General features: G+C 56.5%; 1 protein-coding gene across 1 annotated transcript; it reads right to left on the bottom strand.

Moving 5' to 3' along the window:
• Positions 1–32,286: 32,286 nt before the first annotated feature.
• Positions 32,287–55,482, bottom strand: SPPL2B (signal peptide peptidase like 2B). Its single transcript, XM_054396188.1, has 14 exons — positions 55,366–55,482; positions 50,185–50,367; positions 50,008–50,097; positions 49,110–49,249; positions 47,373–47,515; positions 45,842–45,938; positions 45,594–45,710; positions 44,205–44,286; positions 42,375–42,449; positions 42,187–42,249; positions 39,302–39,401; positions 38,114–38,191; positions 36,125–36,285; positions 32,287–32,661 (listed from the first exon to the last, which is right to left on the bottom strand). Exons 1-14 carry the CDS (start codon positions 55,465–55,467, stop codon positions 32,374–32,376), a joined length of 1,719 nt encoding a protein of 572 aa, XP_054252163.1. The 5' UTR covers positions 55,468–55,482; the 3' UTR covers positions 32,287–32,373.
• Between the last annotated feature and the right edge of the window lie 1,929 nt (positions 55,483–57,411).

Genomic DNA, 57,411 nt, shown 5'->3' with positions numbered 1-57,411 from the left:
TCCCCTGCTGCCTTCCTTCCCCAGCTGCCTTCCTTCCCTTGCTGCCTTCCTTCCCCACTGCCTTCCTTCCCCTGCTGCCTTCCTTCCCCTGCTGCCTTCCTTCCCCTGCTGCCTTCCTTCCCTGCTGCCTTCCTTCCCCTGCTGCCTTCCTTCCCCGCTGCCTTCCTTCCCCAACTGCCTTCCTTCCCTGCTGCCTTCCTTCCCCTGCTGCCTTCCTTCCCCTGCTGCCTTCCTTCCCCTGCTGCCCTCCTTCCCTGCTGCCTCCTTCCCCTGCTGCCTTCCTTCCCCTGCTGCCTTCCTTCCCCACTGCCTTCCTTCCCCACTGCCTTCCTTCCCTGCTGCCTTCCTTCCCCTGCCCTTCCTTCCCCTGCTGCCTTCCTTCCCCTGCCTTCCTTCCCCTGCTGCCTTCCTTCCCTGCTGCCTTCCTTCCCCTGCTGCCTTCCTTCCCCAGCTGCCTTCCTTCCCCACTCCTGCCTTCCCTCTCCCTTCCCCTGCTGCCTTCCTTCCCCTGCTGCCTTCCTTCCCCTGCTGCCTTCCTTCCCCACTGCCTTCCTTCCCCTGCTGCCTTCCTTCCCACTGCCTTCCTTCCCCTGCTGCCTCCTTCCCTGCTGCCTTCCTCCCCCTGCCTTCCTTCCCTCTGCCCTTCCTTCCCGCTGCCTTCCTTCCCCTGCTGCCTTCCTTCCCCCTGCCCTTCCTTCCCCTGCTGCCTTCCTTCCCCTGCTGCCTTCCTTCCCTTGCTGCCTTCCTTCCCCCTGCCTTCCTTCCCCTGCTGCCTTCCTTCCCCCTGCCTTCCCCCTGCCTTCCTTCCCCTGCTGCCTTCCTTCCCCTGCTGCCTTCCTTCCCCTGCTGCCTTCCTTCCCCCTGCCTTCCTTCCCCTGCTGCCTTCCTTCCCCTGCTGCCTTCCTTCCCCACTGCCTTCCTTCCCTTGCTGCCTTCCTTCCCAGCTGCCTTCCTTCCCCTGCTGCCTTCCTTCCCCAGCTGCCTTCCTTCCCTGCTGCCTTCCTTCCCCTGCCTGCCTTCCTTCCCCCTGCCTTCCTTCCCCTGCTGCCTTCCTCCCCTGCCTTCCTTCCCCCTGCCCTTCCTTCCCCTGCTGCCTTCCTTCCCCACTGCCTTCCTTCCCCACTGCCTTCCTTCCCCTCTGCCTTCCTTCCCCTGCTGCCTTCCTTCCCCTGCTGCCTTCCTTCCCCCAGCTGCCTTCCTTCCCCTGCTGCCTTCCTTCCCCTGCTGCCTTCCTTCCCCTGCTGCCTTCCTTTCCCTGCTGCCCTCCTTCCCCTGCTGCCTTCCTTCCCCTGCTGCCTTCCTTCCCCACTGCCTTCCTTCCCCACTGCCTTCCTTCCCCTGCTGCCTTCCTTCCCCTGCTGCCTTCCTTCCCCTGCTGCCTTCCTTCCCCTGCTGCCTTCCTTCCCCCTGCCTTCCTTCCCCTGCTGCCTTCCTTCCCCCCTGCCTTCCTTCCCCTGCTGCCTTCCTTCCCACTGCCTTCCTTCCCCTGCTGCCTTCCTTCCCCTGCTGCCTTCCTTCCCCTGCTGCCTTCCTTCCCCCTGCCTTCCTTCCCTGCTGCCTTCCTTCCCCTGCCTTCCTTCCCTGCTGCCTTCCTTCCCCTGCTGCCTTCCTTCCCCTGCTGCCTTCCTTCCCCTGCCTCCTTCCCCACTGCCTTCCTTCCCCTGCTGCCTTCCTTCCCCTGCTGCCTTCCTTCCCTTGCTGCCTTCCTTCCCCTGCCTTCCTCTTCCCCTGCTGCCTTCCTTCCCCTGCTGCCTTCCTTCCCCACTGCCTTCCTTCCCCTGCTGCCTTCCTTCCCCGCTGCCTTCCCCCTGCTGCCTTCCTTCCCCAGCTGCCTTCCTTCCCCACTGCCTTCCTTCCCCTGCTGCCTTCCTTCCCCTGCTGCCTTCCTTCCCCTGCTGCCTTCCTTCCCCTGCTGCCTTCCTTCCCCTGCTGCCTTCCTTCCCCACTGCCTTCCTTCCCTGCTGCCTTCCTTCCCACTGCCTTCCTTCCCCTGCTGCCTTCCTTCCCCAGCTGCCTTCCTTCCCCCTGCCTTCCTTCCCCTGCCTTCCTTCCCTCCTGCCTTCCTTCCCTGCTGCCTTCCTTCCCTGCTCTCCTTCCCTGCTGCCTTCCTTCCCCACTGCCTTCCTTCCCCTGCTCCTTCCTTCCCTGCTGCCTTCCTTCCCCTCTGCCTTCCTTCCCCTGCCTTCCTTCCCCACTGCCTTCCTTCCCTGCTGCCTTCCTTCCCCTGCTGCCTTCCTTCCCCTGCTGCCTTCCTTCCCCTACTGCCTTCCTTCCCCTGCTGCCTTCCTTCCCTGCTGCCTTCCTTCCCCCTGCCTTCCTTCCCCTGCTGCCTTCCTTCCCCTGCCTTCCTTCCCCACTGCCTTCCTTCCCCACTGCCTTCCTTCCCACTGCCTTCCTTCCCTGCTCCTTCCTTCCCCTGCTGCCTTCCTTCCCCAGCTGCCTTCCTTCCCCTGCTGCCTTCCTTCCCTGCTGCCTTCCTTCCCCACTGCCTTCCTTCCCTGCTGCCTTCCTTCCCCAGCTGCCTTTCTTCCCCTGCTGCCTTCCTTCCCCAGCTGCCTTCCTTCCCCTGCTGCCTTCCTTCCCCTGATGCCTTCCTTCCCCTGCTGCCTTCCTTCCCCAGCTGCCTTCCTTCCCCTGCTGCCTTCCTTCCCCAGCTGCCTTCCTTCCCTTGCTGCCTTCCTTTCCCAGCTGCCTTCCTTCCCTGCCTTCCTTCCCTGCTGCCTTCCTTCCCCTGCTGCCTTCCTTCCCCTGCTGCCTTCCTTCCCCTGCTGCCTTCCTTCCCCTGCTGCCTTCCTTCCCCTGCTGCCTTCCTTCCCTGCTGCCTTCCTTCCCCACTGCCTTCCTTCCCCACTGCCTTCCTTCCCCAGCTGCCTTCCTTCCCCTGCCTTCCTTCCCCAGCTGCCTTCCTTCCCCAACTGCCTTCCTTCCCCTGCTGCCTTCCTTCCCTTCCTTCCCCTGCTGCCTTCCTTCCCCTGCTGCCTTCCTTCCCCTGCTGCCTTCCTTCCCTGCTGCCTTCCTTCCCTGCTCCTTCCTTCCCACTGCCTTCCTTCCCTGCTGCCTTCCTTCCCCTGCTGCCTTCCTTCCCTGCTGCCTTCCTTCCCCTGCTGCCTTCCTTCCCCTGCTGCCTTCCTTCCCTTGCTGCCTTCCTTCCCCTGCTGCCTTCCTTCCCTGCTGCCTTCCTTCCCCAGCTGCCTTCCTTCCCCTGCTGCCTTCCTTCCCCTGCTGCCTTCCTTCCCCTGCTGCCTCCTTCCCTGCTGCCTTCCTTCCCCTGCTGCCTTCCTCCCCTGCCTTCCTTCCCACTGCCTTCCTTCCCTGCTGCCTTCCTTCCCCTGCTGCCTTCCTTCCCTGCTGCCTTCCTTCCCCTGCTGCCTTCCTTCCCTGCTGCCTTCCTTCCCCTGCTGCCTTCCTTCCCCTGCTGCCTTCCTTCCCCAGCTGCCTTCCTTCCCCACTGCCTTCCTTCCCCTGCTGCCTTCCTTCCCCTGCTGCCTTCCTTCCCCTGCTGCCTTCCTTCCCCTGCTGCCTTCCTTCCCCTGCTGCCTTCCTTCCCCTGCTGCCTTCCTTCCCTGCTGCCTTCCTTCCCAGCTGCCTTCCTTCCCACTGCCTTCCTTCCCCACTGCCTGCCTTCCCCTGCTGCCTTCCTTCCCCTGCTGCCTTCCTTCCCCTGCTGCCTTCCTTCCCTTGCTGCCTTCCTTCCCCAGCTGCCTTCCTTCCCCTGCTGCCTTCCTTCCCACTGCCTTCCTTCCCCTGCTGCCTTCCTTCCCCTGCTGCCTTCCTTCCCCAGCTGCCTTCCTTCCCTTGCTGCCTTCCTTCCCAGCTGCCTTCCTTCCCCTGCTGCCTTCCTTCCCCTGCTGCCTTCCTTCCCCTGCTGCCTTCCTTCCCCTGCTGCCTTCCTTCCCTTGCTGCCTTCCTTCCCCAGCTGCCTTCCTTCCCCTGCTGCCTTCCTTCCCAGCTGCCTTCCTTCCCCACTGCCTTCCTTCCCCTGCTGCCTTCCTTCCCTGCTGCCTTCCTTCCCCTGCTGCCTTCCTTCCCCACTGCCTTCCTTCCCCTGCTGCCTTCCTTCCCCTGCTGCCTTCCTTCCCCACTGCCTTCCTTCCCTGCTGCCTTCCTTCCCCTGCCTCTTCCCTGCTGCCTTCCTTCCCCAGCTGCCTTCCTTCCCCTGCTGCCTTCCTTCCCTGCTGCCTTCCTTCCCCTGCTGCCTTCCTTCCCCTGCTGCCTTCCTTCCCCTGCTGCCTTCCTTCCCCACTGCCTTCCTTCCCCTGCTGCCTTCCTTCCCCTGCTGCCTTCCTTCCCCAGCTGCCTTCCTTCCCTGCTGCCCTTCCTTCCCTGCTGCCTTCCTTCCCCTGCTGCCTTCCTTCCCACTGCCTTCCTTCCCCTGCCTTCCTTCCCCTGCTGCCTTCCTTCCCCTGCTGCCTTCCTTCCCCTGCTGCCTTCCTTCCCCAGCTGCCTTCCTTCCCCTGCTGCCTTCCTTCCCCTGCTGCCTTCCTTCCCTGCTGCCTTCCTTCCCCTGCTGCCTTCCTTCCCCTGCTGCCTTCCTTCCCCTGCTGCCTTCCTTCCCCACTGCCTTCCTTCCCCTGCTGCCTTCCTTCCCCTGCTGCCTTCCTTCCCCTGCTGCCTTCCTTCCCCTGCTGCCTTCCTTCCCCTGCTGCCTTCCTTCCCCACTGCCTTCCTTCCCCTGCTGCCTTCCTTCCCCAGCTGCCTTCCTTCCCCTGCTGCCTTCCTTCCCACTGCCTTCCTTCCCCTGCTGCCTTCCTTCCCCTGCTGCCTTCCTTCCCTGCTGCCTTCCTCCCCCTGCCTTCCTTCCCTGCTGCCTTCCTTCCCAGCTGCCTTCCTTCCCCTGCTGCCTTCCTTCCCCTGCTGCCTTCCTTCCCTGCTGCCTTCCTTCCCCTGCTGCCTTCCTTCCCCACTGCCTTCCTTCCCTGCTGCCTTCCTTCCCCTGCTGCCTTCCTTCCCTGCTGCCTTCCTTCCCTGCTGCCTTCCTTCCCCTGCTGCCTTCCTTCCCCTGCTGCCTCCTTCCCTGCTGCCTTCCTTCCCCTGCTGCCTTCCTTCCCCTGCTGCCTTCCTTCCCCTGCTGCCTTCCTTCCCCACTGCCTTCCTTCCCCTGCTGCCTTCCTTCCCCTGCTGCCTTCCTTCCCCTGCTGCCTTCCTTCCCCTGCTGCCTTCCTTCCCTGCTGCCTTCCTTCCCTGCTGCCTTCCTTCCCAGCTGCCTTCCTTCCCACTGCCTTCCTTCCCCACTGCCTTCCTTCCCCTGCTGCCTTCCTTCCCCTGCTGCCTTCCTTCCCCTGCTGCCTTCCTTCCCTTGCTGCCTTCCTTCCCCAGCTGCCTTCCTTCCCCTGCTGCCTTCCTTCCCCACTGCCTTCCTTCCCCTGCTGCCTTCCTTCCCCTGCTGCCTTCCTTCCCCAGCTGCCTTCCTTCCCTTGCTGCCTTCCTTCCCAGCTGCCTTCCTTCCCCTGCTGCCTTCCTTCCCCTGCTGCCTTCCTTCCCCTGCTGCCTTCCTTCCCCTGCTGCCTTCCTTCCCTTGCTGCCTTCCTTCCCAGCTGCCTTCCTTCCCTGCTGCCTTCCTTCCCCACTGCCTTCCTTCCCAACTGCCTTCCTTCCCCTGCTGCCTTCCTTCCCTGCTGCCTTCCTTCCCTGCTGCCTTCCTTCCCCACTGCCTTCCTTCCCCTGCTGCCTTCCTTCCCCTGCTGCCTTCCTTCCCAGCTGCCTTCCTTCCCTGCTGCCTTCCTTCCCCAGCTGCCTTCCTTCCCCTGCTGCCTTCCTTCCCCAGCTGCCTTCCTTCCCCTGCTGCCTTCCTTCCCCTGCTGCCTTCCTTCCCCTGCTGCCTTCCTTCCCCTGCTGCCTTCCTTCCCTGCTGCCTTCCTTCCCCACTGCCTTCCTTCCCCTGCTGCCTTCCTTCCCCACTGCCTTCCTTCCCCAACTGCCTTCCTTCCCTGCTGCCTTCCTTCCCCTGCTGCCTTCCTTCCCCTGCTGCCTTCCTTCCCCACTGCCTTCCTTCCCTGCTGCCTTCCTTCCCCTGCTGCCTTCCTTCCCCTGCTGCCTTCCTTCCCTGCTGCCTTCCTTCCCCTGCTGCCTTCCTTCCCCTGCTGCCTTCCTTCCCCACTGCCTTCCTTCCCCACTGCCTTCCTTCCCTGCTGCCTTCCTTCCCCAGCTGCCTTCCTTCCCCTGCTGCCTTCCTTCCCCTGCTGCCTTCCTTCCCCAACTGCCTTCCTTCCCCTGCTGCCTTCCTTCCCCAGCTGCCTTCCTCCCCCTGCTGCCTTCCTTCTCCAACTGCCTTCCTTCCCCTGCTGCCTTCCTTCCCCTGCTGCCTTCCTTCCCCTGCTGCCTTCCTTTCCCAGCTGCCTTCCTTCCCTGCTGCCTTCCTTCCCAGCTGCCTTCCTTCCCTGCTGCCTTCCTCCCCGCTGCCTTCCTTCCCTGCTGCCTTCCTTCCCAGCTGCCTTCCTTCCCACTGCCTTCCTTCCCCTGCTGCCTTCCTTCCCCTGCTGCCTTCCTTCCCTTGCTGCCTTCCTTCCCACTGCTTCCTTCCCTGCTGCCTTCCTTCCCCAGCTGCCTTCCTTCCCCAACTGCCTTCCTTCCCTTGCTGCCTTCCTTCCCAGCTGCCTTCCTTCCCCTGCTGCCTTCCTTCCCCAGCTGCCTTCCTTCCCCAACTGCCTTCCTTCCCTGCTGCCTTCCTTCCCCTGCTGCCTTCCTTCCCCTGCTGCCTTCCTTCCCCTGCTGCCTTCCTTCCCCTGCTGCCTTCCTTCCCCAACTGCCTTCCTTCCCTGCTGCCTTCCTTCCCAGCTGCCTTCCTTCCCCTGCTGCCTTCCTTCCCCAGCTGCCTTCCTTCCCCAACTGCCTTCCTTCCCCAGCTGCCTTCCTTCCCCTGCTGCCGTCCTTCCCAGCTGCCTTCCTTCCCTTGCCTTCCTTCCCTGCTGCCTTCCTTCCCACTGCCTTCCTTCCCTGCTGCCTTCCTTCCCTGCTGCCTTCCTTCCCTGCTGCCTTCCTTCCCTTGCTGCCTTCCTTCCCCAGCTGCCTTCCTTCCCCTGCTGCCTTCCTTCCCACTGCCTTCCTTCCCCTGCTGCCTTCCTTCCCCTACTGCCTTCCTTCCCCTGCTGCCTTCCTTCCCCTGCTGCCTTCCTTCCCCAACTGCCTTCCTTCCCCTACTGCCTTCCTTCCCACTGCCTTCCTTCCCCACTGCCTTCCTTCCCCAGCTGCCTTCCTTCCCCACTGCCTTCCTTCCCTTGCTGCCTTCCTTCCCTTGCTGCCTTCCTTCCCCAGCTGCCTTCCTTCCCCTGCTGCCTTCCTTCCCTTGCTGCCTTCCTTCCCCAGCTGCCTTCCTTCCCTTGCTGCCTTCCTTCCCCAGCTGCCTTCCTTCCCCTGCTGCCTTCCTTCCCCAGCTGCCTTCCTTCCCCTGCTGCCTTCCTTCCCCTGCTGCCTTCCTTCCCCTGCTGCCTTCCTTCCCCTGCTGCCTTCCTTCCCTTGCTGCCTTCCTTCCCCAGCTGCCTTCCTTCCCTTGCTGCCTTCCTTACCCAGCTGCTTTCCTTCCTTAACTGCCTTCCTTCCCCTGCTGCCTTCCTTCCCCTGCTGCCTTCCTTCCCCTGCTGCCTTCCTTCCCCTGCTGCCTTCCTTCCCTTGCTGCCTTCCTTCCCCTGGTGCCTTCCTTCCCTTGCTGCCTTCCTTCCCCAACTGCCTTCCTTCCCCAACTGCCTTCCTTCCCCAGCTGCCTTCCTTCCCCTGCTGCCTTCCTTCCCCAGCTGCCTTCCTTCCCCACTGCCTTCCTTCCCCTGCTGCCTTCCTTCCCCAAGTGCCTTCCTTCCCCTGCTGCCTTCCTTCCCCTGCTGCCTTCCTTCCCCTGCTGCCTTCCTTCCCTTGCTGCCTTCCTTCCCCAGCTACCTTCCTTCCCCAGCTGCCTTCCTTCCCCTGCTGCCTTCCTTCCCCTGCTGCCTTCCTTCCCTTGCTGCCTTCCTTCCCCTGCTGCCTTCCTTCCCCTGCTGCCTTCCTTCCCTGCTGCCTTCCTTCCCCAGCTACCTTCCTTCCCTTGCTGCCTTCCTTCCCCAGCTACCTTCCTTCCCCAGCTGCCTTCCTTCCCCTGCTGCCTTCCTTCCCCTGCTGCCTTCCTTCCCTGCTGCCTTCCTTCCCTGCTGCCTTCCTTCCCCAGCTGCCTTCCTTCCCCAACTGCCTTCCTTCCCCTGCTGCCTTCCTTCCCCTGCTGCCTTCCTTCCCCTGCTGCCTTCCTTCCCCTGCTGCCCTCCTTCCCTGCTGCCTCCTTCCCCTGCTGCCTTCCTTCCCCTGCTGCCTTCCTTCCCCAGCTGCCTTCCTTCCCCACTGCCTGCCTTCCCCTGCTGCCTTCCTTCCCCTGCTGCCTTCCTTCCCCTGCTGCCTTCCTTCCCCTGCTGCCTTCCTTCCCCTGCTGCCTTCCTTCCCCTGCTGCCTTCCTTCCCTTGCTGCCTTCCTTCCCCAGCTGCCTTCCTTCCCCAGCTGCCTTCCTTCCCCAACTGCCTGCCTTCCCCTGCTGCCTTCCTTCCCCTGCTGCCTTCCTTCCCCTGCTGCCTTCCTTCCCTTGCTGCCTTCCTTCCCCAGCTGCCTTCCTTCCCCTGCTGCCTTCCTTCTCCAACTGCCTTCCTTCCCCTGCTGCCTTCCTTCCCCTGCTGCCTTCCTCCCCCAGCTGCCTTCCTTCCCTTGCTGCCTTCCTTTCCCAGCTGCCTTCCTTCCCCTGCTGCCTTCCTTCCCCTGCTGCCTTCCTTCCCCTGCTGCCTTCCTTCCCCTGCTGCCTTCCTTCCCTGCTGCCTTCCTTTCCCAGCTGCCTTTCTTCCCCTGCTGCCTTCCTTCCCCAGCTGCCTTCCTTCCCCAACTGCCTTCCTTCCCCTGCTGCTTTCCTTCCCCTGCTGCTTTCCTTCCCCTGCTGCCTTCCTTCCCCAACTGCCTTCCTTCCCCTGCTTTCCTTCCCCTGCTGCTTTCCTTCCCCAACTGCCTTCCTTCCCCTGCTGCCTTCCTTTCCCAGCTGCCTTTCTTCCCCTGCTGCCTTCCTTCCCCAGCTGCCTTCCTTCCCCTGCTGCCTTCCTTCCCCTGCTGCCTTCCTTCCCCTGCTGCCTTCCTTCCCCTGCTGCCTTCCTCCCCTAGCTGCCTTCCTTCCCCAACTGCCTTCCTTCCCCTGCTGCCTTCCTTCCCCTGCTGCCTTCCTTCCCCTGCTGCCCTCCTTTCCCTGCTGCCCTTCTTCCCCTGCTGCCTTCCTTCCCCTGCTGCCTTCCTTCCCCAACTGCCTTCCTTCCCCAACTGCCTTCCTTCCCCTGCTGCCTTCCTTCCCCTGATGCCTTCCTTCCCCTGCTGCCTTCCTTCCCCAGCTGCCTTCCTTCCCCTGCTGCCTTCCTTCCCCTGCTGCCTTCCTTCCCCTGCTGCCTTCCTTTCCCTGCTGCCCTCCTTCCCCTGCTGCCTTCCTTCCCCTGCTGCCTTCCTTCCCCAACTGCCTTCCTTCCCCAACTGCCTTCCTTCCCCTGCTGCCTTCCTTCCCCAGCTGCCTTCCTTCCCCTGCTGCCTTCCTTCCCCTGCTGCCTTCCTTCCCCAACTGCCTTCCTTCCCCTGCTGCCTTCCTTCCCCAGCTGCCTTCCTCCCCCTGCTGCCTTCCTTCTCCAACTGCCTTCCTTCCCCTGCTGCCTTCCTTCCCCTGCTGCCTTCCTTCCCCTGCTGCCTTCCTTCCCCAGCTGCCTTCCTTCCCTTGCTGCCTTCCTTTCCCAGCTACCTTCCTTCCCTTGCTGCCTTCCTCCCCCAGCTGCCTTCCTTCCCTTGCTGCCTTCCTTTCCCAGCTGCCTTCCTTCCCCAACTGCCTTCCTTCCCCTGCTGCCTTCCTTCCCCTGCTGCCTTCCTTCCCTTGCTGCCTTCCTTTCCCAGCTGTCTTTCTTCCCCTGCTGCCTTCCTTCCCCAGCTGCCTTCCTTCCCCAACTGCCTTCCTTCCCTTGCTGCCTTCCTTTCCCAGCTGCCTTTCTTCCCCTGCTGCCTTCCTTCCCCAGCTGCCTTCCTTCCCCAACTGCCTTCCTTCCCCTGCTGCTTTCCTTCCCCTGCTGCTTTCCTTCCCCTGCTGCCTTCCTTCCCCTGCTGCTTTCCTTCCCCTGCTGCTTTCCTTCCCCAACTGCCTTCCTTCCCTTGCTGCCTTCCTTTCCCAGCTGCCTTTCTTCCCCTGCTGCCTTCCTTCCCCAGCTGCCTTCCTTCCCCTGCTGCCTTCCTTCCCCTGCTGCCTTCCTTCCCCTGCTGCCTTCCTTCCCCTGCTGCCTTCCTTCCCCTGCTGCCTTCCTTCCCCTGCTGCCTTCCTTCCCCTGCTGCCTTCCTTCCCCTGCTGCCTTCCTTCCCCTGCTGCCTTCCTCCCCTAGCTGCCTTCCTTCCCCAACTGCCTTCCTTCCCGTGCTGCCTTCCTTCCCCAACTGCCTTCCTTCCCCTGCTGCCTTCCTTCCCTTGCTGCATTCCTTCCCCAGCTGCCTTCCTTCCCCAGCTGCTTTCCTTCCCCTGCTGCCTTCCTTCTCTTGCTGCTTTCCTTCCCCTGCTGCCTTCCTTCCCCTGCTGCCTTCCTTCCCCAACTGCCTTCCTTCCCCAGCTGCCTTCCTTCCCCTGCTGCCTTCCTTCCCCAACTGCCTTCCTTCCCCAGCTGCCTTCCTTCCCCAACTGCCTTCCTTCCCCAGCTGCCTTCCTTCCCCAACTGCCTTCCTTCCCCAACTGCCTTCCTTCCCCAACTGCCTTCCTTCCCCAGCTGCCTTCCTTCCCCTGCTGCCTTCCTTCCCTTGCTGCCTTCCTTCCCCTGCTGCCTTCCTTCCCCAGCTGCCTTCCTTCCCCTGCTGCCTTCCTTCCCCATCTGCCTTCCTTCCCCAACTGCCTTCCTTCCCTTGCTGCCTTCCTTCCCCAGCTGCCTTCCTTCCCCAACTGCCTTCCTTCCCCAGCTGCCTTCCTTCCCCTGCTGCCTTCCTTCTCCTGCTGCCTTCCTTCCCCTGCTGCCCTCCTTCCCCTGCTGCCTTTCTTCCCCAGCTGCCTTCCATCCCCAATTGCCTTCCTTCCCCAACTGCCTTCCTTCCCCAGCTGCCTTCCTTCCCCTGCTGCCTTCCTTCCCCATCTGCCTTCCTTCCCCAACTGCTTTCCTTCCCTTGCTGCCTTCCTTCCCTTGCTGCCTTCCTTCCCCAGCTGCCTTCCTCCCCCTGCTGCCTTCCTTCCCCAACTGCCTTCCTTCCCCTGCTGCCTTCCTTCCCCAGCTGCCTTCCTTCCCCTGCTGCCTTCCTTCCCCTGCTGCCTTCCTTCCCCAACTGCCTTCCTTCCCCTGCTGCCTTCCTTCGCCTTGCTGCCTTCCTTCCCCAACTGCCTTCCTTCCCCAACTGCCTTCCTTCCCCTCCTGCCTTCCTTTCCCAGCTGCCTTCCTTCCCTTGCTGCCTTCCTTCCCTTGCTGCCTTCCTTCTCCAACTGCCTTCCTTCCCTTGCTAACTTCCTTCCCTTGCTGCCTTCCTTCCCCTGCTGCCTTCCTTCCCCTGCTGCCTTCCTTCCCCAGCTGCCTTCCTTCCCCAACTGCCTTCCTTCCCCAACTGCCTTCCTTCCCCAGCTGCCTTCCTTCCCCTGCTGCCTTCCTTCCCCAGCTGCCTTCCTTCCCCAACTGCCTTCCTTCCCTTGCTGCCTTCCTTCCCTTGCTGCCTTCCTTCCCCAGCTGCCTTCCTTACCCAACTGCCTTCCTTCCCCTGCTGCCTTCCTTCCCCTGCTGCCTTCCTTCCCCAACTGCCTTCCTTCCCCAACTGCCTTCCTTCCCCAGCTGCCTTCCTTCCCCAACTGCCTTCCTTCCCCTGCTGCCTTTCTTCCCCTTCTGCCTTCCTTCCCCAGCTGCCTTCCTTCCCCAGCTGCTTTCTTCCCCTGCTGCCTTCCTTCCCTTGCTGCTTTCCTTCCCCAACTGCCTTCCTTCCCCTGCTGCCTTCCTTCCCTTGCTGCATTCCTTCCCCAGCTGCCTTCCTTCCCCAGCTGCTTTCTTCCCCTGCTGCCTTCCTTCCCTTGCTGCTTTCCTTCCCCTGCTGCCTTCCTTCCCCATCTGCCTTCCTTCCCCAGCTGCTTTCTTCCCCTGCTGCCTTCCTTCCCTTGCTGCTTTCCTTCCCCTGCTGCCTTCCTTACCCAACTGCCTTTCTTCCCCTGCTGCCTTCCTTCCCCTGCTTCCTACCTTCCCCAACTGCCTTCCTTCCCCTGCTGCCTTCCTTCCCCTGCTTCCTACCTTCCCCAACTGCCTTCCTTCCCCTGCTGCCTTCCTTCCCCTGCTGCCTACCTTCCCCTGCTGCCTACCTTCCCCAACTGCCTTCCTTCCCCAACTGCCTTCCTTCCCCAACTGCCTTCCTTCCCTTGCTGCCTTCCTTCCCCAGCTCCCTTCCTTCCCCAGCTGCCTTCCTTCCCCAACTGCCTTCCTTCCCCAACTGCCTTCCTTCCCCAGCTGCCTTCCTTCCCCTGCTGCCTTCCTTCCCCAGCTACCTTCCTTCCCCAACTTCCTTCCTTCCCCTGCTGCCTTCCTTCCCCAGCTGCACTGGCTGGGCAGCCCAGGGCTGGTAGTAAATACTGAGTGCACAGAGGGAGTATCCTGTGAGCAAGGAAGAGCTGTCTGTGTCCAGTGCCTCTCACAATAGGAGCTCTATTAGAATTTGATACTTGCAGCTCATGAATGGCGAAGAGAAACTGACATTTAACTCAGGGCATTTCCTCCAGTGACAGTCTCCCTCCTCCCCTGGACATGATGCCTGGCTCAGTGTAAAGGCTGGGGGAGAAATCCTGGTGCTGAGGAAGCTGAAGGATCCAACCAGATGTTCCCAGAGGGACAGGGACTGGAGTAGATTCACAATTGGCTCTAGTTAGAAAGGAGTGTCCAAGGTCATCTTGTGCACTCCCTCTGTAGCAGCAGGGACAGCACAGGGACACATCCAGTCTGAGCCTGAATGTCTCCAGGGATGGAGCCTCCACCACCTTCCTGGGCAACCTGTCCCAGTGTCTCCTCACCCTCACTCTGCAGAACTTCCTCCTCCTGATGTCCAACCTAACTCTGCCCTGCTCCAGTTTCCAGCCACTGCTCCTGGTCCTGTCCCCACAGCCCTTCTGAACAGTCCCTCCCCAGCCTGCCTGCAGGTCCCCTGCAGATACTGAAGTGCACTCAGATGTCCTTTTACACAGAAGCACATCTTGGCCTTTCTTCCCTCCTTGCACCCACTGGAAGCAATGTGCCAGTCACAGGGGTTTGTGCCCAGCTTCTCCTCTTCTCTCAGTTTGACAGCTTGGTGCTCAGGCTGATGGGCACAGCCTGCCCTGCTACCCTCCAACCAGTCATCAGCCCTGCAGGCTCCCTCAAAGGAAGGATTCACAGAGAGAAAGCAGCCCCTGATGAAAGGCATCAGTCAGACAGGGAGCTGGCAGCACCTGGCTCAATAGGATTTTTGTCCCAGGCTGAGGAGTGAAACCCTACACGTGGGGACATGCAGAGTGTCATCTCCTAGCTCCAGTCTGAGGCTGTGTGGCCATGCACAGCCTTGGTCAGCTCCTCCTGCCCGAGGAGACCATCCCTGAGCAGTGGCTGCAGGCACACACCGGCACACACAGGGCTCTCAAACCCTGCCCTGGCCTTGTGCTGCCTCACTCAGCACCTTCAGCCCCAGGGAGCAGGGCAGGGCTGAGCTCTGCAGGGCAGGCCCCTGCAGCCAGGTGGGTACAGAGCAGGCACAGTGCTCCCAAGCCCTTCCCTTCCCTTCCCTTCCCTTCCCTTCCCTTCCCTTCCCTTCCCTTCCCTTCCCTTCCCTTCCCTTCCCTTCCCTTCCCTTCCCTTCCCTTCCCTTCCCTTCCCTTCCCTTCCCTTCCCTTCCCTTCCCTTCCCTTCCCTTCCCTTCCCTTCCCTTCCCTTCCCTTCCCTTCCCTTCCCTTCCCTTCCCTTCCCTTCCCTTCCCTTCCCTTCCCGCTGTGCTGGGAGCAAAGCACCATCCAGCTGCAGCTCTTCCTTCAGTTCCAGTCATGTTGCTGGTCCAAGCCCATGGAGGCTGCTACAGGACTTGTCCCCTGCCAAGGTGAAATCCTGGCAGTGCCCTCAGGACTTCCATGCCCCCTGTGGTGCTGGAACTGCACTTTGGATTCCCTCTGACATACTCTGAACTTCCTTCTGGAACAGTTCCTCCCTCAGCAGAGCTTTCCCTGAGCAGCCTCTTGCTGGGGCTGCAGAGCAGTGAAGTGAGAATGTTCCTACTGCTCCAGAAGGAGGGCCCAGAGATCACTTCCCACCATGGCACACACTTGGTACAGCTGATGGCACTCTGGGCAAGGGGCAGAGGTGAAATATCCTCTGGGAATGTGACCTGCTGGGCACAACTGGCAGAGGCATCAAACCTGCACAGACATTCCATGGGGAGCCAATTCCTGTGGCCACTGTGGCTTCCTCTGGTCTGGTAAGCAGAACCGGAACCAATCCCTTCCAGCACCACCAGAACCAATCCCTTCCAGCACCACCAGAACCAATCCCCTCCAGCACCACCAGAACCAATCCTTTCCAGCACCACCAGAACCAATCCCCTCCAGCACCACCAGAACCAATCCCCTCCAGCACCACCAGAACCAATCCTTTCCAGCACCACCAGAACAATTCCCCTCCAGCACCACCAGAACCAATCCTTTCCAGCACCACCAGAACAATTCCCTTCCAGCACCACCAGAACCAATCCTTTCCAGCACCACCAGAACCAATCCCTTTCAGCACCACCAGAACCAATCCCTTCCAGCACCACCAGAATCAATCCTTTCCAGCACCACCAGAACCAATCCTTTCCAGCACCACCAGAACAATTCTCCTCCAGCACCACTAGAACAATTCCCCTCCAGCATCACTAATTCCTTTGTGCAAAGTGCTCCCAACCTCCCCCAAACAGTTTAACAGTTCATGGAACAAAACAAATCAAAATCCCTAAAAATCCCTACAGGACTGTGTAAGGAAAATGATTCAATGACTGAAAAGGAAGCACTGAAGCCATTTGCAGCTGCTGCTTTGGAGAAGAGTTTTGCCCTGGTCAGGCAACACATTCAGAAGAGAGCCCTTTGCTTAGAGCTTGCTGCAGGGAGAAGTGAGAGGGAAAGGAAGAGTGAGAGGGAGAGGAAGGAGAAGGAGAAGGAGAAGGAGAAGGAGAAGGAGAAGGAGTAGGAGAAGGAGAAGGAGAAGGAGAAGGAGAAGGGAGAGTGGGAGGAGAAGAGGAGGTGCCCCGAGCCCTGCCCGCGGTCGCTGGCTGTGCCTCTGACCGGGACAGTGCCAGTCGTAGGAGCCCCGGGACGAGAGGCACCCCCGGGTGCGGACATCGATCAGAGAAGGACTTTCTTCTCCCCGGGAGCCAGGAGAGTCTGGCACAAGAAGGGAATCACAAGAGCTGCTCAGAGGAGCAGGGACTCACCTGATCCTCTGTCCCGCGGGGCTTTTCCCCGGCAGCCCACCCGGTGCTCGCCCTCCGGTGCGCTGCCTCCCGGTGCCTGCCCCGGCACCGCCCGCGGGAGGAGGGGGGACAGTCGGGGACTTTGCATACGGAGCTTAAAGGCGCAGCCTGGGAGGCAGAAACCCTTCACCCCGAGCAGCCGGGGGCGGGGGGAGGGGGTGGTCACTGCCCTTTAAGCACTTGGGGGATGTTTATTTCCCCAGCTGCCTGCGCGGCCCCTCGGGCAAAGATGCTCCAAGCTCCAGCCCAGCCCTGCTGCAGGTCCTGCAGCTCTCCCTCAGAAGCCTTTCACCGCAGGACAGAAAGCAGAGCTGGGTTCTGCCAGCAGCACTGGAGTCACCCTGCTTGCCCACAGTGCCAGGATGCCACCAGAGCCCCAGGGCCTCCAGCACCAGGCTGGATGCAGAAGCTGCAGGCACACAGTGGATGCAGCTGAGCAGAGCCTGGGCAGGGCTGCAAACTCCTTCAGCAGTTAGCTCTGGCTTGGGGATGCTGCCAGCCTGGAAGGGGCAGAGCTCATTCCTATTGCCAGGGACTTGGAGGAGCAAAAATGATCAACTCTGAATGGGCAAAGGTGGCACCCAGCCCATGCTGAATGCAGCACCAGGCTGGGCTGTGGTGAGCAGTTCCAGCTGCACACTTTCCAGACAGCCCTGGGAGGACACAAGGACACTGAGATTGCTTTTTGCTTCCTTAGAGCCTGTGCTGGCTCCATGAGAGGGAGAGAATGAGAAGACTGTTGGGGAGCACAGGTGAAAGAGCAGGAGCTGGAGACAAGGAGGCAGCAGGATGCTGACAGCAGGACCCTGACTGGCAAGCAGAGAGAGCTGAGGCCCTCCCCAGGTGTGCTGCTGGGGGTTACCCTGCAGAGTGGTGCTGGGATGGAGCTTTGCAAGCCTGTGGGTGACCTCAAGCAGTGTCCCCTGCACACAGAACACAGTCAAGCAGAGCACTTTCACAACCCCCCTCATTTCCTCATACACCTCAGCCCCTACCCTTACAGCCCATGGCTTGTGTCTCATCACAGCAGTCTCTGTACCATGCAAACAGCCAAACTGCTGCAGAGGGACAGACAGGGACTGTCCTGCATCACAGAGGCCAAAACCAGGCAGGGTTCCTTGTGCTGTAGTTGACATCTGAGCCCTCGAGTGAGCCTTCTGCCATCTGAAGAGATGAAAAGATGACAAACTGAGAACTCATTTTGACCCAAATTTAACCCAAATTCTTTACCTGCCAGTTGATGCACACAGCTCTCACCTGCCTGCCACTGCTGAGCAGTAGCTTCAACATGGGCAGGGGGATTGGAGAGCAAAGCAAGGGAAGAACAAAGGAGTTGGAAACTATTAAATGTTCGTTGAGATGTCTCTGAAGTTGGGTTCTATAAAAATGTTTTGTTTCATCTGGAGTATCTGCTGTGCCATGGATCAGAGCATCATGGAATTGTTTGGGTGGGAAAAGCTCTCTGAGCTCATCCAGTCCAACCCCACCATGGCCACCAAAACCTGGCTCCAGATGCCATGGCCACAGGGTTCTGAACACCTCCAGGCATGGGGACTCCACCACCTCCCTGGGCAGCCTGTGCCAAACCCTGACCACTCTGACAGCAAAGAAATTTTTCCTCCTCTCCAACCTAAACTTTCCTGAGGGCAGCCTGAGGCCATTTTCTGTTGTCCTGTTGTTAGTTCCTAGGGAGCAGAGCCCAACCCCCACCTCCCTGCAGCCTCCTCTCAGGGAGCTGCAGAGAGCAATGAGGTCTCCCTCAGCCTCCTCTTCTCCACACCAAACACCGCCAGCTCCCTCAGCTGCTCCTCCCCAGCCCTCTTCTCCAGACCCTTCCCCAGCTTTGTTCCCCTTCTCTGGACATGCTCCAGCCCCTCAACATCCTTCTGGGAGTGAGGGCACAAAACTGAACCCAGTACTTGAGGTGCAGCCTCAGCAGTGCCCAGTCCAGGGGCACCATCCCTGCCCTGCTCCTGCTGCCCACACCATTGCTGCTCCACCAGCGACCACTGAAACCTATTTTAGGTTTCCTCCTGAGCCCCAGCAGTGAGGACTTGGCTGCTTGCACTTCCTGCAGGTGCAGTGACCCAGGAGAAGCCAGCAGAGTCTGACTCTGAGCAGGTCTGGCTGTCAGTGAGTGGCACAGGCTGGCAGGCTGCGGGCAGCATTGTGTGTGCACAGCCTGCGTGTCCCACACAGCCCTTGCGAAAGAGCTGGCAGCAGACTGAGGTCCTCCTGAGAGCTCAGCAGATAAAGAACCTGCACAGATCTCTGTGGTCCTGGAGAAGACAAAACTGCTCAAAGTAACTCCAAAGGCAGCAAGGGAAGGAGGGGAGGTATGGCTGCAGGAAGGGAAGAGAGCAGCAGGAACTGAGGGGAGAGCAAAATCCAGAGCAGGCTGAGGGGGATCTGAGCAGTGCTGACAGGGAGCTATGGGGTGGTGGCAGGAAGATGGGGACAGAGTCTTCTCAGTGGTCCTCAGTGACAGGAGAAGAGGCAATGGGCACAAACCTGACCATAGGAAGCTCCATTTAACATGAGGAGGAACTTCTTTGGTGTGAGGGTCACAGAGCCCTGGAGCAGGCTGCCCAGAGAGGTTGTGGAGTTTTCTTCTCTGGAGGCTTTCCAGACCCACCTGGATGTGTTCCTGTGTGACCTGCCCTGGGTGACCCTGCTCTGGCAGGGGGTTGGACTTGATGATCTCCAGAGGTCCCTTCCAGCCCCCAGTCACCGCTCTGTGACTGTGTGAGCCGAGGAGCAGCAGCTGCAGTCTTTGCCCTCCTACAGGGAGCAGCCCTGAGCTGCATGAGGAGAGAGTCACTGGAGATGGCATCACTGGGACCCAAACTCAGCAGGAGCAGCTGGGGCCACTCTGCCCAGTGCAGGATTGGCTGTCACAGTGTGAGGCTGAAATCAAGACTGCTCTGCAGCAGGGCAAGAAACTCAGCAGAGCAATCAGGGAGCCATGGGGGAGCAGCTGCAGGACCTAAAGACCTTCCACAGCAGAGAGCTGCTTGGAGAGGTTCCTCCTTGGAGTCCTGGCACAGGGACTGCAGGGACTGCAAAACACACAGCAAGGAGAATGCCACATGGAAGGGTTTCCAAGACCATGAGTTTCATTCTGCTTCTTGATGAGGGCATGGAAAACATTTCACAATGTTGGAAGATCATCAAGTCCAGCCCTTAAGCGAGCACTGCCAGGACACCACCAAACCATGGCCCTCAGCTCCACCAGGGGAGGGTCAGGATGGAGAGGAGGAAAATTTTTTTGCTGGAGGAGTGGTCAGGGATTGGCACAGGCTGCCCAGGGAGGTGGTGGAGTGCCCATCCCTGGAGGTGTTCCAGAACCTTTGGGCCATGGTTTCGTAGCCATGGTGGGGTTAGGTTGGGGTTGGACTGGGTGATGTGGGAGGGGTTTGGTGTGGGGCTGGGGTTGGACTGGGTGATGTGGGAGGGGTTTGGTGTGGGGTTGGGGATGGAGTGGGTGATGTGGGAGGGGATTTGCTGTGGGGTTGGGGTTGGACTGGGTGATGTGGGTGGGGTTGGGGTTGGGGTTGGACTGGGTGATCTGGGAGGGCTTTCCCAACCCAACAGTTCCATGACTCTGAGCTCCCAGATGGCTCAGTCAGGCCCATTGCAGTTTCATGAAATGCAGTAAGCTGAATTCCTCCCCTCACAGGATGCTAGGGGTTGGAAGAGACCTTCAAAGATCATCAAGTCCAACCTCCTCCACTTCTTCCATCCTTCACCTGGCAGGTATTTGTCTCTCAGCTGAGCTTTTCCCACCCATACCACTCTGTGATTCTATGAACATGAGAATGGTATTGAAACAGCAAAACCTGAACCCAAAATTCCAGCTCTGTACTTGTCTGAATGCAGCTCCCACAGTAAGAAGGACAACACAGGTCCATGGCCAGGACCATGCTTAAAGGCTGAGGGAGCTCACAGCTTTGCTTCCCATCAGCAGCAGGTTGCAGTGCAAGGAACTTTCTTCCCCCTCCCAGCACACAACAGCCCTGGGCCTGGGGGTGCAGGACATCCCTTCTGGGGAGGGGGAGCTCCCTCTCCTTTGCTGTGTGGCTCACAACCTGCTTGGCCTTCTAAAGACAAAAAAGGACTCAGATCCCTTGGGCCATGGCAGAGCTATGGAATTGCTACACCTGAGCTGTGAGCACAGCACTCAACTGAGTCCTTCAGCTGCAGTCCTGCAGGGATGGAGGCTGTCCCTGGGTGCACAGCCAGGCAGCCAAGACATGAGTCCCTGGGGGGGTTCAGAGACAAGGAACTGACTTGAAAGTGATCAGTCACTGAAGATCTTCATGGGAAAGGATCTGAGCAATCGGTGCTGGAATGTCAGAGTGCCCTGAGGGCAGCCCTCAGGCAGCAGCAGTGCAGGGGGCAGTGCCTGTGCTGGAATGAGCCTCCAGGCTGGGGGGAGAGTGCAGGCTGGGGGAGAATGCAGGCTGGGGGAGAATCCAAGCAGGTTGGAGAATCCTCCCTGTCCTCCCAGGGGCTCCCCAGGGAGCTCTTGCTCCAAACCTGCTGCACATAGGCAAAATGCCTGTAAATAACCAACCCAGAGTGCCCCTGCAGCTGCAGGGCTGCTCAGGTAGGTCAGGCTGGGGGTGACTCTGGGAGAGAGCCTGGAGATGCTTTGGGTGTAATTAAGCTAATCAACAGTGAGAGAGCAGTAGGGGATCCAAGGGGCAGCTCTGCTGCAAGGATTCCACAGCTCAGCAGCTTAGGCTCTGATCTGACCCAGAGGAAGACAACCTCCAGGTGCAAAGATTTCACTCCCCAGGAGGGCAGGACCCTGTGCCAGGCTCAACAGATCAATAACTTCAGTTTGGGGTGGTTTGGGCTGGAGTTTAATTGGGGTTGGGTTTGGTTTGATTTGGTTTGGGGATTTTTTGGGTTTGGTTGTTTGGTTTGGGGATTTTTTTAATGTTTCTTTAGGTTTTTTGTTGGTTGTTTGGTTTTTAAACAAATCACCTGGATGAGAGGGAATGGATGATGGAAGCTTCAAGAGGGGAGACTGAGACTGGAGATGAGGAAGAAATTCTTGCCAGTGAGGGTGGGGAGAGACTGGCACAGGTTGCCCAGGGAGGCTGTGGCTGCCTCCAGCCTGGAGGTGTTCAGGGCCAGGCTGGATGAGGCCCTGAGCACCCTGGGCTGGTGGGAGGTGTCCCTGCCCATGGCAGGGGCTTGGAGCTGGATGAGCTTTCAGGTCCCTTTCAACCCAACCCATTTCATGAATCTATGACTACAAAAGTTCATTTTGCTGGTTTGCTTGCAGCACACAGGTGCAGATTCAAACCTCAAGCAGTGGCTGCTGCTGCTGCTGCTTCAGCTGCTGCAGGGCCAGCTTTAGAAACCCTTAGGATGAGCTTTGTGGCCAGGCTGTACCTCAATACTGACCACCCTGCAGGGACACCAAACCAGAACCACCACAGAACTGTCAGGGTTGGAAGGGACCTCAAGGATCATTCAGTTCCAACCCCCCTGCCATGGGCAGGGACACCTCACACTACAGCAGGTTGCTCACAGCCACCTCCAGCCTGGCCTTGAACACCTCCAGGAATGAGGCTTCCACCACCTCCCTGGGCAACCTGTGCCAGGCTCTCACCACCCTCATGGGGAAGAATTTCTTCCTAACATCCAATCTGAATCTCCCCACTTCTAGTTTTGCTCCATCCCCCCCAGTCCTCTCCCTCCCTGACACCCTCAGAAGTCCCTCCCCAGCTTTCTTGTAGCCCCCTTCAGATCCTGGAAGGCCACAAGAAGGTCTCCTCGGAGCCTTCTCTTCTCCATTCTGCACAACCCCAACTCTCTGCCTCCAGAGCAGAGCAGCTCCAGCCCTCTCCAACCTGTCTTTCTGGTTCTGAGCCCTCTCTGAATGGAGGCAGCTGACTCTCAGCTCCCCACCCACAGCCTGCACACAAATGCCTCCTGCTGCAGCTTTTACTTTTGTTTCCCCCTCCAGGTAGCACAGGGAATGGCTCAATTTTTGCCTTCCTGGCAGCAGTGCCCTCTGACAGTGAGAGAGCCACAGGCACAGAGACACAGCCTGGAAATCATAGAATCAGAGAATTGTTTGGGTTGGAAAAGGCCTCCAGGATCACCCGGTCCAACCCCAGTCCAACCCCACCATGGGCACCAAACCATGGCCCCAAGTGCCATGGCCACAGGGGTCTGGAACACCTCCAGGGATGGGCACTCCACCACCTCTCTGGGCAGCCTGTGCCAATTTTGCCTCCTCTCCAACCTAACCCTCCCCTGGCACAATTTCAGGACATTTCCTCTCATCCTCATTGGTTACTTGGTAGAAGAGTCCAGCACTGGCCTCATCCCAAACTCCTCTCAGGGAGCTGTAGAGAGCAATGAGGTCTCCCTCAGCCTCCTCTTCTCCACACCAAACACCCCCAGCTCCCTCAGCTGCTCCTCACCAGACCTTTCCCCAGCCTCAGCCCTCAATGTCCTTCTTGGAATGAGGAGCCCAGAACTGAGCCCAGGATCCAAGCTGTTCCCTCCCCAGTGCCAGTCCAGGGACACCATCCCTGCCCTGCTGCTGCTGCCCACACATTGCTGCTCCAGGCCAGGCTGCTGCTGCCCTTCTTGCCCCCCTGGGCACTGCTGGCTCCTCTCCAGCTGCTGTTTGTGCTGTTCTGATACAGCCACAGCTTGCCCAGGACTATCTACTAAATAGAGGGACTGTGAGTTCCCAGCTCCCTTCCCAAGGGACACACACTTGGAGTCAAGCTGAGGAGTGCCAGCAGAGCCTCCACAGCAGGGCTGCAGCATCACAGAACTGCTCTGGCTGGAAAAGCTCTCAGAGATTCATAGCTCCCCAGAATGGGTTGGGAAGGACATCAAATTTCATCCAGCTCCAACCCCCTGCCATGGGCAGGGACACCTCCCACCAGCCCAGGCTGCTCCAGGCTCCATCCAGCCTGGCCTTGAACACCTCCAGGCAGGGGACAGCCACAGCCTCCCTGGGCAACCTGTGCCAGTCTCTCCCCTCCCTAACTCTCAACAATTTCTTGCTCCAGTCTCCATCTCCCTTCCTGAAGCTTCCATCCATCCCCTCCCATCCTTTCACTCCCAGCCCTTGTCTAAAGATCCTCACTGGCAGAGCAGAGCAGGGCAGGGCAGAGCAGCCTCCTGCAGCCCAGCTGGGGGTGTTGGATGTTGTGGTCTGGACCTGGGAAAGCCAGAGGCATATCTGGAAGATTTTGCGTGGGATCCAGCTGCAGCCTGCATCCCCCAGCAGGGATTCTGTACATCACAAAAGAGATTTTTTTACCCCACCTGGGGCCAAACAACCCCAAGAAGCCAACACCTGGATTGCAAAGTGTGAAAGGGACACAAAGCAGCAGAATTCAGTTCAAAAAAAATTTAAGCCTCTTTAATTTACAGGTTTTAGAAAATTTGTACAGTTTGCAACTGAACCAGGCTGAAGGAAAGCAAAGGAAAGGCAAAACAGAAGAGCAAAAATATCTCTGCAGCTTCAGCTGCCCTCTCATTGCCTCCTTTGTTTTCTTTCACCACATTTACCTGTGCCCAGAACAGGCTTAGACCACCCCATGGAAATTCCACCCTGCAGGAACCTTTGAGCTCTTTCTCACCTCTTGGCCCAGGATTTTGTTTCCCCTCACTGTTAATTCTGATCCAAACTTTCCCCCATATTGCCTCCCAGGAGGAAGCTGCAAACCTCCAGGTGGTCACTGGCAGTGCCAGGGGTTAAATGGATTCACAGAGAGAAAAATAGAGAGACTGGGGGGGCGGGGGGAGGGAGGAGGCTGTGGAGGTGGCTGCAAGGCTGCAGTTCAGAGGGGAGGCTGCAGGCAAACCCAGGAGGAGCTGCACAGAAATGGGGTGGAGAGAACCCAGCCCAAGGGAGCTGAGGACCTGATGGCCCTGGTGCAGGGTGAGCTGCAGCCCTGGACAGCCAGAAGTGCTCAGCAGAAGTACCTTTGCCCTCCTGGAGGTGATGTGGATCATAGAATCACAGAGTCACAGAATGGTTTGGGCTGGAAGGGAGCTCCAAAGCTCATCCAGTCCAACCCCCTGCACTCAGCAGGGACATCCTCCACTAGATCAGGTTGCTCAGAGCCCTCTCCAGCCTCACCTTGAATATCTCCAGGGATGGATCCCAACCACCTCCCTGGGCAACCTGTTGCAGTGTTCCAGCAGCCTCCTGGTGCAGAACTTGTTCCTCACATCCAATCTCAATCTGCTCTGCTCTAGTTTGAAGTCATTGCCCCTGGTCCTGTCCCTGCAGGCCTTTGGGCTTAGTCCCTCTGCAGCCTTCTTGTAGCCCCTTCAGGTACTGGAAGCTGCTCTAAGGTCTCCCTGGAGCCTTCTCTTCTCCAGGCTGAACACCTCCAGCTCCCTCAGCTTGTCCCCATAGCAGAGCTGCTCCAACCCCCTGAGCATTTTCCTGGTCTCCTCTGGACTCTCTCCATCAGGTCCAGGTCCTTCCTGTGTTGAGGGTTCCAGAGCTGCACACAGCACTGCAGGTGAGGCAGAATCACCTCTCTGGATCTCTGGCAATGCTGCTTTGGATGCAGCCCAGGCTGCCCTTGGCCTTCTGTGCTGCAAGCTCTCACTGCCTGCTCCTGGCCAGCTTCTCCCTCCCCAGCACCCCAAGTCCCTTTCCTCAGAGCTGCTTTCTCTCACCTCCTCCCCCAGCCTGTACTGACAGTGAGGATTGCTCTGGCCCAGCTGCAGGACCCTGCACTTGCTCTGGCTGAACCTCATGAGGTTCACCTGGGCACCACCTCTCCAGCCTGCCCAGCTCCCTCTGGATGCCATCCTGCCCCTCTGGCACATGGACAGCACCACTCAGCTCGGTGCCATCTGCACACTGCTGGTGGTGCCTGGATCCCTTTGTCTATGGCACTGATAAAAATACTGAACTGCACTCTCCTCTTGGTCTTCCCCATGGCTCTGTGCTGCAGTCAGCACTGAAGGGGTCACTGAGGTGTCCTGCTCAGCTCTCTGTTGCTGCCTGCAAACAACACCAACAAAACTCCCACTTGTGCTGCAGAGATAGATAAGGTCACCCAGCCACTGGCTCAGCTGTCCCTGTAGGCACCAACCCTGCAGGGCATCACCTGGCAACCACCACCCTCCTGCAGCCTCTGAAAGGAGCTGTCCTGCTCACCCCACAGCCCTCAGCCCAGCCACCAGGGAGCTAAAACCATGAGCTGATAGCACAGTGCCTGGGACTGACCCAGCAGGGCAGCCAGGGGCCAGGCAGACAGCAGGGGCCTGGGGAAGGACTGCCCCTGGATCAGCAGCCCTGGGAAGGACTCTCAGCCCTGGGGAGGGACTCTCAGCCCTGGGGAGGGACTCTCAGCCCTGGGGAGGGACTCTCAGCCCTGGGGAAGGACTCTCAGCCCTGGGGAAGGACTCTTAGCCCTGGATCAGCAGCCCTTGGGAAGGGCTCTCAGCCCCGGATCAGCAGCCCTGGCAGAGCTGCTGACTGCAGCCTTGTGGAGCACTGAAGCCTTCATCCCGTGTCCCCTCTGCCTTGCACAGCTTCAGTGCTTGTGGCAGCAGCCCCTGTGCAGGGAGTCCCCTGGGACTGTTTCACACCAAGCTCCCTACAGCAGCCAGCTGGCAGAGCTGGGCTTTGGTTTTGGGGGGGGGGGGTTTGGTTGTGGTTTTGATTTGTTTGGGGTTTGATTTGTTTGGTTTGGGGGTTTTGTTTTGGTTGGGTGTCTGCTTGGGGCTCTGTTTTGGTTGGGGTTTGGGTTTTTTCCATTTTAAAATAGAAATTATTTCTTTCTTTGTCAAGAGGTCAAACTGCACAAAAGATCTTCCCTTAGCAAAACCTGTCCCAGGCTTTGGATCCCCACAACATCCTTCCTGCAGCACCACAGGAAAGCAGCTCAAAGGTCACTTCCTATGCAGAGCTCAACCTGAGCATTCCTAAGCTCTAAACTGAACCTCTGAACAACCTCCAGAGCTGCACTGCTCCAACAGCAGCCTGGAGGCCATGAGCTGAACCCTGCCACAGCCTCCTTCCACGAAGACTCCAGACTGCTCCAACTGCTCTGCTGGAAATGCAACCTCCCAGCAACAACTTCCTGACTGAGAGCAGCTCCTACCAAGCACCCAAGAAAGCAGCAGCCAGCAAACAGCTTCTGCCTCACCTCACCCATCCCCTGTGCACTGCTCCACAGCTTGGCCTCCAGCCTCTCCCCTGAGCCACACAAAGCATCACTAACCCAGGCTGAGCAAAGGGACCTCAGCACCGCTCCAGTGGGTGCCAGGATGCCACCAGAGCCCCAGGGCCTCCAGCACCAGGCTGGATGCAGAAGCTGCAGGCACACAGTGGATGCAGCTGAGCAGAGCCTGGGCAGGGCTGCAAACTCCTTCAGCAGTTAGCTCTGGCTTGGGGATGCTGCCAGCCTGGAAGGGGCAGAGCTCATTCCTATTGCCAGGGACTTGGAGGAGCAAAAACGATCAACTCTGAGTGGGCAAAGGTGGCACCCAGCCCATGCTGAATGCAGCACCCAGCCCATGCTGAATGCAGCACCAGGCTGGGCTGTGGTGAGCAGTTCCAGCTGCACACTTTCCAGACAGCCCTGGGAGGACACAAGGACACTGAGATTGCTTTTTGCTTCCTTAGAGCCTGTGCTGGCTCCATGAGAGGGAGAGAATGAGAAGACTGTTGGGGAGCACAGGTGAAAGAGCAGGAGCTGGAGACAAGGAGGCAGCAGGATGCTGACAGCAGGACCCTGACTGGCAAGCAGAGAGAGCTGAGGCCCTCCCCAGGTGTGCTGCTGGGGGTTACCCTGCAGAGTGGTGCTGGGATGGAGCTTTGCAAGCCTGTGGGTGACCTCAAGCAGTGTCCCCTGCACACAGAACACAGTCAAGCAGAGCACTTTCACAACCCCCCTCAGTGGGGGGGAGAGCACAGGTGAGGGAGCAGGAGCTGGAGACAAGGAGGCAGCAGGATGCTGACAGCAGCAGATGCGGAGCACTGCCGGTAAGTGGTGAGGAGTGAGGTCACTCCCCAGGCAGAGCTGCTGTGCTAACACCCCTGGCAGGCTCAGCTCTTGGGAGTCTCCATCTCAGCTATCTAGAGGCAGATTCTGCCCCAAACCAGACTGAACTGCACCACTGTCAGGGTTTTGTCAAACTGACCCTGACCTCTGCACTGCCAGCAGGGAAATGCTGAAGCTTTTGCTCAACAAAACAACTTCAACAGAGCAGAGCAATAAACCCCCTCTGGGGCCCTGCTCTCAGCTCTCCCAGACAGCAGCCTCCTGCGCCCCCAGACACCTACAGCTTGCACTCACAACCCAGCAGGGCAGATTTTTCCTAGTGGCATTTTCCAGCCACAATTTGAAGATGCAAAGAGCAATTTCTGTCCTCTATGAACTGCTGGACCAAGGAGAAGGTTACTGTGCTGGAACCAGCATCAGCTGTGGCTCCTGTGCACAGCCCAGTGCTGGAGGGCTCCTGGCAGCACCCCTGGGGCAGCTGCACAGACTGAGCAGGGAGTTGCTGCTCATCAGTCACAGAGTCATAGAATCATTTGGCTTGGAAAAGCTCTCTGAGAGCATCCAGTCCAAGTCCAACCCAACCCCACCAACACCAAACCATGGCCCCAGGCACCATGGCCCCAGGGGTCTGGAACACCTCCAGGGATGGGGACTCCACCACCTCCCTGGGCAGCCTGTGCCAAGCCCTGACCACTCCTCCAGCAAAGAAATTTTTCCTCATCTCCAACCTGACCCTCCCCTGGCACAATTCCAGGATCAAACTCATGCCATGCTGCCACTGACTGACCAAACCCCCAACCCTCAGACTATCCCTGGGCTGAAGTGGACCAGGCCTTGTTGGTGGTTGCCAGTGTCCTCAGGTGGCTTTTGTCTACCTGGGAAAATTCTTCACTCTCAGACAAGATGAGCTCAGCAGCAGCATGAGCTGGGCTCAGCCCTAGCCCCAGCCCCAGCCCCAGGCTCCACTCACACATAGCCCAGCCCCAGCCAGGCTCCTCTCCCTCACTCCCATCCCAGCCAGGCTCCTCTCCCTCACTCCCATCCCAGCCAGGCTCCTCTCCCTCCCTCCCATCCCAGCCAGGCTCCTCTCCCTCCCTCCCATCCCAGCCAGGCTCCTCTCCCTCCCTCCCTCCCATCCCAGCCAGGCTCCTCTCCCTCCCTCCCTCCCATCCCAGCCAGGCTCCTCTCCCTCCCTCCCACCCCAGCCAGGCTCCTCTCCCTCCCTCCCATCCCAGCCAGGCTCCTCTCCCTCCCTCCCACCCCAGCCAGGCTCCTCTCCCTCCCTCCCATCCCAGCCAGGCTCCTCTCACAGCCTCTTGCTCTCCACTTGCAGCCATCCTGGGATACATTTTTCTGCCACCAGCCCAAAGCTCCTTGCTGCAGTTTGTTCCTGTCTGAGGTCTGTTTCCCACTTTGCAGCCTTTCAGCTGTTTTGGTATTTCCCACACCTGCCCTCAGCACTTCCCTTTGGAGCAGTTTTGGTCCTCTCTGGAGTAAACTCTTCCCCTGTCTGTGTCTCCTCCTGCTCCCTGAGCCAGCCTCACTTTCATCTTCTCCTTTCCCTCTCTATCCTGCCCAGGCACAGAGCCTGAACTGAGAAGCCAAAGAGCTTGGTGCTGTCTGTCTGTCTGTCCTTCATGTGTCAGCAGCCAGCTGGGAAGCCACTGCAGAGAGAACAGCTGAGGAGTCACCAGGCTCTGTTGCTGCTGTTCTCTGGCTCCCTGACCATGGCTCCTCTCTTCTGGACTCCCTGACAGTGATCTCTAGCATCTGGGTTTGGTTGAGGCTTTTTGTTTCTTTGTTGTTGGAATTTTTTTCCCTTTTTTTTTTTGCTTTTAGTTTTTTTGGTTGGTTGGTGAGATTTGGCTTTTGGTGAGGTTTGGCTTTTTCTGGGGTTTGGCTTTTGGTGGGTTTTGGCTTTTTCTGGGCTTTTTTTTTGTTGTTGTTGTTTTTCTCCCCTTTCTTTCTTTTGACTAAACCAAGAGCTTCCCCTTCCTTACTATTCAATTTTTAGATCCCCAGATTGCATCAGGCTGGAAAGGATCCTCAAAGATCATCTTGTCCCACCCCCTGCAGGCAGCAGGGACAGCTCCAACCAGAGCAGGCTGCACAGGGACACAGCAAGGCTGATCCTGACTCCACCACCTCCCTGGGCAACCTCTTCCAAGTGTTTCCTCACCCTCCCTGTGCAGAACTTCCTCCTGATGTCCAACCTAACTCTGCCCTGCTCCAATGGTTTCAAACCATTGCCCCTGGTCCTACCCCCACAGCCCCTTCTGAACAGTCCCTCCCCAGCCTGCCTGGAGGTCTCCTGCAGATACTGAAATGCAGCTCTGAGGTCTCCCTGGAGCCTTCTCTTCTCCAGGCTTAGCAGCCCCAACTCTCCCAGCCTGTCCCCACAGCAGAGCTTCTCCAGCCCTCTGTTCATTTTCATGGCTTCCTCTGGACCCTCTCCATCAGCTCCAGGTCCTTCTTGGGGTGGGAGCCCCACAGCTGGCCCCAGCCCTGCAGGTGAGGTCTCCCCAGAGCAGAGCAGAGGGGCAGGATCCTCTCTCTCCAGCTCTGGCCACACTGCTTTGGATGCAGCCCAGGCTGCCATTGGCCTTCTGTGCTGCCAGTGCCCATTGCTGGCTCCTGGCCAACCTCTCCCCCCCCAGCACCCCCAAGTCCCTCTCTGCAGGGCTGCTCTGGGTCCCATCCTCCCCAGCCTGGCTTGAGACCAAGGGCAGCTCTGCCTTAGCTTGCTGAAGGCTTAACATGTGAAAGATGTAAGCAAGCAGCGCAGCAGCAGTTCTTTGAGCATCATTTTCATTACCTTGAGCCTTGCAGCTGAGGTTTGCTGGGGGATGTCTGTCTGCAATGCCAAGGGCCTGCCACCCTGAACACAGCCTCACATCTCCCTGCAGTTTTACACTGCTGGTTTTACACAGACAAAACAAAAAAAAAAGCACAGCAGTGGGGTCTGAGGAAGAGGCTGAGCCTCATCAGGGTCCAAACAGTCACAGCCAAGCTCTGGGGGCAGGAGGGTGCCCTGGTGTGTACAGTACTGGCAGAGTCAAAGCATGGAGCTCAGGGGCTCAGCTCACACACTTCAACTGAGATATTGCAGCAAGAAGTTGTTTCGGCTTTGTCCTGCATTTGAGGTTTGTGGGGGAAAAAGTGAAATAAATCACACCTCAAAATAGATGAAACCCACCCAGGAACAGCAGGGGAAGCAAATGCTGCAAGCAGGTCTGCCTGGGGTGCAAGGTGAGCAAAGCAACTGCTGCAAATGGTCTGAACTCTGCCATTTTCACAGCATCCCAGAGTGGTAGGGGCTGGAAGGGACCTCCAGAGGTCATCCACTCCAACCCCCTGCCAGAGCAGGGGCACCCAGAGCACACAGGAACACATTCAGGAGGGTTTTGAATGTCTCCAGAGGAGACTCCACAGCTCCCCTGGGCAGCCTGCTCCAGGGCTCTGTCACCCTCACAAGGAAAATAATTTTCCTGATGGTTCCATGGAACTTCCTCTGCCTCAGCTTCCACCACTGCTGCCTTGTGCTGGCATTGGGCATCACCCAGCAGAGCCTGGCTCCAGCCTCTGGGCACTCACCCTGCAATGAGGTCAATTTTAATTGAGTTATAAACAATCTGAGGAGGGAACTGCTCCTTAACCCCCAGCAGATGAGGACAGAGGATAAAACTCAACCCTTCAGCAGCAGAAAGCTTCCAAGGGTGTCAGAAGCCTTGTGACTGAAAGACAAACCAAGGCAAGAAAGCAGAGGACTGAGGAGGGCTCCAAAGTTGTTTGCTTGCTCTCTCTGTCAGCTTCATTCTTCAGACACCAGGTTGGTTGCTGAATTTCAGACACATTTAGCAGCATTGCTTCAATTAAGGCACAGCCCCAGCTGGGCTGAAGGTTTCACTGAAATAGTTCTGTTGCTTTTTTCTTTTTTATTAGTAATAATTGGTCCTGCTTCCTGCTGGGAAGAGAGAGGCCAGGAAGGAGGAGATTGAGCCCCAGACCTCTTCAGTTGTGTCTTCCAGTAGGGTGATTTGTAAATTAAAGGTAGTGTAGGGCTTTGGACTCAGGAAATTCATCATTAAATCAGCTTTAGAGAGGGCTTGATGCTTGAAGCTGAGGTTTGGTCAACTCTGAGGTGTTGGTTTCCAGACAGCCCTTTTGTATTCTAGACAAAGGTTTTCCACCCACTGGGAACAGATCAAAACTGAAGAGATCATCCCAAAAAAAGCTAAAAAAAACCCCGGGGCCAACTTTTGGAAGACCAAGGCAGAGAAACAATGGCTGAAATTGGACAGAGAGAGATTAAAGAGTCCTTCAGCACCCAACCCAACTTGCCAGCTGGAGGCTCTTCTTCCAGAGGCACTGCCTCTGATCCACTCTGCTGCTGCTTCTGTAAAGGCCATTTGGGGCTCTCACCCAGCAGATATTTCTCCCATGCCATTTGGAATCCTGTTCTAGGATCCCACAATCCTTCCGTTTTCTATTTCAGTTTCCCTGTGAAGTGTTTGAGGCTTTCAGAGACTGCAATTTAAGTGCAGAAGAGCCAAGTTGGATGAAGCCAAACGTCCTTAAATGGGATAAACAATACCCAAAACACAGCAGCCCTCCTCCACCTGCACTGAAGCTGCTGCAGAAGAGACTCAGTCATCTCCCAGAGGGAAACACACAGTGCTTGCAACACAAAACAACCCCAGAAAGCTGGAAAGACACAAATGGAGTCCTTCAGAGTGTCATGGAGGAGGCAGAAAACGAGAGGGCTGGATCACAGCTTCCTTCCAGAGCAGGCCAGGCCAGGCCATGGCTGCTCTTGGGACACCCAAAGCATGGCTGAGGCAGTTGGTCAGTTACTGAGCAGCTTTAAGTAACAACTGACTCCACAGCACCATGAGAGCTCCCCTGGCAATGCCAACAGCAGCTGACTTGGCTTCAGAATCCCAAATCAGAATCCCAATCCTCACAACAAACAAGAGAAGCTCCAAAGCCTCACACAGGTGAAGCCTTCCTGCTTTAACACTGCCCCAACACTTGCCTGCCAAGCTCAGTGGAGCTCTACTGCCTACCTGCTTACCTACTGGGCTTGCATTTTACTTCTCAAACATGAAACACTTTGTAAGATGCTTTTTGCTTCCACACAGTGCTCTGGGCCAGGCACTGATTGCTTTCAGACAGACCCCAGAGCTCACACAAGTGCTCAGAAAGCTTCCTTGCAGCTCCAGCCATCCTGCCTTTTCAACTAGACTGGTAGCCAGCCCACGTACCTGGAAGCAAAACCAAAGACAGCAAAGTTAAGAGATGCATTTAATGCACCTCCTGGTGGAGAAATCCTTGCAGAGAGGCTGGCAGGGGAACCATCCTCTGCAGTTATAGGATCAGAGAATTGTCAGGGTTGGAAGGGACCTCAAGGATCATCTAGCTCCAACCTAGCTCCTGAAGGTCAGTTGTTTGTCCTAAAGCATTCCCTTGGATCAATGGCTTTGACAAGTGGGGAAGAGGAAAGTAAAAGGTGACCAGGGGGGAAGTGCTGAACCCCCCCTTGTCCTGTTGCTCTCAGCCAAGCACTGCAGCAGTGTTCAATGCTTCTCCTCCTCACTGACCTGCGCTGTGCTAAAGCAGCAAAACAGCCACAGAGGCCTGGGGCAAAATCCAGCCCCCGGTGTGATGGAAGTGGAACAGTCAGAGGCATCCACAGCTGAAGCCATGGTTGAAATGCAGCCAGCAGACCCCTTTAGAGCAGCACCATATTTCAGAGGATGGTTGAAGTGTGTAGCTGGACTGAAGCTGGAGGCAGAACATTCCCTGTTGGGTTTAATGATGACTCCTCCCTGGGAGGCTCCTCACTGAATGCAGACACAACTAAACCAGTCCTAAATACACCCTGGCTGGACATGGATATGGTTGGGAGGGGGAAAAAAAACAGTTCTCAGCAGAGTTCATTCCAGCTGCTTTTCCTCTGCAGCTGGGCCTTGACTTTCCAGGTTGTCCTGGCTCTGCCCAGCTGGCTCCCCACTCTGTGCCACGCAGGTTTCAGGCTGGTCCCTCCTTGTGGTGACATCAGGCAGCTCCTCTGCAGCTGAGCTGGGGCCATGCAGCTCCTTCACATGGAGGGTGGGGTTGGTCATTTGCTCTGGGTCTTGCTGGGGGGCTGGTGTGTTGCTGTCTTTGGGGAGCTCAGGGCAGTTGACAGGAGCTATCACCAAGGGAGGCTGAGGTAGGTCTTTCTGCAAAGAGAAGGTCACAGTCAGAAGGGTGGAGAGCAGGAGGGCTACAAAGATGCTGAGGTCTGATAGGGTCTGTGGACCTGGGAGTGCTGGGGACAAGAGGATGACCACAAACCAGCAGTGTGCTCTTGTAGCCAAGAAGGCATCCTGGGGGGCAGCAAGAAGAGTGTGGCCAGCAGGGCAAGGGAGGCTCTGCTCCCCCCTCTGCTCTGCCCTGCTGAGGCCACAGCTGCAGCACTGGGGCTGGAATTTTGGGCTCCTTTGTTCAAGGACAAGGAACTGCTGCAGAGGGTACAACAATGGGCTACAAAGAGGATTAGGGGAGCAGAACATCTCTCTTGTGAGGAAAGGCTGAGGGACCTGAGGCTTTTTAGGCTGGAGAAGAGCAGCCTGGGGGAGATCTGATCAGTGCTAAGCAATACTTCAAGGGTGGGTGTCAGCAGGGTGGCACCAGGCTGTGTTCAGTGGTGCCCAGTGCCAGGACAAGGGGCAAGGGGCACAAAGTTGCCCTCAGAAGTTGCATCTGAACATGAGGAGGAACTTCTGTAATTGAAGGGTGACAGAGCCCTGGAGCAGGCTGCCCAGAGAGGTGGTGGAGTCTCCATCTCTGGAGACATTCAAACCCCACCTGGATGTGTTCCTTGGTGCCCCTGGCTAGGCAGGGGTTGGATGATCTCCAGAGCTTCCTTCCAACCACACCATGCTGGGATTCTGAGATATTCTGGAACTAACAAAATTCTCAAGATTTGAGTGGCCAGGTCTGTGTGAGCTCAAATCATCTGCAAATGGCCAAATAATTGCCTCCAATTCTGTGCCTGTGAATTCTGTGAGAGATAGTCAGAGTCACAGAATGGTTTGGGTTGGAAGGGACCTCAGAGATCAACTCCCTGCCATGGGCAGGGACACCTCTCAACTAGAATTGGTTGCCCAAGGCCTCATCCAACCTGGCCTTGAACAGGCCAGGAAGGAGGCAGCCACAACCTCCCTGGGCAGCCTGTGCCAGAGTCTCACCACCCTCACACTGAAGAACTTCTTCCTCAGCTCCACTCTAACCCTGCTCTGCCTCAGCTCCAAACCATTCCCAATTGGCCTGGCTCAGACACCCTCATGAGAAGTCTCTCTGCAGCCTTCCTGCAGGATCCCTTCAGGCACTGGAAGGCAGCTCAAAGCTGTACAGGGGGAAGGTGAAAGGAACCAGACAAGGGGAAGGTGAAAGGAACCAGACAAGGGGAAGGTGAAAGGAACCAGACAAGGGGAAGGTGAAAGGAACCAGACAAGGGAAAGGTGAAAGGAACCAGACAAGATGAAGCTGAAAGGATCCAGACAAGATGAAGCTGAAAGGATCCAGACAAGATGAAGCTGAAAGGATCCAGACAAGGTGAAGGATCTATCATCTCCAGGATCACTCTTCAGCAGAGGCCACATGGACAGTTTCCTGTCTGTCAGGATATCAAAGGGATTTTTCTCCCAGGACTGTTTCACTGCTTGCTGCCTGAGGGCTGCTTGCTGGGCTCAGATGCACTCTGCTGCTGATGCAGGAAGAGGCAAGCAGCACTCTGCCACTTCAGCATTTTCTCTCTCTTTACTAACAGTCTACAACCACTGGCACTTTGCCATCATGTTTCAGATGGCCTCAAAGATTTTCCCCACAAAGTTAATTCTCCAAGGAACAACAATGAAAGTTAAATCTCCAGAGGAAAGTTGTGGAGGGTCTCACAAATGACTGAATAACAAAATGAAGCTGACTGAGGGAATCTCTAGCCTGATAGATTTGGCCTTCAAGTAATTGCTACCTGCTCTAGTGCATGGCCAGGCTGGATGAGGCCTTGAGCAGCCTGGGCTGCTGGGAGGTGTCCCTGCCCATGGCAGGGGGTTGGAACTGGATGATTTTGAAGGTCCCTTCCAACCCAACCCATTCCATAAAGCTGCAGTCATGCATCATGGTAGGAATGATTCCTTTTGGAATCAGATTAACTTCACTTGGCCCAGGGTGAAGCAAAGTGAGAAGTTGCTACACCTGGAGCTTGATTTCTACCTTCCCAAGCAGCAGGGTAGGAAATAATACAGACAAATATTTTAAGGACAGAATCATAGCACAGCATGCTCTGGGCTGGAAGGGCTTTAAAGGGCTTCTAGTCCAACCCCCTGCAGTCAGCAGGGACATCTTCCACTAGATTAGGTTGCTCAGAGTCCTGCCCAACCTGACCTGCAATGGTTCTAGGGATGGGGCTTCTACCTCCTCCCTGGGCAGCCTGGGCCAACATTTTATACCTTCTGATCACAGAACTGTCAGGGCTGGAAGGGACCTCAAGGCTCAGCCAGTTCCAACCCCCCTGCCATGGGCAGGGACACCTCACACCACAGCAGGTTGCTCACAGCCACATCCAGCCTGGCCTTCAAAACCTCCAGGGCTGAGGCCTCCACCACCTCCCTGGGCAACCTGTGCCAGTGTCTCACCACCCTCATGGGGCAGAGCTCTGAGCAGAAGCTGGCAGCTTTGTGCCTTCTCTGCTGCTCACCCCAGCAGAGAGGCTTGCAGCACAAGAGCCATACCAAGGTCAGCTTAAAAGACTGAGCAGAACACTTCTCAGAGGCACTGCCAAAGCAGCTGGGGGTGTTTCCCCCCTTTCAGGTGGCAGTCTAGAGGTTGGCATACTCAGGGAGGAGGTAAGAGACTACTCAGCTGAGAGGATTCAAATGCAGGTGGTTCTTGGAAGCTTGAGGGCTTTGGCCTGTGTGGAATCCTAGAATGGCTCAGGTTGCAAGGGACCCCAGGGACCACCCAGTCCAACCTCCCTGTCACAGGCAAAGAGGTCTCCCAGCCAGACTCAAGGCCTCATCCAACCTGGCCTTGAACACCCCCAGGGATGTCCTTTCATACAAATCTAAATCCTCTTCACACAGTGTTCCACTCCTCATGGTGTGGAGCAAAACTGCAAGTGGGGAGATTCAGGTTGGATGTTAGGAAGAAATTCTTCCCCATGAGGGTGGTGAGACACTGGCACAGGTTGCCCAGGGAGGTGGTGGAAGCCTCATCCATGCAGGTTTTTAGGCCAGGCTGGATGTGGCTGTGAGCAACCTGCTGTAGTGTGAGGTGTCCCTGCCCATGGCAGGGGGTTGGGACTGGCTGAGCCTTGAGGTCCCTTCCAACCCTGCCAGTTGTGTGATTCTATAGTGCTGCTTTCAAGAGAGCTCAGAAGAGTCTACTCCAGGCAGAGCCAAGGCCAGACAAGGGCTGCTCCACCTTCCACCACCCAGCTGCAGCAGCCACAAGCATCCACAGAAGGCAACTTTGCTGAGGCAAGAAGAAAAGAGAATCTGTTTACAAGCAAACACCCAAGCAAGAAGAGGACCCTTTGGGGTTGGGTTGAGAAGACTTCAAGACTTTACTCAACTTTAAAGCTAGTTAGGGTTTGCTACCATTTAGTACTCCTTGAGACACTGATATCAAAGTGGTATTCACCGCAAAGCCGCTGCCCGTCCAGAACATTCCCAGCTCCTTCCTCCAGAGAGCCACAGCCAAGCTGGTGAGCAGAGTGCAGGGCACCAGGTAGAGCAGAGCAGGTTGGCCCATCTGCATCAGTGCCAAGGCCACGAAGGTCACCAGAAGGCCAATGCCATAGCCTGGGGGGAAAGCAAAGCAGCAGACACCACCGGGTCAGATGCAGCTCGGAGAGGAGCATCCTAACAGAGCTGGGTTCAGGCAACACTGAGGGAAGGGATCCATCCAGAGGGACCTGGACAGGCTGCAGAGCTGGGCACAAGCCAGCCTCAGGAGGTTCAACAAGACCAAGGGCAAGGTCCTGAAGCTGGGTCAAGGCAATCCCAAGCACCAATACAGGCTGGGCAGGGACTGGCTGGAGAGCAGCCCTGAGGAGAGGGACTTGGGGGTGCTGGGGAATGAGAAGCTCAACAGGAGCCAGCAGTGAGCACTTGCAGCCCAGAGAGCCAAGCAGAGCCTGGGCTGCAGCAAGAGAAGTGTGGCCAGCAGGGCCAGGGAGGGGATTCTCCCCTCTGCTCCACTCTGGTGAGACCACACCTGGAGCTCTGTGTCCAGTTCTGGAGCCTCTGTTCCAGGAAGGATCTGGAGGGGCTGGAAGGTGTCCAGAGAAGGGCCATGAGGATGAGCAGAGGGCTGGAGCTGCTCTGCTATGAGGACAGACTGAGAGAGTTGGGGTTGTGCAGTCTGGAGAGGAGAAGGCTCCAAGGTGACCTTCTTGTGGCCTTCCAGTATCTGAAGGGGGCTACAAGAAACCTGGGGAGGGACTTTTTAGGCTATCAGTTAGTGACATAACTGGGGGGAATGGAACAAAGCTGGAAGTGGGGAGATTCAGATTGGATGTGAGGAAGAAGTTCTTCCCCATGAGAGTGGTGAGAGCCTGGAATGGGTTGTCCAGGGAGGTGGTTGAGGCTCCATCCCTGGAGGTGTTTGCAGCCAGGCTGGATGAGGCTCTGGCCAGCCTGATCTAGTGTGAGGTGTCCCTGCCCATGGCAGGGGGGTTGGAACTGGCTGAGCCTTGTGCTCCCTTCCAACCCTGACTGATTCTATGATTCTATGACACTAATGTGTTGTGGAAGCAGTGTGAGCAGCCTCAACCATGCTGTGCCACTCACAGAATGGCTCAGGTTGGAAGGGACTCAGAGATCATCTACTCCAACCTCCCCCACCATGAGCAGAGACACCTCTCAACCAGACTTGGCTGCTCAAGGCCTCATCCAGCCTGGCCTTGAAGAAGCATCTGAGCAAGAACACTTCACAAAGCCAACACAAATCTCAAGGATCCTAACCAGGACTCAGTCCATGGCAGCTCCCTCTGGGGGCTCTGCACACTGAGGATTGTTGGGAGGCCTTTTGGTTTAGTTTGGGGTTTTGTGGGCTTTTCCTTTCCCTTTCCCCTCCCCATATTTTATTTTTTTTTGTGGGAAAGGACCTTCCAAGGGCATCTTGTCCAACCCCCCTGCAGGCAGCAGGGACACCTCCAACTAGGCTGCCCAAGCCCTCAGTGAGTCTGATCTTGAATGTCTCCAGGGATGGGAACTCAACCACCTCCCCGAGCAACCTGTTCCAGTCTCTCCCCACCCTCATTGTGCAGAACTTCCTCCTGATGTCCAACCTAAATCTCCACTACTCTGGTTTCAAACCATTGTCTCTTGTCCTGCCACTCCCAGCCCTTGTCCAAAGTTCCTCCCCAGCTCTCCTGGAGCTCCTTCAGGTACTGGAAGGCTGCTCTGAGGTCTCCCTGGAGCCTTCTCTTCTCCAGGCTGAGCAGCCTCAACTCTCCCAGCCTGGCCCCACAGCAGAGGTTCTCCAGCTCTCTGATTATCTTGGTGGCCTCTTCTGGACCCTCTCCAGCAGGTCCCTGTCCTGGTTGTGTTGGGGGTCCCAGAGCTGGACACAGCACACAGGAGCACCTCCTGTAGGTGTTGGTGCAGCTGTCTCTGCCACACTTACCTATTGTGCAGGCTACAAAATAGACTCTGGATGACTGCACCTGGATATCAAACCTGTGGCAGTAGGCTACCAGCAAGCCTAGGAAAGGAAAGGACAGTTACAACAGGTTTACAACAAGGTTTGCACATCAAGACACAAAGCCATGAATTAACCAAGAACATGAAAAGTTTGTTCCTTGGCAGCTCACAAAGCAGTTCTGTAACACAAGCTCAGTGCAGCAGAAGCAATCCAATAATGAAATTCCATCTATCAATATCCCCAGATCCAAAAGGTTCACCCCAGCCCCAACAAAGAGCTGTAAAACCTCTTCTTCATGTGCTGAACACTGGGTGAGTTCCTCCCTTCCAGCTCCTTGTGAAGTGAGTACAAAGCTCTGGTTAATACCTGGTGGCTCTTACAGGTCAGAGGGAGAGGGCACACAGATGGGGATGCCCTGCCTCACGCTTCCCAAAAAACAACACAGACAAAAGATTTCCCAGGAGGAAGCTGAAGATCCCTACTGATGTCCACATGCAGTGGTGCCAGGCAGACTTCCACACACTACCTCAAGTCAGATGTGAGTGGTAGGAACAGTGGAGAGAACCACTTAGAGCAGGTGGAACCCAACAGGTTCCATATGAACAAGAGGAGAGTTGTTTGGTGTGAGGGTGCTGGAGGCCTGGAGCAGGCTGCCCAGAGAGGTTGTGGAGTCTCCTTCCCTGGCGAGCTTCCAACCCCCCCTGGGCACTGTGCTCCTGGGCAAGCTGCTGTGGGTGCCCTGCTGGAGCAGGGGGCTTGGACTGGGTGAGCTCCAGAGGTCCCCTCCCACCTCCCCAGGCCGGGGTTTGGCTGTTATGCAATGAAGGAATGATGAAGCTTTGAGTGGTCAGGAGTGGCCCCAAATCATCTGCAAGTGGACACAAAGCTGCCTCTAGTGAAGATGTTTTATGCTGTAAAATCAGCTCCTAAATCAACTCCTGATACTTCTCTGCATCTCTTGCCATCACTGCATGGGAGACTGAAGCAAAAGGTTCATTTGCATTTCATTTCTCAGGGAAAGAGAGGGGGAACAAAAAGAACACAGAAGATAAACTTCCACATTTAAGAGGTGTGCAGCAGTTAAACTTCTCTCTTGAAGCAGAAGTCCAAGAGCTACAAACCACTGACAGCTCTACAAGGAAAATGGTTACCAGATGAAACAAGACATACCTGGAACTAGAATGTCTCCAAATCCCAGGAGAGAAAAAGGTCTGTCACAGAGAGCCAGGGGCGAGGAGTTCAGCCGGGGCACCTTCAGGACCATGGGCAGCTGGGGGGGACAGAGACAGGCACCATGAGAGGCTGCTTTCTGTACACTGGCACCACCCCCAGAGCTGGATCTGGCTCTGCTGGAGCTGCAGGCTTCAAACAGAGCCAGGGTGGCTTTTATTGTTGTTTTAAATCCTATTGGTAAGAAATTTTAACCATAAGGATCAGAGAAGCACAGAATGGTTTGGGTTGGGAAATCCCTCTGAGAGCATCCAGGCCAACCCCAAACCAGCCCCACCATGGCCACCAAACCATGGCCCCAGGGTTCTGGAACACCTGCAGGGATGGGGACTCCACCACCTCCCAGGCTCACACCAACTTTATTTTGGGAATGCTGCCTTCAGCGCCAGCTCTGCACAGAACAATTCCTCTGATCCCTCCTCCCGAGACACCAAACCCAAACTCTGAGACATCTTCCCAGCCCTCCCCAAGGAGCTCTGCCTCTCCTCTGGGTGCTGAGGGAAGACAGGTGAAGGGTCATAGAATCACAGAATGCATCAGGGACCCTCACAGGGCCCCTTGCCCCTGCAGCCAGCAGGGACCTCCAGCTGGAGCAGGCTGCCCAGGGCCACAGCGAGTCTGAGCCTGAATGTCTCCAGGGATGGAGCCTCCACCACAGCTCAGGGCAACCTCTTCACAATCAGAGAGTCAGACAATTGTCTGGGTTGGAAAAGGCCTCCAAGCTCTTCCAGTCCAACCAGCAACCCAACCTCACCATGAGCACCAAACCATAGCCCCGGGTGCCATGGCCACAGGGTTGTGGAACACTTCCAGGCATGGGGACTCCACCACCTCCCTGGGCAGCCTGTGCCAAGCCCTGACCACTCTGACAGCAAAGAAATTTTGCCTCCTCTCCAGCCTAACCCTACCAGGCACAACTTGAGGCCATTTCCTCTCCTTCTGTCACTGATCCTAGGGAGCAGAGCCCAACCCCCACCTCCCTGCAGCCTCCTCTCAGGGAGCTGGAGAGAGCAATGAGGTCTCCCTCAGCCTCCTCTTCTCCACACCAAACACCCCCAGCTCCCTCAGCTGCTCCTCACACAATGCCCTCCCAACCCCTTCCCAGCCTCTTTGCTCTTCTCTAGGCCCCTTCAGCCTCTCAATGCCTTTCTTGTCCTGTGGCACCCAGAACTGACCCCAGCACTCAAGCTGTGACCTCAGTAGTGCCCAGTCCAGGGGCACCATCCCTGCCCTGCTCCTGCTGCCCACACCACTGCTGCTCCAGGTCCCTTCCAGCCTAACCCATTCTGTGACTCTATGGAATCAGTGTGGATTGATCACCTGTAGATCATCCTGCAAACAACTACTTCCTGTACTGTTTTCCCATGTGAAGAAACCAAACATCCTTAAATTAACCAAAGCAGTTTTCCTTTTCATTTCTTATTTGTTCATCTCTTCCACCCCCTGCCCTCTCCTCCCCACCTCCTGCACCCCCTGCCCTCTCCTCCCCACCTCCTGCACCCCCTGCACTCTACTCCTCATGCTGTACAGCTCTGTGCACACAGCTGGCTGCTGCCAGCAGGCACAGCACCACTGCACACCAACATCTCTTCTCCTCTGCCTGCAATTTGTGTTCCTCTCTTTTGCCTTTTCACAAAGCAACCACCTGAAGAGGGGAGGTTGCCAGAGTCACAAACTGACCACCTAAGCTTTACCTCTTGTGCTTCATCAGCACTAAGTTCTGTTTCCAAACCTGGTCACATGCATTTGTGAAGCTGAGCTAACAGCTTCCTTACACTGAAACCCTTTGCAAACAAGATAAAGAAAGCCCAAAGCTGTTGCAACAAAGCACTAAAAGTCTGTGCTGCCTCTGTGTCTGCAGCAGATTTCCAGAGAGCTGAGGAGTGCTGACTCTAAACAAGGCACCTGGCTCATGGCAATCCCAGTCCAGGCTGGGTGAGCAGTGGCTGGAGAGCAGTCTTGAGAAGGCCTTGGGGGTGTCAGTTGGGGACAAACTCCCCAGGAGCCAGCAATGGTCCCTGGCAGCCCAGCAGGCAGCTGAGTGCTGAGCTGCATCCAGAGCAGGGAGAGCAGCAGCACAGGGAGGGGATTCTGCCCCTCTGCTCTGCTCAGACCCCACCTGCAGCACTGCCTCCAGCTCTGGGGCCCCCAGCACAAGAAGGACCTGGAGCTGCTGGAGAGGGGCCAGAGGAGGTCACAGAGATGATCAGAGAGCTGGAGAACCTCTGGTGTGGGGACAGGCTGGGAGAGTTGGGGCTGTTCAGCCTGGAGAAGAGAAGGCTTCAGAGAGACCTTAGAGCAGCCTTCCAGTACCTGAAGGGGCTCCAGGAGAGCTGGGGAGGGACTTTGGACAAGGGCTGGGAGTGCCAGGATGAGGGACAATGGCTTTGAGCTGGGAGAGGGGAGACTGAGACTGGAGGAGGCAGAGAGAGTAAGGGACTTGTGACAAGGGCTGGGAGCACCAGGACAAGGGGAATGGATTTGAGCTGGGAGATGAGGAAGAAATTCTTGGCAGTGAGGGTGGGGAGAGACTGGCATAGGTTGCCCAGGGAGGCTGTAGCTGTCCCCTCCCTGGGAGGTGTTCAAGGCCAGGCTGGATGAGGCCTTGAGCAAGCTGTGCTGGTGGGAGGTGTCCTGCCCAAGGCAGAGGGTTGGAGCTGGATGATCTTTAAAGATCCCTTCCCACCCAACCCATTCTGTGATTCTATGAATGAAATTCTTTCCAGCTGGACATTTCCATTTCAGTTTTATAGTCTTTGAATTGCAGAGGAGTTGAGAGTGCAGCAGCTGGCAGCCAGTGCCAGGTTTCAGATGCCACATGTTACCTTCTCATGGGTGGCAGAATCAGATGGGCCTGCAGCCACCTCCACCATGATGCTCTCCCCAGTCTAAAGAGAAAAAAACCCAATACAAAACAAAGGAGAAAAGTGTCAAATCAGCAAGTTGGGGAGCATTTAGGAACAGAGAGACAAGCAGGGTGTCCCACTTGGTGAGCAGCAAGGACCTGACTTACCTTAGTCAGAAAAGGGGTGATGAAAACAAAGAAGACATCATAGACAAAAAGGACCAGGAGGAGCAAGGTGCAGCCCTGAGGGGAGAGACAAGACCCTTGGTATTTATAGCTACCCATTAGAAATCAGCAAAGAATTAATCATCAGCAGTTTAGGGCTGCTAGAGGCAAAAGCTAACAAGGAGAAAAGTCACCAAAGTGATTTTGCTTAAGTCTTAAATAGTGCAGGTGGAGGAATTGGGGCTGGCATGCAGCTCCCACAAGGCAGCAATCCCTAGACACAAAGTGAGATCTGGGTGCCTCAAATCCTTTATCACTTGGAGCCAGCTCAGTTTGTTAGGAAACAGCAAAAGTTCCTCATGTTCCCTGGAGGCTCCTGCCTGAAATTGCAGCCACAGTGCTTTGGGCCAAGCTGTGCAGGGAAATCAGCTTCCAGGTGAAGGTAACTTGAAACTGTTGCCTTAGGGAGGACTAAATGACACTGATTTGGAGCTGAGGATGCTGAGTGAGTTCTGGAAGATTTGAAGAGACCAGACCAGCATCAGGTGTGTGTCAGATTCCAAACCAAGCCAGCAGCAGCCCAAAACTCCCCAGAATCAGAGAACCACAGAATGGGTTGGGTTGGAAGGGACCTCCAAAGCTCATCCAGGGACATCCTCCACTAGAGCAGGCTGCCCAGAGCCCTCTCCAGCCTCACCTTGAACATCTCCAAGGATGAGGCCTCAACCACCTCCCTGGGCAACCTGTTGCAGTGTTCCAGCAGCCTCCTGGGGCAGAACTTGTTCCTCACATCCAATCTCAATCTGCTCTGCTCTAGTCTGAAGCCATTGCCCCTGGGCCTGTCCCTGCAGGCCTTTGGGAACAGTCCCTCTGCAGCCTTCTTGTAGCCCCTTCAGGTACTGGAAGCTGCTCTAAGGTCTCCCTGGAGCCTTCTCTTCTCCAGGCTGAACACCCCCAGCTCCCTCAGCCTGTCCACATAGCAGAGCTGCTCCAACCCCCTGACCACTTTCATGGGTCTCTTCTGGAGCTGTTGGTGTGTGGGGCTGTGGTAGTTCAGAGGGTAGCTGCCTTTAAGCCCCACAAAGTCACAAACCTCCAGAGGTGCAGGAGGTGGAGCAGCAAAGAGGAATCTTCTGTATTTCATTCCCATGAGTCCTGCATCCCTAGACCCCAACCACTCCTGCTTGCTTTGCCCTTTTCCCTCCCTCTCTCCTCCCAGGAAGACACCCAGGCTGTTATCTCTTGCAGGGGGGGTCTGGTGTTGGCTTTGGCAGTGCTGTCAATTAGGCCTGGAGCTGTCTAATTGGGGACTGGAGCTACCAAGCTGCATCACAATGGTTTGGTATGGAGGGTAGAGAGGCTTGGTAGGGAGGGGGCATGAAGGCTTGGGTTTGTTGGCCTGGTTTGAAGGGAGTTTGTGTGAAGCTTTGGCTTAATGGGCTTCTGTCCTAAGCCCAGAGCTTGTGCTTCATGTGCTTCTGTACTGCTGTATGTAGTTGTGAAGAGCATTTCCAGCTAAGCTTCCCAATCCTCTCCAACCTCTCGTGTCAGCATTTTCCTTTTGCCCCTTTTGGAAGAGGCAAAAGAACAAATCTGTCTCACTGAATTCTGACAGGGCTGTGATTTACAGCCCAGAGCTTCAAGTTACCAAACCCCACCCAGGTGTAACAACCACACCACGCTGCTGGGCTGCTCTGCACTGATCCAGCACTCTGCAAAGCTACAAGTGAGTGGAAGTGGATCTCCAAGCCCTGTGCTGCAGGGTGAAGGACTCCTGTGTTTCACCAGCCACAGCCAGCCAGCCTCTTGTGCACACCTGTTTGACTCTCATACCTTGAAGGTAGGCAGGCGAATGGTTTTCAACATGTAGAGACAGAAAGCGATTCCCAAAGCATCCTGCAGCACCCAGGCCCACCTAGGACAGAGGAGAGCAGCACTGGTGCAGCAAACAACAGCAAAACCAGGCCAGGCCTTGGCACTGGGCAGAACACTTCATTAGAAACTTGAAACCAACATTGCTGTCAGCGGGGAGTGGGCAATGGGAGGCTGAGCCTGGGCAGCCTGAGAACCTCCTCAAGGGAAGGGCTGGTTTGGCACTGAGGCAAGAGCAGGGTGGTGCTGCCCAGCCAGGCTCAGTCAGGATTGCCAGTGACAAGCTCCACTAAGGTCAACATAGAATAGGCTGGAAGGGACCTTCCAAGGTCATCTAGCAGTCAGCAAGACATCTGCAGTCAGAGCAGGGTGCTCAGAGCCCCAAACAGCCTGACCTGCAGTGGTGCCAGCCATGGGGCAGCTCCCACCTCTCTGGGCAGCCTGGGACAGGCTCTCAGCACCCTCAGGGTCAAACATTTCTCCCTTCTCTCCACTCTCAATCTCCCTCTTGCAGTTCCAAACCATCCTCCCTTGTCCTGTCCCAACAGGCCCTGCTCCAAAGTCTGTCCCCAGCTTTCTGCTCAGCCCTTGAAGCACTGCAAGGCCACCAGAAGGTCTCCCTGGAGCCTTCTCCTCTGCAGGCTGCCCAAGCCCAACTCTCTCAGCCTGGCTCCCAGCAGAGGGCTTCCAGCCCTGCCAGCATTGCTGTGGCCTCCTCTGGCCCTGCTGCACCAGGTCCCTGTCTGTGCTGTGCTGAGGGCTCCAGAGCTGCCCCAGCACTGCAGGGGGGGGTCTGAGCAGCCCTCTAAGATTGATTCCAACCATAACCCAACCCCACCATGGGCATCAAACCATGGCCCCAGGTGCCATGGCCACATGGTTCTGGAACACCTCCACGGACTCCACTACCTCCCTGGGCAGCCTGTGCCAATCCCTGACCACTCTGGTAGCAAAGAAATTTTGCCTCCTCTCCAACCTAACCCTCCCCTGGCACAATTTCAGGACATTTCCTCTCATCCTCACTGGTAACTTGGCAGAAGAGACCAACACTGGCCTCATCCCGAACTCCATTCAAGGAGCTGTAGAGAGCAATGAGGTCTCCCTCAGTCTCCTCTTCCCCACACCAAACACCCCCAGCTCCCTCTGCTGCTCCTCCCCAGCCCTCTTCTCCAGACCCTTCCCCAGCTTGGTTGCCCTTGCAGAAGTTACAACCAAGAACTGCTACTCAAGCCCCTAGCTCCTTTCCTGTCACTCCTATATTCTGGCTAAGTTTAGGCATCTCTGGCTGACAGCTGATCCTTTCTGAAGCCCACTGCAGTTCCCAACACAGAGACTGAGCATCACACTTACTGATCTTCATTCCTGAAGACTCCCCAGACCACGCTGACCGAGACACAGAAGACTGCCAGCAGCAGCATGCGGACCTGTGGCCGCTTGTGGAAGTAAGGCAGATTGTTGTCTGGCACCCTGCAAATGAACCACACCAGGGTCACTCTCTCCTCCACCTGCAAGCCTGGAACCACTCCTGACAGCCCCACCCCCACCCCATGGTCCAAGCATTCCCTCTGTCTATCCAGAGTGGAGAAGCTGCCCCATACCTGCACTTTCCCAAGGGGAATCTTCTCACGAAGGGAGACAGACAACTGTAGAGCCCAATGGAGGCAGCCAGGCAGAATATTCCTATGATAACATAGACTGAGAGAGGAAAAAGTAGTCAGAGGATAATGTAAGAGAGGCTTTTGTCATATCCCAGCTGAACAAAGACCAATCAAAACCCCTGAGTGAGAACTAAGGCTCACATCTCACCAGAGTGGAACTCAGACACTTCAACTGACTGGTGATTAGATTTTTGCTCTTTATGTGTCTAATCCTAGCTCCTCTTCCTCAGGTGTGTTTCAGGCAACAGCCTCTTCAACAAATCAGCCCCTCTGTGCTACCAGTCTGGGAGCTACTCATCAAATCCTAAGCCTGAAAAGCAATTAATGGTGAAGTGTTTATGCTCTCACTGGGAGGGGGTTGAGTGTTAAAGGGAGCTCTTCACATCACTCAGTAGCAAACTGCCTGGGTACAGATGGGACACAGCTTCCTCAGGAATACCAGGATGGCAGCTCCTGGCCACCAGGCTCTCATAGGTTTTGCCAATCAGTTTGGAAACTGAGCAGCAGAAACTTCATAAAGATACAAAAATGAATCATGGATCACCCTGAGCTGCACCCAAAGCAGTGTGGCCAGAGCTGGAGAGAGAGGATTCTGCCCCTCTGCTCTGCTCTCTGAGGAGAGACCTCACCTGCAGTGCTGTGTGCAGCTCTGGGACCCCCAACACCACAAGGACAGGGACCTGCTGGAGAGGGTCCAGAGGAGGCCACCAAGATGAGCAGAGGGCTGGAGAACCTCTGCTATGGGGACAGGATGAGAGAGTTGGGGCTGCTCAGCCTGGAGAGAAGGCTGCAGGGAGACCTCAGAGCTGCGTTTCAGTATCTGCAGGAGACCTCCAGGCAGGCTGGGGAGGGACTGTTCAGAAGGGGCTGTGGGGATAGGACCAGGAGCAATGGTTTGACACTGGAGCAGGGCAGAGTTAGGTTGGACATCAGGAGGAAGTTCTGCACAGGGAGGGTGAGGAGACACTGGAACAGGTTGTCCAGGGAGGTGGTTGAGGTTCCACTCCTGGAGACATTCAGGATCAGACTTCATGGACCCCTGAGCAACCTGCTCTAGTTGGAGATGCCCCTGCTACCTGCAGGGGGTTGGACAGGATGCCCTTGGAGGGTCCCTTCCAACTCAATGCAATCTGTGAACCTCTGACCTTAACTTCATACAGAACAACAAAACAAAGACAAGAGAGGTCTGAGGACATCTTGGACAATACAGGGTGGAAGACATCCAGTCTGGATCTGCTTCACAGGCTTTCATGTTGGAAAGCAGCAGTCTGACCTCCTCACCCACCCAACCTCACTCAAAGCAGGCACAGAAAACCACTCAGTGGTGTTCCCATCAGTGTGCTTCCACCACACTGGGATGAAGAACCATGGCAGAGGACATCTCCTGATTGTCTGCACACTAAGTGCTCACTGCATGATCCCTTCTGACAGGGAAGATGCATCAATACAAAACCAACTTTTTGAAGAGTACCTAAGTGGTCATAGAAGAAATAGAGGAGGACCAGCATTGAGCAGCACATCACCACAAAGACACAGATCATGATGGGAGTCACATCCACTGTCTCGTCGTCCTGCTTCTCTGCCCCGTCGTCACGCTTGTGCTTCATGTAGCGCCTGCAGGGCAACAAGGCCACACTCAGTCCTGCCAGAGGGCACAGACAGCTGCCTGGGCTTGGGAAACAGCAGCCAGCAGCTCTAGGGGGGTCTCCTTCCCCTCTACTCTGCCCTGGTCAGACCACACCTGCAGTATTGCGTCCAGTTCTGGGCTCCCTGATTCAAGAGAGACAGAGAACCGCTGGAGAGAGCCCAGTGGAGGCTGTGGGGTGAGTGGGGACTGGAACATCTCTGCTGTGAAGAAAGGCTGAGAGCACTGGGGCTGGGCAGTCTGGAGAGGCTGAGGGAGCTGGGGGTGTTTGGCCTGGAGAAGAGGAGGCTTAGGGGAGACCTCATTGCTGTCTACAACTCCACGTAGCCAGGTGGGGGTTAGGCTCTTCTCCCAGGCAAGCAGCAGCAGAACAAGAGGACACAGTCTCAAGCTGTGCAGGGGAAGTTTAGGCTTGAGATGAGGAGAAAGTTCTTCACAGAGAGAGTAATTGGCCATGAGATGTGCTGCCCAGGGGGGTGCTGGTGTGGTAGTTTTAGACTACACCTTTAAAAATTTTCACAGATCTTGAGCAGAAAGTAGTAAAAATGTAAACAAATCACTACTGGGAGTAAAAAGGAAAATAATGATTGTTCTGCCCCATTCCATGGGAGGGAGAGCTCCCATGAGATTTGGTTCCCCAAACAATCTTTCTCTCCTCTCTTCTATTCTCTTCTCACTTTGGCCTGGGAGTTACTAACTTGCTTCTGCTTGCCCTTGGCTGCATGACTTTTACTTTGGCTAAGTTTAATCCCTCTCTGCTTCTTTCTCTCTTCCTTGTGTACAGGGGGGCCAGGGGGAGGCAGGGAGGGAGAAGCTGTTAGAGCCTCTTCCCTGGTCTTGTGGCCAGGGGTTCCTTGTGCTGTTTGCTGATTGTAAATCCCTGTAATTGTGAATCCTGGATGTTTGTCCACATTCATTGTATCTCAGTGTAGGTTGCAGCTTTGCTTGTGCCTACAGCTCCATTGGCTTCCAAACTGAGCTGGTCTGGCAAAGTTCATGTTAGGGGGGAATCTTCAGCCCACCACAGGTTGAACACCATCCCTGGAGGTGTTCAACAAAAGACTGGATGTGGCACTTGGAGCCAGGGTTTAGTTGTCAGGTGTTAGGTTAGACTTGATGATCTCTGAGGTCTTTTCCACCCTGGTTGATTCTGTGAGAGGAGAAGGCTGAGACGGGATCTGATCAGTGACAGGACATGGAACAACAGTTACAAACTGGAACCCAGGAGGTTCCACCTCAACATGAGGAGAAACTTGTTTGGAGTGAGGGTGCTGGAGGCCTGGAGCAGGCTGCCCAGAGAGGTTGTGGAGCCTCCTTCTTTGGAGACTTTAAAGCCTCATCTGGATGTGTTCCTGTGTGAGCTGCCCTGGGTGACTGGGGGGTGGGAGTGGATGATCTCTGGAGGTCCCTTCCAGCCCCTAACATTCTGTGGTTCTGGGATCTCAAAGGTCCCCTCCAAGCAGCTGTGTGACTGGCAGGGCTGCCAGGGGAGCTGTAGCCAGCTGTGCTTCTCTGGCTGTGAACAGCACAAGAGAGCTGGCACTCAGCACTCCACTTACTCACTTTTTCACATCTCTGCTTCCTGCCCAGTAGCCTCCAATGGCAACAGTGCCCACAGCCATGACAAAGATGATCACCATGTTGTAGTCCAGCACAGGCTCGTTGGGGGCATACAGAGCTCCTTTCACTGAGCTGCCAAAGCTCTGTGGAGGAAGGAAGTGATGAGGAACTGCTGAAAATCCACCTCAGCAAAGGTTCAGGCATTTAGTTTTCACTAAGCAACCTCAGAACCGATCTTGTTATAAGAACTTAAGAGCACTCTCTTGGCTCTGCTCTTAGTGATTCTTATTTCCAGCATCAAGCTCCATTTTGATTTTACTCTGAAGATGATCCTGTGCTCTGCTGAGACCCCACCTGCAGTGCTGTGTGCAGCTCTGGGACCCCCAGCACAAGAAAGACAGGGACTTGCTGCAGAGGGTCCAGAGGAGGCCACCAAGATGATCAGAGGTCTGGAGAACCTCTGGTGTGGAGACAGGCTGGGAGAGTTGGGGCTGCTCAGCCTGGAGAAGAGAAGGCTCCAGGGAGACCTTAGAGTTGCATTTCAATATCTGCAGGAGACCTCCAGGCAGGCTGGGGAGGGACTGCTCAGAAGGGGCTGTGGGGATAGGACCAAGGACAATGGTTTGAAACTGGAGCAGGGCAGAGTTAGGTTGGACATCAGGAGGAAGTTCTGCAGAGTGAGGGTGAGGAGACACTGGAACAGGTTGCCCAGGGGGGTTGTGGAGTCTCCTTCCCTGGAGACTTTCAGGGCCTGGCTGGATGTGCTCTGGGTGACCTGCTCTGGCAGCAGAGCTGGACTCAGTGATCTCCAGAGGTCCCTTCCAAGCCCTACCACTCTGTTGATTCTGTGACTTAGATGATCTCCAGAGGTCCCTTCCTTGTGATTCACTGTCCCACTTACCTTGCCAATATCCAGCATGTCAGTGTAGCTGAGCAGAGCCACAGGAATGTCAATCTCTTCATACTGACTCCTGTTACCCCCAGGAGGGACCTGAAAGACAGTTCAGAGCAGGTAAGAAGACAATCAGCACCTGGCTCCAGGGCAGTGTCAGCAAACAGAAGAGAGGAAGGGACTCACCAGCCTCTCTCTGCTGACAATCAGCAGCCCACGAGCTCCATTGATCTGAGCCAGCCTCACTTTCTCATAGAAGGTGCAGTTGCCTCTCATCACCATGGGGATCTGGTTATTGAAGCCCCCATCAGGGACATCAGAGGGCGAGCACAGAACTGATGCTGTCTGATCCTGCAGCTGCAAGAGGGACTGCAAAAAGAAAAAAAAAGTAAAAGGGGTTCATATCTGCACCTAAAACACAAATCAAAAGCAGACAGCACACAGCTTGCAAAGGAGCATTTGGGAGTTTGCAGCAATGCAGTGAGTGAGGGCTCTGGGAGCAACCTGAGAGGTGAACAAGGATGAGCAGAGGGCTGGAGCTCCTCTGCTATGAGGACAGACTGAGAGAGTTGGGGCTGTTCTCAGTTGTGGGACTGAGAGAGTCTGGAGAAAAGAAGGCTCCAAGGTGACCTTCTTGTGGCCTTCCAGGATCTGAAGGGGGCTACAAGAAAGCTGGGGAGGGACTTTTAGGCTATCAGGTAGTGACAGGATGGGGGGAATGGAATAAAGCTGGATGTGGGGAGATTCAGGCTGGACATGAGGAAGAAGTTCTTCCCCATGAGAGTGGTGAAAGCCTGGAATGGGTTGTCCAGGGAGGTGGTTGAGGCTCCATCCCTGGAGGTGTTTGCAGCCAGGCTGGATGAGGCTCTGGCCAGCCTGATCCAGTGTGAGGTGTCCCTGGGCATGGCAGGGGGGTTGGAACTGGCTGAGCCTTGTGCTCCCTTCCAACTCTGCTTGATTCTATGATTCTATGATTCTATATTGATATAATATAAAAGGTTTCCTTCTGACATTTGGCCAAGTCTGGTCTCTCTCAGGCTACTCTGATGTTGTCTTTACCAGATACAAAACATTAACAAAAATATTCAGAGTATAACAAAGAGAAAAAGCTTTGAATATGTCATAAATGATGCAAGCATTCAAAACAAAGTATTAGCTTTGTGAGAATAAAATCCTAAGGGCTTGTTTGTTTATTTGCCTGCTTAAATAAATAGAAAATAGAACAGCCTCAAGCTGCAATTGGGTAGGTTTAGACTGGGTATTAGGAAAAAAAAATCATGGTCAGGCTTTGGAATATGCTGCCCAGGGAGGGGGTTGAGTCACCAACCCTGAATGTGTTTAAAGGCTGTTTGGATGTGGTGCTTGGGGATATGGTTTAGGGGTGAATTTTTAGAGTAGGGTTATTGGTTGGACTTGGTGATCCTGAGGGTCTTTTCCAACCTGAATCTTTCTGTGAATCTGTGGTCCAGGGCTGCTCTGCTGCAGGCTCCTGCCTGACTTCACTCTCTGGTACAAGCCTTGTGCAGGCAGTCAAATGTGGGTCCTGATCTCTATTTGCCTTTGCTTTCCTCAGCACTGCTGCAGTTCTGCTGCATGCATCCAGGGTGCAGCAGCAGAGCAAAGCTGCTGGGGTGGCACAGAGTGGCAGGCTGAGGTGAGGCAGGGTATGAAGGCCAGGCTGGATGTGGCTCTAAGAACCTGATCCAGTGTGAGGTGTCCCTGCACATGGAAAGGGCCTCAGGATCATCCAGGTCCAGCCTCCCTGCCTATGGGGAAGGAGGCTGGACCTGGATGATCCTGAGGCCCCTTCCAGCCCTGACAGTTCTGTGCCTCTATGAGCAGCTGGGAGCACAACGAGGCTGAGGTGAAGCACAACAGCACAGGCAACAAAAACAGACTTCCAGCTGAGCCCCTGCATGCCAAGCACCTGGACACTGGCCTCTGAGCTGCTTCTCCTACTGCCTGAGACTCAGAGATGCTGCAGGCCTCAGTGCCTTAGCTTTGGCCTTCCTCACACCCTGAGCAGATGTCCTACAGCAAGGAGGTCTCCCTCAGCCTCCTCTTCTCCACACTAAACACCCCCAGCTCCCTCAGCTGCTCCTACAGACATCTGCTCTGCTGCTTTACACAGGAGCAGTGGAAAACACCAAAGAGACTTCAGGGAGTTAGAAACCAGCCTGGCAGGGACTGTTCCTTGCAAAACCTGAACAAGGAGCACCTCTGCCCAGGTTTGACTGCAGTTCTCTCTGCTGCTTGGTGTGAGCTGTGTCATCAGAGGCAGGTGACAGCTCCACTCTTCTTAGGAGCTGAGCTGCTGGGTTAGAGAAGTGTCAGGATAAAGCCTTAAGCTGAAAGGGTGACCCCTGTGACACTTTGTATGAGAACTGCACAGGGACCTGATCACAGAACCACTCAGGCTGGGAAAGACCTTTAAGCTCAGAGTCCAACCAGCAACCCAACTGCCATGACCACTGAGCTGAAGCACCACATCTACAGCTTCTGGAACAGCTCCACGGATGGGCACTCCACCACCTTCCTGGGCAGCCTGTGCCAAGCCCTGACCACTCTGGCAGCAAAGAAATTTTGCCTCCTCTCCAACCTAACCCTACCCAGGCACAACTTGAGGCCATTTGCTCTCCTTCCATCACCTGATCCTAGGGAGCAGAGCCCAACCCCCACTCCCTGCAGCCTCCTCTCAGGGAGCTGGAGAGAGCAATGAGGTCTCCCTCAGGATCCTCCACACCACACACCCCCAGCTCCCTCAGCTGCTCCTCCCCAGCCCTGTTCCCCAGACCCTTCCCCAGCTTTGTTGCCCTTCTCCGGACCCCTCCAGCCCCTCAATGCCTTTCTCACTCTGTGGTGCCCAGAACTGACCCCAGCACTCAAGCTGTGGGCTGGGCAGTGTCCAGCCAGGCCCTGTGCAACCCCCAGGCCCTGCCTGCCTCTGCTGCTTCAGGAGGTCAGGCTGCTGGCAGCTCCAAGCTTATTCAGAAGACTGCTGGCTCCAACCTGGCTGCTACTTCAGAGACAGTAAAATATCTCCACACACTTCCTGGCTGTCCCATTCTCAGCTCTGTCAGAGCACAGCACAAATGCAGAGTGAGCTCAGCTGAGTGCCCTGCACTGCCTCAGTTACTGAGCTGCACTGCTGCAGTACAGGAGGGGAGGGGGAGGAGGGAGAAGGAAAGGCAGGAGGAGAGCTGAGGAAGGAGATGGGGACAGGCAAGGGATACAGAATGGGCAACCCAAGTGCTCCGTGGAAGTGCTTTGGTTTCATCAGCTCAGTGAAGCTGCTCTGGGCTACCCCAGCTCCTGCAGGGCTCCTGAAATGTGTCCCTGGGGAATTCTTATGAGACTGGTTGAGACCAGATGTGTGCAGTGCCCAGCTCTCAGGGGTCCTGGAGCCTAGAGACACCCTGGGGAGTTTGCCTGCATCCAGTCCAACCACACCCAGAGGCTCTCAACACAGATTCCTGTGCATCTGTGTCCCCATCTGCTGCTGAAGCTGCGGACACAGGGGGGAACCCAAGGGGGGGACGCGGGATGGGGACATGGGCGGGGGGGGGGGGTGACGACACGGGTGGGGGGGGGAGGGACCGACACGGGAGGGGCGGGGGGACGACACGGGGCGGGGGGGGGGGGGGGGACGACACGGGGCGGGGGGGGGGAAACACACGGGCCGGGGAGGGGACACTTCTCGTTCTGCTGTCAGGTGAGGTTTATAAGCTGAGTCTGCACACTGTGGAGTGCAGTGCCCAAGGTGTCTAGGGAGCACTCTGCAGCTGTGACAAAGCCACCACAGGTCGTTCAGGGTTGACTCCACACTGACAATCACCAACAAGCCTGTGCACCACTCAGCTGCCAGGTTAAGGACCACAGTGAGCAGAGAATCAGTGACTCCACATCCTCCCCTCCCAGCAGCTCATTCCAAGTCTGCCTGCTGGGTCCATCAGGCAGGGACAGGAACATTTCCTCACAGAACACAGCAAAGAGTTGACTCAGAGGTCAGCTCCTCCAGCCTGAGATCATGCACAAGGAGCCTGGCACTTTGTGACTGCTGCTTCTCCCACCTGGCAGAGCCATGAAGCACTGAAAAGCACTGAAGGGCACAGCTCACTGCATCAGCAAGGCCATGTGGGACCTCTCTGTACCACGGGGAGATGCAAAAATCCTGTTCCAAGAGCAGGCTAAAGGCCTTTTGCATTTGACTGCACCTTGTGCAAAAGGCTTCTTGTTTGCAAGCAGCAGCAGGCATCAGCTCTGCATGGTGCCTGGGAGCCAGCAGAGCCCAGCCCAGGGTGGGTCTGAGCAGAACAAACACATTCTGAGTAAAGCAAAGGAAGAATTTGCTTCAAATCCTATTAATCCACTTTAGAAACCAGTCCTGTTCAACATCATCACTGACATTGATGAGGGGACAGACAGACAGACAGACAGAGTCTGCTCGGCAAATTTGCTGATGACACCAAACTGGGAGGCTTGGCTGAGACACCTGAAGGCTGTGAGGCCATTCAGAGGCTTGGACAGACTGAGAGCTGGGCACAGAGGAACCAACTGAGGCTCAACAAGGACAAGTGCAGAGTCCTGCAGCTGGGCAGGAAGAATAAACTGCAGCAGGACAGGTTGGGAGGGGATCTGCTGGAGAGCAGCCCCAAGGAGAGGGACCTGGGAGTGCTGGTGGACAAGAAGTTCTGCATGGGACAGCAATGTGCCCTGGTGGCCAAGAGGCCAATGGGATCCTGGGGTGCATTCAGAGTGTGGCCAGCAGATCCAGGGAGGTTCTCCTCCCCCTCTGCTCTGCCCTGCTGAGACCTCATCTTGAGTACTGCCTTCAGGTTTGGGCTCCCCAGTACAGGAGGGACAGGGACATGCTGGAGAGAGTCCAAGGGAGGGCTCCAAGGATGCTGAAGGGTCTGGAGCACTGCCTGGTGAGGAGAGGCTGAGAGCCCTGGGGCTGCTTAGTCTGGAGAGAAGACACAGAGGGGATCTGATCAATGTCTGTCAATAGCTGAGGGCTGGGGGTCAGGAAGGAAGGGACAGGGCCAGGCTCTGCTCACTTGTGCCCTGTGACAGGACCAGGGGCAGTGGATGGAAACTGCAGCATAGGAGATTCCACCTCAACAGGAGGAGGAACTTCTTCACTGGGAGGGTCATGGAGCATTGGAGCAGGCTGCCCAGAGAGGTTGTGGAGTCTCCTTCTCTGGAGCCTTTCCAGAGCCAGCTGGATGTGTTCCTGTGTGACCTGTGCTGGATTCTGTGGCCCTGCTCTGGCAGGGGGGATGGACTGGATGATCTCCAGAGGTCCCTCCCACCCCCTGAAAGGCATTTTGAACACATTCTGCCATCTCTGCTTGCCTTGGTACTTACAGCCTTGCCCAGGTCATGTGGCAGATGAGCCCACTGGGAGTTGAAGAGGATGCAGTAGTCCTTCCCCTTGCTGCTGCCCTTCTCTGGGAGGACATGCACCATGCCATACTCACAGCACACCTGCAAAGGGAACACAGCTGTCACTGCAGCACGTGGAGGACCCCTGGAGCAGCAGCAGTGGTGCTGCCCATCCTGCCCTGTGCTTCAGAGAGACATTCCAGAAGTGTCAGAGCAGGGAGCACAGTGGAATTCATTACCATTTCCATCACACCTCAAGCAAAGGCTTCAGAACCATGACCCTGCTCAGCATCTCTGCTGGTGACATGGAGAGTGGCACCAAGGCACCCTCAGCAAGCCAGCAGCACCAAGACCAGAGGTGCAGTTGGATTGCTGGATGGAAGAGACCTGTCCAGAGGGACCTTGACAGGTTTGAGAGGTGAGCCAGTGGCAACCACATGAGGTTCAACAAGGCCAAGTGCAAGGTTCAGCACCTGGGTCAGGGCAATCCCAAGCACAAATCCAGGCTGGGTGGAGAATGGATGGAGGGCAGGGATGAGGAGAAGGACTTGGGGTTAAGCAGAAGCTCAACATGAGCCAGCACTGAGTGCTGCCAGCCCAGCCCCAGCCCTGCCCTGGGCTGATCCCCAGCAGGGTGGGCAGCAGGGGCAGGGAGGGGATTCTGCCCCTCTGCTGTGCTCTGCTCAGACCCCCCCTGCAGTGCTGGGGCAGCTCTGGAGCCCTCAGCACAGCACAGACAGGGACCTGGTGGAGCAGGGCCAGAGGAGGCCACAGCAATGCTGGCAGGGCTGGAAGCCCTCTGCTGGGAGCCAGGCTGAGAGAGTTGGGCTTGGGCAGCCTGCAGAGGAGAAGGCTCCAGGGAGACCTTAGAGAAGCCTCTCAGCATTTGAAGGAGGCCTCAGGAGAGCTGGAGAAAGGCTTTGGACAAAGGCATGGAGTGACAGGCTGAGAGGTGATGGCTTTCAGCTGGAAGAAGCTGGACTTAGATTAGACATAGGGAAGAAATCCAAGCCCCAGTTGGGTGTGTTCCTGGGTGCCCTGCCCTGGCAGGGAGTTGGACTGGATGCTCTCTGGAGCTCCCTCCCCATCCCCAGCAGTCTTTATTCTGTTAAGCTTCAGAACCTTTTCCTTCCTATCAAACACTGACCACTGGTCCCAAGTCTGCTCCCATGCACCCTGCCCCACCTGAGCACTACCTCAGGGAGAAATCCACTGAAGATCTGCACATTGCTCAACTGCTGCAGAAAGCTCTAAACGCTTTAAAGAGTTCAGGCACAGCAGAAATGCTCAGGAAGCAGGAGCAAACCTGACTCCTGAGGCTCAGGGCTTGTCTTTTTTTCTTTTCCAATTCAATTAGACAAATGCAGACCAATGCTGCTTTCTGAAGCAGAGTCCTGCTGAGCTTTAATTACTGCTTCAGAGCCTCACTGCAGAGCAGCTTCCACCCTGAAGCAGAGCTGGCTGGTAATAGGCTACAGGAGGGTGATGCTGAGCTCTGCCCTGCAGGTTACAGAAGCACAGAATGCATCAGGCTGGAAGAGACCCTCAAAGGGTCCCTGCAGGCAGCAGGGACAGCCCCAGCCAGAGAAGGCTGCCCAGGGACACAGCAAGGCTGATCCTGAATGTCTGCAGGGATGGAGCCTCAACCACCTCCCTGAGCAACCTGTTCCAGTGTCTCCTCACCCTCACTCTGCAGAACTTCCTCCTGATGTCCAACCTCAATCTCTCCTGCTCCAGCTTCAAACTGTTGTCCCTCATCCTATCCCCACAGCCCTTCTGAACAGTCCCTCCCCAGCCTGCCTGGAGGTCTCCTGCAGATACTGAAATGCAGCTCTGAGGTCTCCCTGCAGCCTTCTCTCCAGGCTGAGCAGCCCCAGCTCTCCCAGCCTGTCTTTGTAGGAGAGCTACTCCAGCCCTCTGATCATCTTTCTAAGATTCCTAAAAACCATTAAATAGGTAAAAATCGGCCATATCCTAAAAGCAGCATTCTCAAAATTCTATTTTATAGATTCCAGCAGGTTGGAATCC

This window comes from Indicator indicator, chromosome 36 (genome assembly GCF_027791375.1).
Source record: "Indicator indicator isolate 239-I01 chromosome 36, UM_Iind_1.1, whole genome shotgun sequence".
In the NCBI taxonomy this organism is placed as follows: domain Eukaryota; kingdom Metazoa; phylum Chordata; class Aves; order Piciformes; family Indicatoridae; genus Indicator; species Indicator indicator.
This window is presented reverse-complemented; position numbering and strand designations above follow the sequence as displayed.

Excerpts from the sequence above, each read along its gene's own strand:
- SPPL2B (XM_054396188.1), bottom strand. The coding sequence starts at position 55,467 with ATGGTGCATGTCCTCCCAGAGAAGGGCAGCAGCAAGGGGAAGGACTAC. Across the intron at positions 50,368-55,365 it reads CACATGACCTGGGCAAGGCT|TCCCTCTTGCAGCTGCAGGA; the intron begins GTAAGTACCAAG and ends TTCTTTTTGCAG. Across the intron at positions 45,939-47,372 it reads TTTCTTCTATGACCACTTAG|TCTATGTTATCATAGGAATA; the intron begins GTACTCTTCAAA and ends TTCCTCTCTCAG.